The sequence below is a fragment of the Pistacia vera genome, unplaced genomic scaffold (genome assembly GCF_008641045.1).
Source record: "Pistacia vera cultivar Batoury unplaced genomic scaffold, PisVer_v2 Contig157, whole genome shotgun sequence".
NCBI classification, from domain to species: Eukaryota; Viridiplantae; Streptophyta; class Magnoliopsida; order Sapindales; family Anacardiaceae; genus Pistacia; species Pistacia vera.
The window spans coordinates 599,952-672,040 of NW_022195652.1; the positions used below are offsets into that span (position 1 = coordinate 599,952).

The 72,089-nt window shown below is 35.9% G+C and overlaps 1 protein-coding gene across 1 annotated transcript; it reads left to right on the forward strand.

The window, feature by feature from the left end:
- The first annotated feature begins 43,705 nt into the window (after window positions 1–43,705).
- Window positions 43,706–49,550, forward strand: LOC116124872 (guanosine nucleotide diphosphate dissociation inhibitor At5g09550). The gene is made up of 13 exons (XM_031410635.1): window positions 43,706–43,792; window positions 44,379–44,441; window positions 44,524–44,607; window positions 45,672–45,779; window positions 45,915–46,087; window positions 46,649–46,760; window positions 47,254–47,334; window positions 47,414–47,476; window positions 48,015–48,116; window positions 48,300–48,424; window positions 48,801–49,011; window positions 49,138–49,212; window positions 49,497–49,550. The coding sequence occupies exons 1-13, from the start codon at window positions 43,706–43,708 to the stop codon at window positions 49,548–49,550; spliced, it is 1,338 nt and encodes a 445-aa protein (XP_031266495.1).
- The last annotated feature ends 22,539 nt before the right edge of the window (window positions 49,551–72,089 follow it).

Sequence of the window (72,089 nt, forward strand, 5' to 3'; positions counted from 1 at the left end):
GTTTTTATTTTCTTTTCTTGGCTTATTCAAGCCTTCTCATTCTTTCTTATTCTTACTCTTTCTCATTCTTTCTTTTCTCATTCTTATTCTTTCTTATTCTTTCTTTTCTCATTCTTTCTTATTCTTATTCTTTCTTATTCTTTCTTATTCTTTATTTTCTTATTCTTTGCCGATCGGACTCAGTTGATGCATGGATTTGGAACCTTGGCCGTGTGAGTGAGTACAGTCCTCATCTACATGCACTGTTGCGGACCGTACGAATTCTTTCTTTCTTCTTAGGCCACTCAATTAAGGTGGCGTGCATGTAGGAATTCTTCTTGGTACAACCCTCATCCACATACACTCTTACGGGTCGTACAATTCCACTTCTTCTTATGGCACTCAATTAAGGTGGCGTGTATGTGGGAATTTCTTCTTAACAATCACGGTTCCCCATCACAACAACCTATTCTTTTCTCTTCTTTACCACTACTTAATTCTTTAATGCTTATTCTTCATTTCTCTTTACTCTTAAAGTGTTTTATTCTTTATTCTTATTTCTTTATTTTTTCTTAAGTTTCTACACATACACAATTATATGCATATGGATGGCTCATGCTGAAAATGTCTTACTTAAATGCACTTATGAAATGCACATATGCAATGTTGCATAAAAGTAAGGTTTCTACTCAAACTTATACTTCTCTTAGGCATTTCATCAAACAATACTTGTGCATAAACAAACCCTAATTTAATTATCATTCAATTTGTTTCTCAACCATCCAAAAATTAGAGAAAATCTCTCTTGTAGCATCACCATACCTACATGGCAAACACACTCCCAAAAATTTCTCCAATTCTTCCAATTTCAACCCATCATCAAACCATCACATACACTTCTCATATTCAAATATATCCAACAATAAGCATAATTCATCGTCAATCTCATCTCAATTTCTCAAGTATCATAACATATGCATACTTAAAAGAAATCTCTACTCACTTGAATTCTTAAACTTTAACTTGAGTTGGATTTTGAGTGGAATTTACTTACCTTAGGCTTGAGTAGTCTCTCCTAAGCTCTCAACTCTGTTGGATTCAAATCTTCTCTTAACCCTAAGTATAACTTCATAAGAACTCAACTTTTACACAAATAAATCATAGATAAGAGCATTTTCTTACCTTTTGAAGCCTAGAATCAAAACCCTATTAAAAATCACTCAAAAGCCCTCAAAATCCTTGGAGAGTGATAAAATTTGAGAGAAAATGGAGGAGTAGTGTGGCGGTGGAATGAAGGAAATGAGGGTTCAAACCCTTATCATCTTATTTTATAAACTCACTTTCCCATTTTGCCCTTACACTTTTGTGGAAATTCCATCCTTGTCCCCTAGTCATTACTATAATACCCTCATTTTTATTGTATTCTTTATGAAATTCTACCTCTTTTTACTCCCCACTTTTTCAACTAATTTTGAGTGAAAGACCATTTTACCCTTAATGCAAGTTTAAGGCATTTTCTTCATATTCTCTTAAAATAACTTTAATAAAAATTAACTAAGGGCTATAAAATATAATTAAATCATGTACCTCCATATTGAGCATTACATATTCTCTCCCCCCTCCCCCCTCCCCCCCCCCCCCCCCCAAAGAGAATTTCGTCCCTGAAATTCAAACGAACAACTCCGAGTAACAGTTCTGCATATCTTGCTCTGTCTCCCATGTAGCTTCTTCAATTTTATGATTTCTCCAGAGCGCTTTCACTAAAGGGATACTCTTGTTCCGGAGCTCTTTAATTTTTCTGTCCAAAATCTGTACTGGTTGCTCCTCATACACAAGATTCTCTTCTAAGTCTACGTCCTCTATGCTCAAAATATGGAAGCGATCACTTATATACTTTCGAAGCATCGAGACATGAAATACATTGTGAACTCTATCCATATTGGATGGTAGTGCTAATCTGTAGGCCACCTTTCGTACTCGCTGTAACACCTCAAATGGACCAATGAATCTCGGTGCTAACTTATTACCGAACCGCATCACCCGTTTGTAGGGGGAAACTTTTAGAAAAACTTTGTCACCCACTTCAATCTAAACTTCTTTTCTTTTCAGATCAGCATAAATTTTTTGCCTGTCGTGGGCTTGTTTCATTCTACTATTGATCAACTTTACATCTTATATCATTTTTTGAGTCATTTCTGGCCCAAGAGCTATATTTAACTCATCTCTCTCGCCCATCTCATCCTAATGCAGTGGAGATCTACACCGTCTACCATACAAAGCCTCATAAGAAGCCATCTTAATCATAGACTGGTAGCTATTATTATAAGCAAACTCCACTAAAGGTAACATCTCATGCCATGATACTTTATAATCCATACAACATGCTCTCAACATGTCCTCAAGCATTTGATTTGTTCTCTCTGTCTGGCCATCTGTCTAAGGATGATATGCAGTACTAAAAGCTAATATGGTACCCAAATTCCTCTGTAAACTCATCCAGAAAGCTGAGACAAATCTGGAATCTCTATCTAATACTATTGTCTTGGGTACACCATGAAGTCTCAATATCTCTTTAATATACATCTGAGGCAATTGATCCGAAGTGGTACTTTCCTTTACTGGAAGAAAATGGGCTGATTTAGTTAATCTGTCTACTATCACCCATATAGCATTATATCATTTATGCACTCTAGAGAGACCTGTAATAAAATCCATCGAAATACTCTCCCATTTCCATTCATGAATACTAAGTGGCTGAAGCAACCCTGATGGCCTTTGGTGTTCTGCTCTCACTTGCTAACAAGTCAAACATTTAGCTACAAACTCTGCAATATCTTTCTTCATCCCTGGCCACCAATAACCTTTCTTTAAATCTTGATACATCTTGGTTGCTCCAAGATGAGCAGTGTACGGTGTATCGTGAGCCTCTATAAGGATTCTCTTTCTCAAATCATCATCCTGAGGAATACATAATTGACTCCTAAAATAGAGAACATCATCCAACAATCGAAACTTTGATGTCTTGCCCTCATGCACTTGCTGAACTATTTTCTGACACCACTCATCAATTAGCTACTTTTCTTTAATTTCTTCCAGTAAGGTAGATTGAACCTCTAACTTGGCAATCCATCCTGGTATGACCTCAATCTGCTCTTTACACAACTCTTCTATGAACTCTTTCTGTCTTATGAGTCGAGACAAATAAGCTTTCCTGCTTAGAGCATTGGCTACTACATTAGCTTTCCCTGGCTGATACTTAATCTCACACTCATAATCTTTAACCAACTCTAACCATCTTCTCTGTCTCATGTTCAACTCCTTCTGAGTAAAGAAATACTTTAAACTCTTATGGTCAGTGTAGATATTACTCTTGGCACCATAAAGGCAATGCCTCCAAATCTTCAAGGCAAAGACTACTACTGCCAACTCTAAATCATGTGTAGGGTATCTTGTGTAATATCTGCTTTATACTACTATGCTCATAAAAACTCATACAATAAAATACAGGTACATTAATAAAAGTAGTTGGGCCCAAAAATTGTCTTTCATTGAATATACATATTCTTTACATAAAGTCAGTAGTCTTTACAAAAGTTCTCAAAAGTATGGTGGACAGTGTAACTACTCCCCCTCGCTCGCTAACGTCCATCCGACTATGTACTCACCTGGAACCTGTAAAAACATAGAAAAACAGCGGGGTGAGCACAACTAATGCTCAGTAACTAAATCCTCTACTTTTCTATCCCAATAACACTTTCTCTTAATTCTTTCCTTACACTATTCTTTTCTCATTTCTGTTCTGTTTCTGTTTCTATTTCTCATACTCTTTTCTATACACTCTCTGGTGTATGTCACAGCCTCATCTTACCGGAGGCACGGCTAGGGACTCAACCCACTCTTCGTGACTCTATTCATTTTCTCTTTCTGTTCTTTCTATTTCTCTGTTTCCCATTCTACTCATGGGAATGTCACGGCCTCATCTTACCGAAGGCACGGTCGGGAACTCTACCGCTCTACGTGATGTCGACTCATTTCTGTATCGATCAGATTCGGTTATGCATGGATTCGGAACCTTTGGCCATGTGAGTGTACATGCTTTCTCTCTATCTCTCAAATGTCACGACCCCTTCTTACCAGAGGCACAGCTGGAACCTCATGTTCCACTCTACGTGACGGTCACTGCCTCATCTGACCGAAGGCACGGTTGGGGATCACAAAGCACCCACTCTCGTGACTTTACTCATCACTCACGGGTTCCCCATCACACAAGCTACTCTATTCTCTTCTTTAGCTCTTAGAGTAGCTTGTGCACAAAGCCTTTACTCTCTCTCTAGCTACTCATTATAATGTAGCTTAACTCTTAGAGTAGTCTATTCACAAAGTTCTCTACTCTTTCTCAATTCTTTCTCAAGCTACTTCTCAATGCACAATTAATGCATATGGATGGTTCATGCTCATTAATGCACTTAGGAAATGCCAATATGCAATGTTGCAAGAATTAAAGTTCATAAATCATTCTCATACTTCTATTAGGCATTTCATCAAACAACTCATGTGCATACAAAAACTCTTCTCTAACTACAACTCTATTTCTCTTTTTAACCATCCAAAATGGGAATAAGCTCCCTTCCATGGGCATAACCCCTATCATAGAAACACTCCCAAAATATTTACTCAATCTCCTCCAACTTCATCTCAACTCATCACACATCAACACTTCTTATAAAGGAAAAGTATTCAACAAACTCAACATGAATACTTATCTAAATTTAATTTCTCAACAATTAGGCATATATCTCTATCAATTTCTCAATAACATACATATAACATGCATACACCATTTCTATGAAATCTCTACTCAAGAGAATTCTCAAATCTCAACTTGGGTTGGGATTTACTTACCTTGTGATGATGTGATTCCACCAACACTTCTCTTTTCCTTTGGTAGATGTCTTTTCTCTACACCTTAAACCAATAACACATTAAGACCTCACCACCTTAATAGGTAAATTTCACATCTAGAGCAAGGAATCTTACCTTAGGATGCCTTAGATCACCTCTCTACCGATAAACTACTCAAAAGCCCTTTAGAATCCTTAAAGGATTGGATGGAAAGTTGAGAGAAAAGGATGAATGAGTATGGCGGTGGAAGAAGAAGAATGAAGGGTTTCTAAAGTTAAACCCTTAATATCTCATATTTTCTCCGCTCTTTCCCCTTTTACCCTTACTCTTTCTTAAGAATTCCACCTTTGCCCTTTTTATTCTTTACAAATGCACCCCTATTTAACCTCATCGCCGTGGCGAAGATTCTTCTTCGCCCCGGCGAAGTCTATAACACAAAAATTTCACCAAGTCTCTACAATTTCAAGGCAACCACTCAATCAAACCAATACATCCATTCAACCAAGGGCCAACCAAAATATATTAACAATATTCCAATTCAAATAAGAGTAAAATAAGAAACATTAGCTACGTACCTCGAGTGGGGCGTTACAATTAGCTAGCCTGATGGAACTAACCATGCTTCCCAATTGACTATAGCCCATTGGTCTTGGGTTCGAGTGGTGAGGGAGGCGAAAGAAATCTCCTTAAAGGGGGGGGGGGGGGGGGGGGAGATATCCTGCCATGCTGATAGTCAATTGGGAGGCTTCCAGCTTCCCAATTGACTATAGCCCCTTGGTCTTGGGTTCAAGTGGTGAGGGAGGCGAAAGAAATCTCCTTAAAGGGGGGGGGGGGGGGGAGATATCCTGCCATGCTGATAGTCAATTGGGAGGCTTCCAGCTTCCCAATTGACTATAGCCCCTTGGTCTTGGGTTCAAGTGGTGAGGGAGGCGAAAGAAATCTCCTTAAGGGGGGGAGAGATATCCTGCCATGCTGTGTGATCATGGCCGGCCACCTGTGTGGGGCCGTTACATCTTGTCTCATACTCTTTCAATTGACGAGAAGCATAAGCTATAACCCTACCTAACTGCATTAATACGGCGCCAAGTCCCTATAGTGAGGCATCTGTATAAATGTCATAATCTACACCCTCCTGTGGTAATACTAACACTGAAGTTGTCGTTCATCTTTTCTTCAACTCTTGAAAACTCTCATCACAGGCAGTTGACCATATAAAAGGAACTCTCTAATTGGTAAGAGCTATCAATGGCTTAGCTAGCTGGGCAAACCTTGCCATGAACCGGCGATAATAACCTGCTAGTCCCAAGAAACTCCTCACTTCTTTTACTGTCTTCGGCCTTTGCCATTCTAGGATTGCCTTTACTTTACTAGGATCCACTAAAATTCCCTCGTTAGAAATAGTATGACCTAGAAATATCACCTGATCAAGCCAGAACTCACATTTAGAAAACTTGGCATACAACTTCTTTTCTCTCAATTGCTGCAGGACAAATCTCAAATGTTCCTCATGCTCTTCTCTTGACTTCGAATAAACCAGGATGTCATCAATAAATACCAAATTGGAAGAATTGGAGAAATTTTTGGGAGTGTGTTTGTCGAAGGTATGGTGATGCTACAAGAGAGATTTTCTTTCATTTTTGGATGGTTGAGAAACAAATTGAATGATAATTAAAGTAAGGTTTGTTTATGCACAAGTATTGTTTGATGAAATGCCTAAGAGAAGTATAAGTTTGAGTAGAAACCTTACTTTTATGCAACATTGCATATGTGCATTTCATAAGTGCATTTAAGTAAGAAATTTTAAGCACGAGACATCCATATGCATATAATTGTGTATGTGTAGAAACTTAAGAAAAAATAAAGAAATAAGAATAAAGAATAAAGAATAAAACACTTTAAGAATAAAGAGAAATGAAGAATAAGCATTAAAGAATTAAGGAGTGGTAAAGAAGAGAAAAGAATAGGTTGTTGTGATGGGGAATCGTGAGTGTTAAGAAAAAATTCCCACATACACGCCACCTTAATTGAGTGGCATAAGAAGAAGTAGAATTGTACGACCCGTAAGAGTGTATGTGGATGAGGGTTGTACCAAGAAGAATTCCTACATGCACACCACCTTAATTGAGTGGGCTAAGAAGAAAGAAGAAGTTGTACGGTCCGCAAGAGTGCATGTAGATGAGGACTATACTCACTCACACGGCCAAGCTTCCAAATCCATGTATCAACCAAGTCCGATCGACAAAGAATAAGAAAGAATAAGAATAAGAAAGAATGAGAATGAGAATGAGAAAAGAAAGAATAAGAATAAGAAAGAATGAGAATGAGAAACGAAAGAATGAAAAGAGTAAGAATAAGAAAGAATGAGAAGGCTTGAATAAGCCAAGAAAAGAAAAGAAAAGAAAAGAAAAACAAGAAAGAAAAGAAAAGAATATAAAGAAATAGAACAAGAAAAGAAATAGAACAAGAAAATAGAAATAAGAAAGAAAAAGCATTTTATGCATTATTGCATATGCATTTTATTCATGCATATTGCCATGAATTTCATCATGGTTAGTAAGAATAGAAATAATAAGAAAGAAGGAACAGAGAGAAGTAGAAAGAAAGAAAAGAACAATGAGAGTAAGAAACGGAGAAAGAAAAAAGAAGGAATTAAGTAAGGAAAGAACCAAAGAAGGAGAAGAGTTAAGGGATTTACTTACTGAGCATTTTTATGTTCACCCCGTTGTTTTTCCATGTTTTTGCAGGAAATAGGTGAGCAGTGGTCGGAGGGACGTCGACAAGCGAAGAGGATTGGCAATACTGTCCACCGTTGCTAAGTTTTTGTACTTGTTATTTTGATATATGTAAAGAATTATGTTTTGTAAGTAAAGAAAAAATTTTGGGCCCAACTATTTTCATATACTAAGTTTGTATGTTTTACTGTATATGTTATAAAGAATACTAGTAGAAAGAAGTCATTACATTTTTTGTATCAGAGCAAAGATTTTGGGATTTGACAGTGTGCCATTCTCACCGCCACGACGTTCCGTAGCCGACTATTGTAAGTTAAATTCTTTCCTTACATAAAGTGTTGGATGAATTGATTAAATGTGGTTATTTAGTAGATGAGGAGTAGAACCCGAGCAAGTAGTAAGAAATAGTCGATACAGGGGAACCTTCCAACCCACTAGAACCTCTCCCCATCCCCTTGATGAAGCTAGAATTTGCGAGATTGTACAGCAAGTCTTAGGAGAAAGACAGGGGAGAGTCGAACTAGAAAGAGTTGAAAACCTTGTTAAAGTACCGCCTACTAGAGAAGAAAGAGAAAGGTCGGTACCCCCGACAGTACAGAATCAGATTGAGTCGATTTATGGCTTCCAAGTCAACATCAGCCGTCAGAATTTAAGGTACAATAGACCCTTTAGTGGAAGAAGAATGGTTTAGGTCCGTTGAGCGTACGACAGGATTGTTTCCTATGACAGACAGGGAAAAGATCCAGTATACCAGTTTCTTATTTCGGGGTGATGCCCGAATTTGGTAGGAATTGATGGAAGACACTCATGATGTTTTGGTGATGACCTAGGGTGAGTTTAGAGGATTATTTGAAGCTAAGTATCGAACGGAGGACCGAGTTCATGAGAAGGTCTAAGAATTTATCAGTTTACAGTAGGGGTCTAGTATAGTGAAAGAGTGTTCAGTCAGATTTAATTCCCTTGCCAGGTTTGCACCCAGAATAGTTAGTACTTCAGAATTGAGAAGAGATAAGTTTGTCCATGGGTTGAAGCCAGAGATAGCTCGTGATATAATGACGGGTTCTGATCCCCCTCAAACCTATAGTGAGGCTTTAAGGCAAGCATTGAGGGCGAAAATATTTGAGAACAAAATCACCCCAGCAGGTCCCTTGATAAGAGGATCAAGTGAACCATCTCCTGCCACACAGAGAGAAAGATTTGAAAGTGCAAGAAACAAAGAAGTGAAGAATTAGAAGAAGTTTCAGCCAAAGAAGAACAGAAAGGATTGGCAAAATAAATGGCTGAGAACAGTGGAGTTTCCCCCATGTCCTAAATGTGGGAAGACCCATCCAGGAGAGTGTCTAAGAGAGTTGGGCCGTAATGTGTGTTATCGATGCCGGTAGCCAGGGCATCTGATGAGAGATTGTAAAGCTCTTCTTCAATCGGCAGCACAAAGTTCCAAAGGTACCAATGCCAGGGTGTTTACAGTAGCACAAGGTGAAGCAGAGGCCAGTCCATCAACTGTTAGTGGTCAGTTATTATTTCATGCAGTTTCTCTTTATGCTTTAATTGATTCTGGAGCAATTCATTCATTTATATCTTATGGGATGATAGAAAGATTAGGTTTGAAACCTACTAGAGTGAGCCAACCCATTAAGATAGAGTTACCTGATAGGGTTAGTGTTGTGACCCATGAGATGTTATTAGGAGAGTCCGTGGTGATCCATGGTCGGGAGTTAGCCGTTGATTTAATAGTGTTTGATATGCCCGACTTTGATGTGATTTTGGGTATGGATTTCCTAGGGAGGTATAGGGTAGAAATTGATTGTCGGCAGAAGAAAGTGAAATTTAATCTTGATAGTGGAGATAAGTTTAGTTTCGAAGAGGGCCATCAATTGAGTATGTTGATTAGTAGTATGAATGCTAGAAAGATGCAAAGAAAAGGGTGTTCGGGGTATATAGCTCATGTGGTGCAAAGTAGAGATGTCCCACAACCAAAATTGCAAAGTGTGCCAGTAGTCCGGGAATTTCCAGACGTATTTCTAGAAGACTTACCGGGTTTGCCTCCGAAAAGAGAAGTTGAGTTTAGTATTGAACTGGCACCAAAGACAGCACCGATTTCTAAAGCCCCTTACCGAATGGCCCCAGCTGAGCTTCAAGAATTGAAAAATCAACTTCAAGAGCTCCTTGATAAAGGTTTTATTCGACCATGTCATTCTCCCTGGGGAGCTCCAATTTTGTTTGTAAAGAAGAAAGATGGGTCATTACGGATGTGTATTGATTACAGAGAATTGAATAAAGTGACAATGAAGAATAAATACTCGTTACCTCAGATAGATGACCTTTTTGATCAATTAAAGGGTGCAGCGGTATTTTCCAAGATTGATTTGAGGCTGGGTTATCATCAAGTAAAAGTGGCAGAACAAGATGTAGCTAAGACTGCCTTCCAGACAAGATATGGGCATTATTGTCACAACCCCATCTTACCGGAGGCACGGCTGGGCCTTGGCCCACTCTGCGTGACTTCTACTACTCGGTACTGTCCCCCCCCCCCCCCCCCTCCCCCCCAAGGGATTTTTCTTTCGCCTTCCCCACCACTCGAACCCAAGACCAAGGGGCTATAGTCAATTGGGAAGCATGGTGAGTATCATCAGGCTAGCGTGGGCCAAGGCCCAGCCGTGCCTTCGGTAAGATGGGGTTGTGACATTCAAAAGGCGCAAAATGTAATGCTTTCTTTCTACCTAGTATACTCGTAAATTAATTAATAAATCTCATTAACAATATATATAAGAAAATACACATTTATACGAGTAACAAAGTATAGGCCCATATTTAATTTTTCTTTATATACAAATATTTACAAAATATACTCAAAATAGCAACGTGATAGTGTAGCCCAACCCATCCACTATGCGATGTTCAATGCGACCCCAACTCACCTATTACCTGCAAAAACATTAAAAACAACGGAGTGAGCACTAATTGCTCAGTAAGTAAACCCGCTATGTTACCCTTCTCTCTCCGCTGCTTAAAATTCCGAATTTTCTTTCCTTATATCACATTTCCCGATTGTTCTCTATTCTTTCCCTATTCTTCTCTCTGTTCTTTCTTTATTCTTTCTCTATTTTGCTCTCTATTTTCTAAATTTTTCACTACCCATGATAATGAGCATGGTATTATGCAGATTCATGATGCAAATGCACAAATGCATAAATTATGCATTTTCTTTTCTATTTTTCTTATTCTGTTTTTCTTATTCTGTTTCTTTATTTCTTTCTTTCTATTCTTGCCGATCATACTCGGTTGAGGCATGGATTTGGAACCTTGGCCGTGTGAGTGAATTCTCTAATTCTAGGTACAATCCTCATCCACACACACTTCTAACGGACTGTACATTTCTTCTTTTTGAATTCTAAGGCCGCTCACTATAGGCAACGTGCATGTGGGACTATGTCACTCACGGGCTCCCCATCGCAACAACCTTCTCTTCTTTTTTTTTTATCTTTTTACACTTCTTTAGGTAAATTTTCAGATTTGAATACCTTTAATATTCTCATTTATTTCTATTTTCTCTTTAACATATTTTAGGGCTTTTTCATGCTCTTATGAATATATATGCATGTAGATGGTTTCATGCTTATAATTTTTTCTAAATTTACATATTTAAATGCAATTATGCATTATGGAATGCAAACATGTCATTCTCTACCATCTACAAACACATCCCAAGGTAACACATAATCATACTCATACATGCACTTCTCCTTGGCATTTCATCAAACAATTCATGTACACAAATCAACACTAATTTGGCTACACTTTTATCTCTATTTTAGGCCACCAAAAATTTGGAATAAACTCCTCCATAATTAACACCAAATCTGCCCAAAATACACACTTCAAAATTTTCACTTCAATTCTTCCAAATCTCATCCAAACATTCATCAAATAACAACTACACCAACACAACTTCTCATGGATAGGTTCTAATCATTATTCAACACCAAATCCATCAACAATTATACATATAACACATATATATGCATAAAGAAAGTTCTCTACACAACATAACTTAAATCATACTTAGGGTAGGATTTACTTACCTTTGATATGAGCAAATTCAACCCTTTAAGAATCTCCTTTGATCAAACTCTCTTCCTCTTAAATCCTATGAGCATAAACCATCAAAATCAACATTTTAAAAACTAAAATTCACTTCTTAGTGCAAGGATCTTACCTATAGAAGCTTAAGATTGAAAATCCACTCAAAAAACACCCAAAACCTTTGAATTTCCTTTGAAGAAGAATTGAAGAATTTGAGAGAATATGGAGGTGAAAGTGGCGTGCATATGGGTAAGAGTGGCTAGGGTTTCACTCTTCAATTTGATATAACATAAAAATTATATATAGTTTCCCATTTTGCCCTTGCACTTTCTTTAAAATTTCATCTATGTCCCTTAGTCAATTACCATAATGCCCTCATTTTTATTTCATTCTCCATGAAATTCTATCTCTTTTCACTCCCCACAATTTCAACTAATTTTGAGTGAAACGACCATTTTACCCTTAATGCAAGTTTAAGGCATTTTCTTCACATTTTCCTTAAAATAACCTTAGCAAAAATCAACAAAAGGCATAAGAACAGAAATTAAACTATGTACCTCCACGTGGGCGTTACAATTCTCCCCCTCTTAAAAAAATTTCATCCCTGAAATTCAAACAAACAACTCCGAGTAACGCTTCTGCATGTCTTGCTCCACCTCCGATGTAGCTTCTTCAACTTTATGATTTCTCCAAAGGACTTTCACTAAAGGGATACTCTTGTTTCGGAGCTCTTTAATCTTTCTGTCCAATATCTGAACTGGACGCTCCTCATACACAAGATTTTCTTCTAAGTCCATATCATCTACACTTAATATATGGGAGGGATCACTTATATATTTTCGAAGCATCGAGACATGAAATACATTGTGTACTCTGTCCATGTTGGGTGGTAGAGCCAACCTATAGGCTACCTTTCCCACTCGCTGTAATACTTCAAATGGACCAATGTATCTCGGTGCTAACTTTCCCTTGCTACCAAAACGCATCACCCATTTGTAGGGGGCAACTCTTAAAAACACTTTATCACCCACTTTGAATTCAACATCTTTCCTCTTCAAGTCTGCATAACGTTTCTACCTGTGTTGGGCTTGTTTCATTCTACTTCTGATTAACTTGACATCTTCTATCATTTTCTGAGTTAGTTCTGGCCAAGAGTGGTATTCAACTCATCTTTCTTGCCTATCTCATCCCAATGTAGTGGAGATCTACAACTTCTACCATACAAAGCCTCATAAGGAGCCATCTTAATTGTAGACTGATAGCTGTTATTATAAGCAAACTCCACCAACAGTAACATCTCATGCCAGGACATCCTGTAATCCATGCAACAAGCCCTCAACATATCCTCAAGTATCTGATTCGTTCTCTCTGTCTGGCCATCTGTTTAAGGATGGTAAGCGGTACTAAAAGCCAATTTGGTACCCAAGTTCCTTTGTAAACTAGTCCAGAAAGCTAAGACAATTCTGGAATCTCTATCTAATACTATTGTCTTGGGTACTCCATGTTGTCTTACTATCTCTTTAATGTAAATCTGGGCCAACTGATCCAAAGTAGTGCTCTCCTTGACTGGAAGAAAATTGGCTGACTTGGTCAGTCTGTCTACTATCACCCATATAGCATTAAACCCTTTCTGCACTCTAGGGAGACCTATAATAAAATCCATCGAAATACTTTCCCATTTCCATTCTGGAATACTGAGTGGATGAATCAACCCTGATGGCCTTTGGTGTTCTGCTTTCACTTGTTGACAAACCAGGCACTTAGCTACAAAATCTCCAATATCCTTCTTCATACCTGGCCACCAATAGCATTTCTTTAAGTCTTGATACATCTTGGTTGCTCCAGGATGAGCAGTGTATGGTGTGTCATGAGCTTCGTAAGAATTCTCTTCTTCAAGTCATCATCTTGAGGAATGCACAAACGACTCCTGAAACGGAGGACAGCATCTAACAGATGGAACTCTTGTATCTTACCCTCAAGCAATTATTGACTTATTTTCTGACACCACTCATCGGCAGCTTGCTTTCCTCTGATTTCTTCCAGTAATGTAGACTGAACCTCTAACCTAACAATCATCCCTGATATGACATCAATCTGTTCTTTGCACAATTCTTCTATTAATTCTTTCTGTCTTGTGAGTCGGGACAAGTAAGCTTTTCTACTCAAGGTATCGGCTACTACATTGGCTTTCCTAGGTTGATACTTAATTTCAGCAATCATAATCTTTAACCAACTCTAACCGTCTCCTCTATCTCATATTCAACTCTCTTTGGGTGAAGAAATACTTCAAGCTTTTATGATCTGTATAAATGTTACTCTTTGCTCCATACAAATAATGCCTCCATATTTTCAGTGCAAAAACTACAGCAGCCAACTCTAGATCATGTGTAGGGTATCTCGTCTCATACTCTTTTAACTGACGAGAAGCATAGGCTATTACTTTACCCAACTGCATCAATACTATACCAAGTCCCTGAAATGAAATATCTGTATAAATGTCATAATCTATACCCTCCTGTGGTAACACGAGAATAGGAGTTGTGGTCAATCTTCTTTTTAACTCTTGAAAACTTTCTTCACAGGCATTCGACCAAATGAAAGGAGTTCTCTATTTAGTGAGAGTTGTAAGCGGTTTGGCCAACAGAGCAAACCCTGCTACAAACAGCCTATAATAACTTGCTAGCCCCAAGAAACTTCTAACTTCTAACTTCCTTTACTGTCTTCTGCTGTTGCCATTCCAGAATTGCTTTTACCTTACTTGGATCCACTGATACACCCTCATTTGAGATGGTATGGCCTAAAAAGATAACTTGATCTAGCCAAAACTCACACTTAGAAAATTTGGCGAACGGCTTTTTATCTCGCAATTACTGTAGCACAAATCTTAGGTGTTCTTCATGTTCCTTTTTTGTCTTAGAATACACCAAGATATCATCAATAAACACCACTATAAATTGATCAAGACAATCCTGAAACATCCTGTTCATTAAGTCCATAAAGATTGCTGGGGCATTGGTTAACCCAAAAGGCATCACCACAAACTCATAATGCCCATATCTGGTCCGAAAAGCAGTCTCGCAATATCTTGCTCTGCAACCCTTACTTGATGATAACCCGACCTCAAATCTATCTTTGAAAACACTACTGCTCCTTTTAGCTGATCAAACAAATCATTTATGCAAGGTAATGGGTATTTATTCTTCACTATCACTTTATTTAACTCTTTGTAATCTATACACATTTGTAGAGATCCATCTTTCTTTTTCACAAACAAAATTGGAGCACCCCAAGAGAATGGCTAGGTCGAATAAAACCCTTATCTAAGAGTTCCTGAAGCTGCTTTTTCAATTCCTGAAGCTCGGCTGGGGCCATCCGGTAAGGGGCTTTAGAAATTGGTACGATCCTTGGTGCCATTTCAATACTGAATTCTACTTCTCTTTCCAGAGGTAAACCCGGCAAATCTTCCGGAAATACATCTAAGAACTCCCGAACTACTGGCACATTCTAAATCTCTAGTTGTGGGACATCACTACTGTGCACTACATGAGCAATATATCCTGAGCACCTTTTTCTTAACATCTTTTTGGCTTTCACACTGCTGATTAACATACAAAGCTGGTGACCGTCACCAAAATTAAACTTATCTCCATCATCAAGATTAAATCTTGCTTTCTTTCTCCGACAATCAATCTCTACTCCAAACCTCCCCAAGAAATCCATGCCTAAAATAACATCAAAATCAAGCATATCAAACACTATCAAATCCACTGGCAACTCCTTTCCATAGACCACTACGGACTCCCCTGGAAGCATCTCTTGAGTTACTACACTAACACCATCTAGTAACTCTATCTTAATGGGACAATCCACTCTAATAGGTTTTAAACCTAATCTCTCTAAAATCCCATGTGTAATAAATGAATGTGTGGCTCCAGAAGCAATTAATGCATAAAGAGGAACTGAATGAAATAATAACTGACCAGTAACTACGGATGGGCTAGCTTCAGCTTCACTCTGGGCTACTGTAAACACTCGAGCATTGGTACCTCTAGATGTCTGTGTTGCGGGTGCAGGAGGGGCTTTACAATCTTTCATCATATGCCCTGGCTGTTGGCATTTGTAACATACATTTCGGCCCAAATCTCTAAGACACTCCTCATAATGATTTCTTCCACACTTCTGGCATTGGGGAACTTTATTAGTTCTCGGCTTTTTATTCTGCCAATCTCTCCTGTTCTTCTTGGGTTGAAACTTTTTCTTATTTCTCACCTCTCTATTCGTAAGGGCATCAACTCTATCTCTTTGTGGAGTAGGAGGTGGAATATTAGGGGCTACTACTGATGGGGTTGTCAGAGTTAGCTTATTCACAAATATTTCGGCCCGTAAAGCTCGTTCCAAAGCTTCACTGTATGTCGAGGGGGCTGGGCAGCGGCCATCACAACTCGGGCTATTTTTGGTTTTAGTCCATGCACAAATTTATCTCTCCTCAACTCTGGTGTACTCACTACTCCTGGCACAAACTGTAGTACCCAAGATGTCAAAGGTATGTTCCTAACTCAAAATAGTCCTTTAAATGTTTAATTTTATGTTAAAAGCATAAAATCTACCTAAGGGCAAAATAGTCATCTTTTAGAACGATATGAATCAATTATCCATAGAAAGGCTTAGGGCAAAATGGTTTTTGCCTATGGATAAGCATTGAAAAAGTCAAGGATGAGTAGGCTTCATTGCATTTAATGGCATTATTAATAATAATTATGTCTAGTGTGAAATGACCAAAATGCCCTTATATGAAGAATTAAGGACTTATGAGTTATACAATTAAATAATTTGGGCCAATTGCATAATTTTGGAAAATAAATGAAATATTTTCCTATAATGAGATGAAATTCGTTCAACCCAAGGAGAGAGCCTTTCTTCAACTTTTCTTTCATTTTCTCTCAATCTTCCATGAACACAGCTTGTTTCTCTAAGTTTTAAGGAGTTTTGCTTAATTTTTCAAGGAGAACAAGATAGGAGCCTTGGATCTTCAATTTGAAGGGTTTAAGGTAAGGATTAAAACCTTTAGTTTTGATGTGATTTGAAGATTTGAGGTAGTGTTGAGGTATAATGTTATATATGTAGGATTAAGGTATAAAAGAAGTCAAAGGCAAAGGATTTGTGGAGGAAGTCTTAAAAAGGTAAGGAAGAACCTCCCATGACTTTAGGGTTTATGCTAGGGTTTGTAGATTTTTATAAAACCTTAAATTAAGGCTTAAGGCATAGAATTAGTTGATGGCAATGTAGTTGAACTCATTTATTCTACTTATGGCTTTGAATTCATTATACATGAAGTTATGGCTATTTGTTTTATGAGTTGTTATGTTTGATTGAAAAGAATGATGTGGATGCTGATTGTGGCAAAACTTGTAGTATGGGAGGCCACATGTGTTTGAATTGGTTGTATTGAAGTGTTAGGTGTTATTTGCATTAGCTTACTGTTATAGCAATAATGGATGATTATGGAATGAGATTTTACACTTCCTTTAAGATGTTAAAGACATTAAGGAGGTTTATTTGATCCTAAGTTGACCTATTGGTTAATGTTAATAGGAATTGATGTGGCATAGTTAATATGAAAATTCGGATTTAGTGAGCTTAGGGGTTTTGTTAACCCTGCTTCATTATTTCGACCATAACTTGAGTTATAAAAATCGAAATGAGATGATTCTTGAAGCATTAGAAAGCTAAGACACATACCTATAACTTTTATGTTTATTTCAAGAGCCAATTCGTTTGAGAAATAGATGGAAAATGGCCTGAAGTATAACTAGTTATTAAAGTTTAAGATTTAACATGATCAATTCTTATGATTATGAATTGATTATTATGTATTATTGTAAGTATGCCATGTACTAATGTTTACCCATTAGTTAGATGATCTTTGAAAGATATACATGGTCATGATGTCAATACATGATTAATGTTATGAAATGGCATGAAGATGCAATATAATACATGTTTGAAGATGATGTATGTGAGCAAGAGGTAATGTAAATGGATTGATAATCCATATGAATTAAAAGTATTAAGCTCACCAAAATATGTATTTACATGCCATAAGATGTTAGAGATGCAATAGACATGATAGAGATGCATATAGACATGATGGAAAACGCGTAAGCATATCCTCGTATACCAGTTAAGGAAAGATGATATATGCTCTAGATGCTAATAACGCGTAAGCACGCCTCCCGATGATATGAGCTCTAGATGAAATTTGAGGCTAGATGATATGAAGTGGTCCGATCAGCTAGACGTTAAATGTTTCATATGCATTTAGTTGCATTACATAGTTATGATGTTATTTACATCATGAGATGATTATACTCATGTTAGATGATTTTAGATGTTATGTCATGACATGTGATGTGGTGTACTATGTTTACATACTTATTTGTATGTGTACTGTAACACCCCACTTGAAATACGTAGCCACTGTTTAGGTATGGCCTAAAGGATTACTGAATTGCCCTAAATGAGTTTGTATATTGCTCATGTTGTTTGGTTGGCCTTTAGTTGAGTTGATGTTTTGGGTTTGATTGAGTGTGTAACATGGAATTGACAAGACTTGGCGGATTTTGGAGTTACAGCCTTCGCCGGGGCGAGGAAGAAGCTTTGCCGCGGCGACGTTGTTTCTGTGTTGGCGGTGTCGTTTTTGGAATGTTTTGTCGAGGCGACAGGAAGTTCTTCACTGCGGCACAGACGCAGAAAAGTTCCTTGAGTTTCTAGAGAATTCTTCATAGGGTAATGACCATTCTACCCCTAATTAGCAGGAAAAGTGGGAGTAAAATGTAAGGAATTTCATGGAGAATAGTGTGAATAGAGGGTGAGTTTGTAAGATTAAAGGATAAAGGTGAAATTTTCAAGAAAGTAAGGGCAAAATGGGAAAGATGTATATATATGAGCTAATAGGGTTGAATTCTCTAAACCCTTCATTTCACCCATTTCCACCGCCTCTTCATCTCCCATTTTCTCTCAATTCCTCACTCAATCTTCCAAGGATTTTGAGAGTTTTGAGTTGGAATTTGACAAAAAAGTGATCCTAAGCAAGAAGAGGAAATAAGGAAAGCTATGGTCCAACAAGGTGAGAGCTTTAGTAGAGACTCTCAAGTATGAGGTATAAAATCCAACTCAATCTAAAGTTTAAGAAATTCTTAAGTAGAGATTTATTTATGCATGTATATATGATGCTTATTGAGAAATTTAGTAGATGTATGTCTATTTGTTGAGGAATTGAGTTGAGAAGAGTATTTATGTTATGTTGTTGGATATTTCCTTTATAGGAAGTGTTAATTTGTGTGATGATTTTTGAGATGAAGTTGGAGGAGATTGAGTAGATATTTTGGGAGGTTTTCTTCTATGATAGGAACCATGCCCATAGAAGGGAGTTTTCTTCCCATTTTGGACGGTTAAAAAGAGAAGTAGAGTTGGATTATAGAGGATTTTTTGTATGCACATGAGTTGTTTGATGAAATGCCTAAGTGAAAACTGCCTGTCACAGCCGTGACCTTCTATTGATTTTTGGGCATTTTACGGATTGAACTGGGTTCAGACTAAACATAGAAGTTAGCCCTGTCTCTAAGCTTTAAATGAGACCAAAACCGTAGCAATCCGATGTGTATAACGCAAGTTATGCCCTTTTTAGTGTGACCTGTGCAGATAACGATTTAGAGCATATTGCATTTGGCATTTCATAAGTGCATTAATGAGTATGAACCATCCATATGCATATTGTGCATTGAGAAGTAGTTTGAGAAAGATAGAGAATGTTGAATATGAGCTATCTTATGAGTACTAGCTTAAGAGTAGAGAATTTTGAGTAAGCTATACTATAGTAATAGTTTGAGTGAGAAAGAGTAAAGAATGTTGAGAATAGCAACTCTTAAGAGTAAGAGAATTAGAACGCTCTGATAGTAAAGAGAAAGAGAGATTGAGCACTAGCGAATAAAGAGAGAAAAGTGCTACAAAAGAGAATAGAGTAAGTTGTGCGATGGGGAACCTGTGAGTGACGAGTAGAGTCACGAGAGTGGGTGCTTTGTGATCCCCAGCCGTGCCTCCGGTCAGATGAGGCCGTGACCGTCACGTAGAGTGGACACTGAGGTTCCAGCCATGCCTCCGGTAAGAAGGGGTCGTGACATTTGAGAGAGATAGAGAGAAAGCATGTACACTCACATGGCCAAAGGTTCCGAATCCATGCATGACTAAATCCGATCGGTAGAGGATGAGCGGAAGTCACATGAGTGGTAGCGCCCGACCGTGCCTCCGGTCAATGAGGTCGTGACATTCCAATGAGTAAGAATGAGAAAGAACAGAATAGAAAGAACAGAGATGAGAAAAGCTAAGAGTTAAGCTATATTATGAGTACTACTTGAGAAAGAGATGAGCAAACATGAGAAAGAATAAGAGAGAATAAGAGCATAGACTAGGTTGTGCGATGGGAACCCATGAGTAATGGGTAGAGTATTCCCATGTACGCCGCATTGAGAGCGGCATGAGTATAGATAGAGAGTGGTGTAGCCCATGAGAGTGCATGCGGATGAGGGCTATACCCGAGTACCCGAGAGAGAGATTATACACTCACATGGCCAAAGGTTCCGAAGCCATGCATAACCAAGTCCGATCGCTAGAATGAGTAGAAGTCACGTAGAGCGGAGCGAGTCCCCGGCCGTGCCTCCGGTAAATGGGCCGTGATTACTAAAAAGGTTAACAGAAAGAATTATGAGAAGGAAACAAAATGAGAATGAGATAAATAGAAAGACTTAAAGAATGAGAAAGCTTGAGAAAGCTTGAGAAAATGGATGAAGAAGAGAGAGAGATGAGAAAATGCGAAGTTTGAGCTAATAGAATAGAGAGTAGAAGAAAGAAACATGCAGTTCTTTTGTATTAATTGCATGTAGAGCTTATCAGGCGAGAACCATGATTTTTCCTTTATGATGAGTATGATGAGAATAAGAGAGAACCATGATTTCCTTCATGTGATTAAGAGTAAGAGAATAGAATAGAGAGAAAGAAGAAAAAGACAGAGCAGAGTTAAAGGAGAATAACAGTATTAGAAAGAAAGAGGAAGACAGTGAGAATAGAAATAGAAGAATAGTAGAATGAGAAAAGAACCAAAGAGTGATTTGCGGGACAGGTAGTAGAGGTTTTACTTACTGAGCATTATTGTGCTCACCCCGTTGTTCTTCTCTGTTTTGCAGGAAATAGGAGCAGCGGTCGGATGGATGTCAAGGAGCGAAAGTTTTGGCACCACTGTCCACCAGCTATGATATTTTGTATTAATTAGAAAGTTTTTAAATCATAGTCTTTTGAGTTTGTAAAGAATTATATTTTATGAGTAAGGAAAATTTGAGCCCACTATTTTCCATACGCTACGTATATCTATAATCTACATAGTATGTATTATAAGAATAGTACTAAAGAAGAGGTGTTACATGTACACATTGATGTTTATATAGCCATGTGATAAAATGATGAAAAGCATATGAATTAGTAATAAAGGGGAAGTATCCCTAGATGTAAAAGATAAGTGATGTGTTAATAAATATGTTAAATAAAGATCAAATAGTACATTTAGAATGAAATGGATCATTCCTTATAGAGCGATTAGCACTCACCCTTTCATTGTTGATTGCTCTGCTGGTAGACTAGAAGCTAGGATGCTAGAGCACGGGACTACACGTGAAGTGAGATGATTTATTGTCATCTCGATGTTTTATCTTGATGTAAATAATGTAATGATAATATTGTGAGATACCTTTGGAAGCTTCCACCTTATAATATGTTTTGATTGTGTAATTTCTAAAGTTTGTAAATTATAAGTTTGGATCCTGCGTGACATTTTATATGCATGTTTTGGATATTATTATATATCCTTACACAGATTTTTCTAAATACAACTTGTTCTCAGACATGTATCCTCGGGATTCTCATTGAGAGATATTCAGAGGTACCTGACTGGAGGGGGGTTTTACACAAACCTCGCTAGGGAATTGAATTTCACTGAATATTCTTTCACTGAATTAGCCCCCTGTTGCAAATTAATAAACTCCTGAATCTTTTCATGGACTCGATCAACTGTTCTATATTCTGCCTCAAACAATCTCCTGAAATCTCCCCAGGTCATCAAAGATGTATCATGAGTATCCTCCATCAATTCCCACCATATACGGGCATCACCCCTAAATAAAAAACTGGCATACTTAATCTTCTCCCGGTCTGCCATAGAGAAAAGTGTTGTCGTACACTCCACTGATCTGAACCACTCATCTGCCACTAATGGGTCCACTGTACCCCTAAATTCTGACGGCTGATGTTGACTAGGCAACCCATAAATCTGCTCAATACGATTCTGCACTACTGGGGGCACCAGTCTTTCTCTCTCCTCTCTGGGGGTCGGTACAATCACCGGGGTCTCAACTCTCTCTGGTACGGTGCCTCCCTGATTTTCTGCCAAGACTTGCTGTATAATATTACGAATCCTCGCTTCATCGAGGACAGGGGGAGTAGGTTCTGGAGGGTTGGAAGGTTCACCTGTGCTCATTTCCTTCCTATTGCTTCCTCGGGTTCTATGTCTCATCTACATAAACCAGCACTTTTAGTCAACTCAATTCACTCATCTACTACAAGTAAGGAAAGAATTAACTTACAGCTGTCGGCTACGAAACATCAACGTGGCAGGAGAGGCACACTGTCAAATCCCAAAACCTTTGCTCTGATACCAAAAATGTAATGCTTTCTTTCTAGCTAGTATACTCGTAAAATAATTAATAAATAATATAAGAAAATACACATATATACGAGTAAAAAAGTATGGGACCATATTGAATTTTTCTTTATATACAAATATACTCAAAATAGCAACGTGACAGTGTAGCCCAACCCATCCACTACGCGATGTTCCGTGCGACCGCAACTCACCTATTACCTGCAAAAATATTAAAAACAACGGAGTGAGCACTAATTGCTCAGTAAGTAAACCCGCTATGCTACCCTTCTCTTTCCGCTGCTTAAAATTCTGAATTTTCTTTCCTTACATCACATTTCCCGATTATTCTCTATTCTTTCCCTGTTTTTCTCTCTGTTCTTTCTCTATTCTTTCTTTATTCTTTCTCTATTTTGCTCTCTGTTTTTCTCTCTGTTTTCTAAATTTTTCACTACCCATGATAATGAGCATGGTATTATGCATATTCATGATGCAAATGCACAAATGCATAAATTATGCATTTTCTTTTCTATTTTTCTTATTCTGTTTTTCTGTTTCTTTTTCTTTATTTCTTTCTTTCTTTCTATTCTTTCTATTCTTTCTTTCTTTTCTATTCTTGCCGATCGGACTCGGTTGAGGCATGGATTTGGAGCCTTGGACGTGTGAGTGAATTCTCTAATTCTAGGTACAGTCCTCATCCACACACACTTCTAACGGACTGTACATTTCTTCTTTCTGAATTTTGAGGCCGCTCACTAAAGGCGGTGTGCATGTGGGACTATGTCACTCACGGGCTCCCCATCGCAACAACCTTCTCTTCTTTTTATCTTTTTACACTTCCTTAGGTAAAATTTCAGATTTGAATACCTTTAATATTCTCATTTATTTCTATTTTCTCTTTAACATATTTTAGGGCTTTTTCATGCTCTTATGAATATATATGCATGTAGATGGTTTCATGCTTATAATTCTTTCTAAATTTACATATTTAAATGCAATTATGCATTATGGAATGCAAACATGTCATTCTCTACCATCTACAAACACATCCCAAGGTAACACATAATCATACTCATACATGCACTTCTCCTTGGCATTTCATCAAACAATTCATGTGCACAAATCAACACTAATTTGGCTACACTTCTATCTCTATTTTAGGCCACCAAAAATTTGGAATAAACTCCTCCATAATTAACACCAAATCTGCCCAAAATACACACTTCAAAATTTTCACTTCAATTCTTCCAAATCTCATCCAAACATTCATCAAATAACAACTACACCAACACAACTTCTCATGGATAGGTTCTAATCATTATTCAACACCAAATCCATCAACAATTCTACATATAACACATATATATGCATAAAGAAAGTTCTCTACACAACATAACTTAAATCACACTTAGGGTAGGATTTACTTACCTTTGATATGAGCAAATTCAACCCTTTAAGAATCTCCTTTGATCAAACTCTCTTCCTCTTAAATCCTATGAGCATAAACCATCAAAATCAACACTTTAAAAACTAAAATTCACTTCTTAGTGCAAGGATCTTACCTATAGAAGCTTAAGATTGAAAATCCACTCAAAAAACACCAAAAACCTTTGAATTTCCTTTGAAGAAGAATTGAAGAATTTGAGAGAATATGGAGGTGAAAGTGGCGTGCAAATGGGTAAAAGTGGCTAGGGTTTCACTCTTCAATTTGATATAACATAAAAATTATATATTTGTTTCCCATTTTGCCCTTGCACTTTCTTTAAAATTTCATCTATGTCCCTTAGTCAATTACCATAATGCCCTCATTTTAATTGCATTCTCCATGAAATTCTATCTCTTTTCACTCCCCACAATTTCAACTAATTTTGAGTGAAAAGACCATTTTACCCTTAATGCAAGTTTAAGGCATTTTCTTCACATTTTCCTTAAAATAACCTTAGCAAAAATCAACTAAAGGCATAAGAACATAAATTAAATTATGCACCTCCATGTGGGCGTTACAGTGGGCTATTATCAACACCTCGTTTGTTGGGATTTAATTGAATAAAGTGCGGAATTATAGACAAATTTTTTATTCAAAACCCTAATTCCCTGGATCATGGATTGATGTATCTAATCCATTCAAAACAAATTTATACATATAGATTAAATATTAAGAATATTTATACCTTCGATTGGAGGCTCCTTCACTGGATTTGTAGATTCGCTTTCACTCCAAGCTAGGAATGAACGGTATCCACACAAAGATAGGGTGAATTCTCAATTGATTAATTTGCTAGAATAATCTATTAAGTGTAAGAATAAAAAGGTGCAGAATTTTTCAAAAGAGAAAAATTCACTCTCAAAAGGGGGCATATGGTTTAGAGAGAGAGAGAGAGGGTGACTAAGGTTTTTTTCTTTAGAAAAATATATTGTGTTATTTTCTTATTAGGTTTTAATTTTAAGTTGACTTATATAGTGCAACTAATTAAAACCCTAATCCCAATTAGGAATAGCTATCAACTTATTCCTTCATTAGAATGATATAACCCCACAACCAAACAAGGTTAAATAGATATTTTATTTAATATTATTATTATCCTAAAATTAATATATGTTAAATATATTAATCTTAACCAATAATATCACATTTAAATATGCACATATATTTAAATATGTAATCTCACTAATTTAATTTCCACATGAAATTAAATATATGCAACAACCACTGTAAATTTAATTGCATTATGAGTGATGTATGGAAAATAGTGTTAAATGAGGCTTTAATTAGAATTTAATTTTGTTTCCCTTCTTTATTTGATTTCCTTATTTATTTAGAGTTTCATAATAGGAATTCAAGTAGTTTTCTTTTTTAATTAGGAGTTTAGTTGATTTAGGAAGTTTTAATTTAGTTAAATTTTACTTTCTTATTTTATAATTAGTTAACAGTTGGATTTCTTGTTTTAATTAGTTTTGGTTTTTAAGTAGGATTTTATTTCCTTGTTTAATTAGAGTCCTGTTAGGGTTGGTTGTAACCACCCTATATAAACATATTATTTGTTTCTTTTGAAGATATAGAATATTCAATGAATTATTCCGACTTATTTCAGATTTTAAGATTAAGTTTCTGTGATTGAGACTTATTATCAGTTCAAAACTTGGAGTCGAGTGCTATCCTTATTTTATCACGATAACTCGTTGCGTCTGTGAGATTACCAAAATACTCTTTCATCTTAAAAGATGAAAATACCCTTCTCACTTATTTATTCTTAATCTGTCTTCTATATGTGTGACTCATAGGTTTCTCATCATATCGGAAGTGAATAGTATCGCAGTTAACACTCAATTATTCATCTCACTAAACACAGACCAAGATTGGCCTTTAGCAAGGCATCATGGTCACCTGATAGATTCGAATTCAACGATACAGCTTCCTATCAACAGTGTGGTTACCGTGCAATCTAATCATTTCATCAACTATTATTTCATCAAGGTTTGAAGTACATAAATAATGTCAACTTCATATATACTACCTTGATATGTTTGTATTCGGTAATCAAACTAACAACTAAATAAAATTGGACTTGAGCACCAACTCAATTCCACTGTGGCCACGGTTTTGCAGTCATTGTCATTTACCGAATTACTTAGCAAGATAAATTTTCTTGTACCCAAGAGTGATGAATCCTATGTTGATCCACCATAGCCATAGTGTACTTCTCAATGTAGCTAATTACTACCGTACTGATAACCCTAAATAGGACTATGTTGAGCTAGTGTCAAACTACATTGATATTTACACACGGTGCTCTAGTGATCTCAAGTCTAAGGATCACATGTACCACCATATGTTAGAGGATATACTCCATAGACATTGTGGTTACCGTCAATATGGAATCCTCTGGTAGGTCTGTTCAGTGCACTTGCCAAATACAAACACCCATGCATTGCATCAAGTTGTCACCAAACAACTTCAACATGTAAGATATGTTACTATCTTTCGATAGGGTCGTTTAACACTATGATAGCCTTACTGTATTATATGTGCCCTTACTTCAGGATAATACTGGGCTACGAACAATTCTAAAATGGCCATCTTATGTGATCATAGGTTCCTTATAATCAAGATATAAAACATTTGATACTCTTATCACGATTCTACCATTTCACTAGCATATATCAATATGTATATAAACATAAACTGAATGATATAAATAAATTGCCTTTTATTAATATAAACATTTTTTTTTACAAAGAGTCAATTATTACAATTTGGATTGGTTCTAGGGCACCTACACTAACAATTGGCACCATGAGCGAGCTCTAGATTGCAGGTGTCTTCATGGCGTGAGTTATATTCAACACGCCGATTATCAACACTACGAGTGGGATCTTGGCATAAGTTATTATCAACATGCCAAGTAAGGTTTGAAATCTTGTGCCTAGATGCACCCTGATTGTGTCTCTACTGGCAGAGACGTTTGCTCATTGCACTTGAGCTTTGCGAGGGCGTTGCAGGCCAAGGCGAGCGAGTTACTAGCATCGCCATCTAGACAACACTCTATTGGTATATGGCCATGGTCCCTGGTACCACCACTAGGACAGCATCCAAATGCTCTACTAGCATTTGGAGTGTGGTGGTAAGGCTCCCAAGGACGTTCATTATCTGCAAATCTGTCTAAGGGGAGGTTGGTCTATTCCCCAATCAAGGTGGGTATGTTCTTCACAGACTGCCCTCATACGGCTTGTAGAAACCTCCTCAACTTGGCTGGTGGCAGCCTTGTTCTTTGAGTTGGCTCTGGTGGAGCAAGTTATGGTGGATATCACACAAGTTTGGAAAATAGAATAAGATCTACCAAAATATTGGAAGAGTTTTGCGAGGACCCTCCTTCTAGCGCCAAAATATTGATGCTGTGATTTGCACCAACCGAGAAGTATGTAGGATCTATGGTGGAATCTACGTAGGAATTTGTATAAAACCCATTATTTCGATACTAGATCGATGGATGAATCAGAAATCAAATAATAGCACAACAGAAAGATATTTATAGTAGTTTGAATGCTAAATGCAAATCCTACGTCCACTGTTCTTGTATTGTCTTTTGTGTTTTTGTTGCGCACAAGTTTGACTTCCAAAATATGAATCAAAATATCAGCCCTAATTTAAGTAAAAAAATAAGCTCATATACTATTGCATTAGCAAACTTGTAAATAAAGTTAACCTAAAAAGAATGACATGTGGTGTGAATCCATGCTCCAAGATTTATCGCATAACACCTACAAATCTGAAAAAAGACATCTCTGTAAAAATTTTCATAAACCTTTTAAATAAAAAATAAGAGAGTTCACATCTAATTAGACCGTTATACCAAAACGTGGAGTTTTGGTGTTCTAGTTTTATACTTTCAAAGCACCCCAATATTCTTACAAACGATTATATCACTTCTAGTTATTCAAAACTACCCAATACTATAATTGACGTCTTCTTGATGTTCTTCTTCCTTTGTTGTTGGTTAATGGTGAAGTTTCATATTTCATTTCAAGCTTTTTCATCAACTCATCAACTTCTTCTTCATTGGTATTTCTGTATATTAGAAGTAGATTCATCAAAATTAATTGTATATTTTTCACTAGAGGATTCTTTGTTGAAGACTCTATATGCTTTCGAATGAAAAATACCATGGAAATTGCTTCATCCGATTTGGCATCAAATTTTTTAAGGTTGTCCTTACCATTGCTAAGCACAAAGCATTTGCCCAAAGGGATGAAAATATGCAATATTTGGCTTTTTCCCTTGAATAACTCATAGGGAGTTTCTTGATGATACCAATCATAGCTCTATTATGATATAGCATGAAGTATGACAGCCTGGCCCAAAAATATCTAGGCAATTATGCTCACACAACATGGTCCTAGCCATTTCTACTATAAGTCTATTTGTCCTCTCAACAACTCAATTTTGTTGAGGATTCCTAGTGCGGAAAAATTATGCTTAATGTCATGCTCATTGCATATGATTCAAATTGTATTTTCAAATTCTTTTCCATGATCCTTCTATGCAACAATTGCATAACCAACTTGGTTTTGCAATTCCTAATCAAATGCAAGAGTGATTCAAAGGCATCATTTTTATGCACAGAATAACCCCATGTAAAATGTGAATAACATCCACAATAAAAACAATAGTGTTTATCTCCTAAACTGTTGTCCTTGTGGGACCACACAAATCCACATACAACAATTGTAAAGGTCCAAAGGTTGATACAACATCTTTGGTTTAAACAAACACAAGTTTGTTTGCCTTTCGCACATGCAACACAAACATTATCCTTTTTAAAACAAGCTAGGAAAAACATGCACCAAATTTATTTTTGAAGCTTTGTAATAACATCCATGCTTGCATGACCTATCTTCTATGTCAAAGCCACCTATCTTCATCTTTGTGGACAAAAGACAAGATATTTGGATGCAATGTCACAACAATCAATATATAAACATTGAATGTCAATGACCTATAAATGCAATTTTACTAGTCCGGACAATGACTTCACAACACATGATTGAAATAACTTTAAGGCCCTTTCACTCATTGACTAATACTTAAAATATTGCTCCAACCCTAATCAACCAACACACATTTATAGTTAAAGACTTGTTACCATAGAGCCAATGCCAATGACTCACCTTTTAAATTATCACCAAAGTGGACATTTCCTCCATTCTTTGGCTTCATTGAGGAACAAGTTGTTGTCTCCTGGCATATGTCTTGAGCATCAACTATCAAGATACCACTTTGTTGTTTCTTGCTTCTTCGCATCAGACACACATACACAATGAAACATCATGTACTTTTGGTACCCAAATGGTCTTGGGTCCTAAGAGTTTTTTCAACCATTCCCTTAGGATCCAAACCCTTTTACTACAAAGGCTTGCCTTTCCTAATAGAACATTTGGGTGTGCTATGACCAACATACTTGCTAAAATCACATTTCCTAAAAGATGCTTTTGGTTTAATGAATGGTTCAGTGTTTTGTTAAGTTTGTCATTGAAAACATGTTATAGCCTAAACCTTCTTTGTTAAAACACATGTTTGTGAAGCTAGCATTTCATCAGGTCTTTGCTTCCTAAAGTGAATTTACTCAAATCTCTTAGTCTTTCAAGCTCATTTTTTAAACCAATGCTTTCATTTGGATCTGTACAAGATATTTAAAAACATCAATTTCTTTTGTCAAATGATTTATCACTACAACACAATCAAAATCATCTTTAATTTGCTCTGTTCACTTAAAAGCTCTTCATGACCACTTAAAAGTTTTTCATGCTCATTTTCAAAACACATGCTTTTTCTTTAACATGCAATTTCTTAAAGACACCTTTTCATATTTTTTTCCATTATGATTCATTGCACTTGTAATTCATTGAAAAGATGTTGGAATCATTTACCTCAAATTTGGAGTCTCCTTCCGATTACACTCATTGGCCATGAGGCAAAGATTGGCTTGCTCTTCATTTACGCATCTTCATCGCTTGAGTCATCACTTCCACTCCAAGTGCGGCAAGAACATTCTCTTGCAGATTTGTCCTTCTTCTTCCATTTGGCTTAGGACAATCTGACAAATATGGCTGGCTCTTACACTCTGGCAAATGATGTCCGTTTTTCCCTTTTCATCTTTGTTTCTTGGTTTGAGCCTTTGAAATTTTCATCCTTTGAATCCTTGTTCCTTCCAAGAAACTTGTGAACTTTCTTGCCAGAATTGATTTCTTCTTCTTCCACAGAGGAATCACCTCCTCTTCTTCATTTACCGTCTTGAGGGCAATCTCCCTCTTTGGATTGTTTTTCTTCTTCTTTTGGATTTCTCTTCATCTCAAAAGTTAATAAGCTGCCATGAGCTCATCTATTTTCATCTTGGTGAGTTCTTTGTTCTTCAATCGTGGTCACCTTTATTGCCCAACTTTCTGGCAATGCACGAAGGATCTTCTTCACAGCTCAAGAGTTTCAAACTTTTTCCAAGACCCTTGAGGTCATTTATCAAGTTTGAAAATCTCTTGTACATGTTGGTGATGCTTTCTGCGGTTCATCTCAAATAGCTCATACTTGTAGAATAGCATCTCGATCTTTGATTCCTTCACTTGGCTTGTTCTTTCATGAGTTGTTTGAAAATTTCCCATGTTCTTTCGTCATTTCACATGCCAAACTCTTCCAAACTCTATAGATCCAAGAGAGTAAATAAGATGTTAAGAGCTTTACATTTAAACTCAATTTCTTTTCATCATGGGTTGTATAATGTTCTTCCTCTTTAGGAAGACTCGTTGAGGGGTTCATGGGAACAACGTTCCCTTGCTCTACTATTTCCACAAGTTAAATAATCATAGATCAATGGAGTCTCATTCTAATGCTCCATTATGTGTAGTTACACCACAAAATAATAGGGTCTTGTATTATAATGACCTTCTATTAAGAAAGGTTAATGTACTAGCCATACTAGATTTATTATTATTGAAACCGTAGTTTTCAACACACCCAGCTCTGATACCATTGTAAAACCCTATGTTTGGCAAATAATCATTGGGGGGGGGGGTGTTGGGGTTGTGTGAATAGGACACTTTAAAAATATTTGTGGAATAAAACTATCACCAACTCAAATAGTTATGGACACACAACAACAACAAAGATAAGCAATAATATGAAGATGTTTAAACAATAAGTATGAACAATGATAACAATCAATGAGATGATTCAAACAATATGTACTCAATAATAACAATAAATATATGAGAATTATAATGATGCTCAAGTAAATATCGCTGAGTAATAATAAGTTGAGAGAGAAGAAATGCTCAAAATAGGGTTTGGAGCTCTATACACAATCCTCCTCCATCCTTCTCAAGGCAACTTCTGAAATTCCACTAGAAGTGTTTGCATTTACACTAGTTGTCATAGGATTTTTCCTTTACAATGTTTGACAAGATTTCGCCTCTAGATTTACAGATTTTGCCCAACCGTCTTTGATAAAAAGTGTGAGAGATTGCTCCTTAGCTTAGGCTTGAACACCACATAAGAACAATACTCCAAAGGATAACAAATAAGTACAAGTGAGTGATGCTTTGATTTGGATTTAGCTCAAGGATTATCTTAGAATGTTTTCATTGACTTAAATCTTTGATATTCTCCCTTGTTTCTAAACATTGAAATGATCTTTAAGCTTGACTTCTCCCTTGGTTGCAAAGAGTCATTGATGCATTTAATGCATGTCTGAAAACCTGCAAACATAGAGGATGGTCGTTCCATTATCACGAACAATTGTTTCTAACTCCGATGGTCAATTCGTACAACTTTAGGTTTTTGATATGGTCGTTTCACCATGGAATGGTCGTACCATCACTACGAATGGTCATTCCACCACAAGGAACATTCTGACCATTGGCTCCTTCAAATCCATAAAAATTCCATAGCATGAATGGCTACCTGGAACATTGACGTTCAGCCAAGAACGATCTTTAAGTGTGAATGCATTCCCCCATGGAGAACGATCGTTCCACTTTTGATACATGAATCTTCAACTTGATCTTCAAGGCTTGTCTTCCAAGATTTGTCAAAGGCTTGAGGTTGGATTCTAAGACTTTAAATTTTGAGTTGCTAGAACGAGCATTCTGCTTTGGTCATGATGGTGTGAGCGACTTGCTCCATTTTAGCAGAACATGCATGACCATGCAAACTTATCGTGCTAAAGGAATGTGAATCTAACACTTTAATACAAATAAGCAGTCGTTCCTTTATTCTGCATGGTCATTCCAAAAGGAAAAACTGCATTTTGTTTTGGTTATGACTCTTTGTCATCCCTAAGCATGTTTGTTAGAAATCAATTAACTCTTTGATTTAGTTTTGGCACATCAAACACATGTGAGGCTCAACAATCCTCGACAAGACCAGGTTGGTGGCTCTCCCCGTTCAATCGCCATCATTTGTGGTCACTTGCTCTTTAAGGTATTTGGATTATCTTGTTATTATCCTGGGACTCGCCATACTCCTTTTACTATCCCAACTCCATTAGAGGTTGAAACTTCATCATCTGGTGATAGATGGATGTGACTGCTTTAGCCCTCGGAGAAGAGGCCTCCCAATTACTATGTTGAGCAGATGGGCAATCCACGACCAAGAATGCCATCTTGTCACCTTATTCCTTTGCCGACTGTGACTGGCAAGGTGACAGCCTCAGGAAAGGACGTGATCCCTTGTGATCCTATTGTTTGAGCCTCATATTTTTGATAAGCTAAAACTAACCAAAAAGTTGATTGGTATTTAACAGACATCCAAAGGTATGACAATATGTCATAATAAAAACAAATGTAGTTTTCCCAGTTGGTATGACCATGTAACGAAGAACGACTATTCCCAGTTTCATAGAATTATCCAGATGCACTTTCTCTAGCACGATAACGTTCCAATGATCGTGCATGCTTCTTCCCAAATGAATTCAAGTCGCTCGCAACGGCATGAACAATGTAAAACCCCCCTCGTCAGGTATCCTCTGAATATCCCTCAATGAGAATCCCGAGGATACATGTCTAGAGAACGAGTTGTATTTGAAAATCTGTGTAAGGATAATAATAATAATATCCAAAACTGCATATAAAATGTCACCAGGATCCAAACTTATAATTTACAAACTTTAAGAAATTAACACATCAAACATTTTATAGGGTGGAAGCTTCCAAAGGTATTTCACAAATATTTATCATTTACATTATTTACATCAAGATAAACATTGAGATGACAATATAATCATCTTCCCTCACGTGTAGTCCCGCTGTCTCTAGCATCCTTCCTTCTAGTCTACCTGCAAAGCAATCAACAATGAAAGGGTGAGCGCTAATCGCTCAATAAGGAATGATCCGTTTCATTCTAATGTACTATTTGATCTTTATTTAAACATATCTGTTACACATCACTTACCTTTTACATCTAGGGATACTTCCCCTTTATTACTAATTCATATGCTTTTCATCATTTTATCCCATGGCTATATAAACATCAATGTGTACACATACAAATAAGTATGTAAACATAGTACACACACATCACATATCATGACATAACCTCTAAATATCTAACATGTATAAATATCTCATATGTAAATAACATCATAACTCATGTAATGCAACTAAATGCATATGAAACATTTAACGTCTAGCTGATCGGACCTTTCTTAGCATCTTAGCACTTCATATCATCTAGCCCAAATTTCATCTAGAGCTCATATCATCGGAGGGCTTGCTTACGCGTTATTTAGCATCTAAAGCATTAATCATCTTCTCTCAACCGGTATACGAGGATATGCTTACGCATTTCCATCGTGTCTATCATCTCTATCATGTCTATTTGCATCTCTAACATCTTATGCATGTAATACATATTTTGGTGAGCTTAATACTTTTAATTCATTTAGGATTATCAACCCATTTACATTACCTCTTGCCACATAATCATCTTAACACATGTATTCATTGCATCTTCATGCCATTTCTAACATTAATCTGCATTGACATCATGACCATGTATACTTTCAAAGATCATCTACTAATGGGTAACATTATTACATGGCATAATTACAATAATACATTAATATCCATTCATAATCATAAGAATTGATTATTTAAATCTTAAACTTTAATAACCAGTTTTAGCTTCAGGCCATTTTCCATCCTTTTCTCAAACGAATTGGCTCTTGGCATAAACATAAAAGTTATAGGTCTATGTCTTATCTTTCTAATGCTTCAAGAATCATCTCATTTTAGTTTTATAACTCAAGTTATGGTCGAAATACGAGCAGGGTTAACAAAACCTCCAAGCTCACTAAATCCGAATTTTCATATTAACTATCACATCAATTCCTGTTAACATAACCAATAGGTTAACTTATGATCAAAGACCTCCCCTTAATAGTCTTTACATCTTAAGGAAGTGTAAAATCTCATTCCCATAATATCCATTATTGCTATAACATGGTAAGCAAATGCAACAACACCTCAACACTTCTAATAGCAACCATTCAACACCATGTGGCCTCCCATACTACAAGTTTTGCCACAATCAGCATCCATACTTCATTTTCTTCAATCAAACATACAACTCATAACATAAATAGCCATAACTTCATGTATAATGAATTCAAAGCAATAAGTATAAAATGAGTTCAACTACACTTGCCATCATATTCTATGCCTTAAAGCTTAATTTAAGGTTTCATAAAAATCTACAAACCCTAGCATAAACCTACTCATGGGAGGTTCTGCCTTACCTTTTTAAAGACTTCCTCCAACAAATCCTTTGCCTTTGACTTCTTTTACCACCTATCCTACATATATACATTATACCTCATATCTACTTCAAATCTTCAAATCACATCAATAAAGTTTTTAATCTACCTTAACCTTCAATTGAGATCCAAGGCTCCCATCTTGTTCTCCTTGAAAAATTATGCAAAACCCTTGAAACCTAGAGAAAGAAAGCTTGTTTCATGGAAGATTTGAGAGAAAATGGAAGAAATGTTGAAGAAATCTCTCTCCCTTGGCTTGAACGAATTTCATCTCATTATAGGAAAATATTTCATTTATTTTCCAAAATTATGCTATTGCCCAATTATTTTAATTGTATAACTCATAAGTCCTTAATTCTTCTATAAGGGCATTTTGGTCATTTCACACTACATAATTTAACTTATTAAATGCCATTAAATGCAATGAAGCCTACTCATCCTGGACTTTTTCAATGCTTATCCAGAGCAAAATAACCATTTTACCCCCAAGCCTTTCTATGGATAATTGATTCATAACGTTCCAAATGAATTGACTATTTTGCCCTTAGTTAGATTTTATGCTTTTTAACATAAATAAACATTAAAGAACTATTTTGAGTTAGGAACATACCTTTGACATCTTGGGTATTACAAACAAGCAACATGCCCATTCTATCAAGTCAAAAGTCAAATACTCAGAATCCAAATGATTTGGCGCCTTTGACAAATTGCAATATAGCTTCGACATCAAGTTGAAGTTCATTGGTTCCAAGTGAAGATCATTCCTCGCGTTGGAATGACCGATCCTACTCAAGATCATCTCTGGCAGAACAAGTCGCATCGCAATGGAATGAACAAGCAACATGCCCATTCTATCAAGTCAAAAGTCAAGTACTCAAAATCCAGATGATTTTGTGCCTTTGACAAACTTTCAAGATGAGCCTCGACAATCAAGTTGAAGTTCATGTGTCCAAGTGGAATGATCATTCCTCGCGGTGGAATGACCGATCCTACTCAAAATCATTCTTGGTAGAACGTCATTATTCAGGAAGTCTTGCATGCTTCTAGAATTTTTAGGGATTTGTAAGGAGCCAATGGACCAATCATTCCCGTGGTGAAGGATTGTTACCGATGGTATACGAGCATTCGCGATAGTGAAGGATCATTTCGAAAACCCTAAAGCTATGCAAAAGCAACCCTTATGAAAGGAACAACCATCACAATAGTGGAACACCTATTCTCCCAGGTTTGCAGGCTTTTCAAGTTGCATTAACGTAACAACGTCTTTTTACTTCAGAAGAGATGAGCAATAAATAGTGTTTTATGCAAAAAAGACAAGAGAGAATATTAGAGAACACAATTCTTACAAAATCATTCTCACTAATCCCTTGAGCTAGAAATCAAAATCAAAACAATCACTCTCTAGTCCTCATTCGAAAACCTTTGAGTATTGTTCTTATTGTGTATTTAAGCCTAGTTTAAGAGGCAATATTCACAACTTTTCAAACATATTAGGTCAAAATCCTATGAACTAGAGTGAAATCATATCAAACTATTGTAAGAGGTAAAATCCTGTCAAACTAGTGTATTTGATAATCTTATTCTAGTGGAACTTCAGGAGGTTGCCTTGAAAGTTGATGTAAGAGGCTTGTGGTATACTTTGAACCACTATAAATCTCTAAGTGTTTCTTCTCTCTAACTTCATTTATTATTCCTTGCATAATTACTTGAGCACATCATATCACTTGCACTCATTCATTGGTCAAATTTAATTCTCTCTCATTTATTACTCAACATTGTTTCTTTATCTTCACATCATTCTCATGTATGCCTATCATTGTTATGTTTTAAGTGTATAACTTGCTTGGTTGGTAAAAGTTTTTATTTTGCAATTACTTTTATGATTCTTATTCACCCCCTCTAGGAATAGTTTGCCATATAGGTTTTACACATATAGGTGTGGCACTGGTTTCAGATTTGCCTCGTACCCCATCTTCTCAAATGCAGACTGGTAAAGGATGTCACTCTTACCGTACCCACCAGCATCCTGCAGAACTTATTATTTCCTACCTGGGTAATGATACGTGCATCGTTTTGAGGAGATGAGCACCCATCCGCATCTTCCCTATGAAGTTGATCACCTTAGCTTCTCCTTTTAGACACTTTGTTGATCGTAGCTCGAGACTAAGCCCACCAACAACAACCTCTCTTCTCTTGCATAAAGGTCCTTTGAGCGTCTAGAATTACCTCCAACATGCGATCCCCCAAAATTGTTTTGTTACATTGAGTTCTCCCTGGATCCTGTTGCTAGTCATCATCACCATTTCACCCCCTACAACTTCCACGGTCATTGACATTGTTTCAAATGACCCATTCGATGAGGTCTTCAATTGCATCTTTGAGGACGCAACATTCATCGATGTTATGCCTGATGTCTTGATGGTAGCTACAATATTTCTTGGGGTCATGCTATTATGGTTCCTTCTTAGACGTTGGTTTTGAAAGCAGTCCTACGTCCATAGAAACTGTGAAGATATGATCTAGAGAAAAGACTAAAAGAGTATACTCATTGTAACGAGAAAACGACATGAGTGTCTTCCTAGATTCTACTCGCTATTTTTATGCCTTCCTCATGTCCCTGTCATCCCTTATGTTCTGATTATCTCTTCTCTTATCCCTTAGTCTATCCTCAATTCAGACATGAGCACTAGTCGAGGCCTTGAATCGTTGTGCCTCAAGGTGGCCATGAAATTCTCTATCCATAGATGCTCCTCGACCTACCTATAAAATCAGGGGAGGACACTCTTTCTACTTGTCATTTTATGGTAAACTCCAACAATGATGAGTGTTCGACTAATTCCTTAGGAGCATTGGCTTCCCTATTGATCTCGGATTTGAATTTTTCTAGGTAAGACTTCAATGTCTCATCCTTTTCTTATGAATGTTGCTTATGTTAGTTGTTGTATGGGTTTTACGCAATGGAATTAAAAATAATCCCCAACAACAACCATAAGCCTAGATCCTATACTCAATTTTTACGTTATTAGCACTAAAATGATATTAAATAAAACGTTCCAGTTTTCATACTAGCATTTGGAGGCTCCTTCTTTCGATGCGTTGCTCCCACTCTAAGACGAGAGTGAACTCTCAGTATCCACACGAAGACTAGACGACGATCACCTAGCAATTCAAAGTGCTAGCCGAAACCGCGGGTTCAAGATGAGTGCTCTCCTCCCACAACAATGGGTGACCATGGCTTAGGAGAGTGAGGAGAGAGAGAGAGAGAGAGAGGAGTGGAGGCTAGGGTTTCCTGAATATAGGTCTTATTGTTTTTTATTTTAGTTGCACTTAATAGTGCAAATCAAAAACCCTAATCTTATGGAATTGAATTAATATATTCCATAATAGATTAATCAATATATTCAATTACCATCACAAGGTAATTTGGTATATTTAAAGTCATTTTAATATGAATTTCATATATATTTACTATATATTTAAATATATAATCTCATTATTTTAATTTCCATATGAAATTAAATATAGGAAACAACTCAACAAATTTAATTGCATGTGAGATTAACTAAATGCTCTTTCATCTTAAAAGACAAAATACCCCTCTCACTTGTTTATCCTTAATCTGTCTTCTATGTGTGTGACCCCGAAGGCTTCTCATCATATCGCAGTGAGTGTATCGCGATTGACACCCAATCAATCGTCTCACTAAACACAATTTAAGATTGGCCTCTACAAGGCATCATGGCCACCCGATAGATTTAGATTCAGTGAAATACTTACCTATCAACAATATAATTACTATGCAATTCAATACTTTTATCATCCATTATCTCATCAAGGTCGAGGTCGAGGTATAGAAGTAGAGTCAACCTCGGATATCCTTAATATCTCAGTATGTGTTATTGGACCAACACCGGAATTGACTAGATTGAGGTACAACTTAATCCCATTGTGGCAACAGATTTAGTGTTGTTGTTATTTACCAAATTGCTCATTGAGATAATTTCTCCCATACCCAACAGTTGAGAATCCTTTGTCATCCACCATAGTCTTGATACACTTCTCGTGTAGCCAATCACTACTGTTTTGATAGCTTTGAATAGAACTACATTGGGTTGTGTCAAACTGTTAGAGTAGATGCCCTAGAGCCAATCAATTATTGTAGAATTGACTCTTTGTAACAATGTTCATTAATCAATAAAAGGCATTTTATTCTATTAGCGTAAATCATTATATTGCATATATATTGATATATGTCCTTAGAATGGTAGAACCGTGACGAGGGTATCAAGTGTTTCAAATCTGATAGTGAAAACCTTATAGCACATATGGTGGTCATTCTAAAACGTCCGTAGCCCCAGTTGTTCTAAAGTGGGCCAAGATATACGGTAGGCTTCATAGTGTTGAACGACCTTGTCGAAAGCAGTGACTGATCTCACTTGTCAAGGTTGTTTGGTGCACACCTGGTGCAACACATGGTGCTTGCTATAGCGTACACCGCAGCAAGTTCACTAGACTGACCCACCAAGGATTCCATATGGATGGTAACCCAGTGTCTATGAACAAATCCTCTAACGAATGGTATTGCATGTGATCCTTAGACTTGAGATCACCGGAGCGCCTTGTGCACCGATTGGTGTAGTTTGCACACTAGCTTAACATAGTTCTTTTCAGAGCTGTCAATGCGGTGGTGATTGCTGCATCAAGGAGTGTATCAAGACTATGGTGGATTGACAGGATTCACACTCCTGGTATGGGAAGATTAACTATGGCCACGTGGGATTGAGTTGTTGCTCTATCCAGTTATATTATGGTCATTGGTCCAAAACTGAATACATAATATCATGAGTAACCGAAGGTTGACACTATTTCTATGCCTTTGCTTGTTGAGAACGTATGAGAGGGATTGAATTGCACAGTAACCATATCGTTGACAGGTAGCTACTTTGTTGAATCCGAATCTATTGGGTGGCCATGATGCCTTGCTAGGGCCTAATCTTGGTCCTGTATTAGTGAGAAGATTAATTGGTGTTAATCACGATACTATACACTGCCGATATGATGAGGAGCCTATGGGTCATACACATGAAGTAATTTAAGATTCAAGAAAAAGAAGGGTGTTTTCGTCTTTTAAGGTGAAAGGGTTTTTGGTAATTTCACAGTGCTAAATTTGCTGAGGTCGTAGCCTTATTTAATTTGTTAGAAAAATTAAATAATTGAAATTACGTTTAAATATGTTTTCACATAATTTAATTAAGTCATCATTATTGTTAAATGTTAATATATATATATATATTATATATATATAATAAATATAATTATTGATTTAATTGAGATAATGATGAAATTAATAAAATATCTATTGGGGGTTTTGGGTTGGAGCCCAAACCTATTCCATATGGAATAGGCATTAAGGTTTTACTATAAAAAAAAGTTAAATCTAAAGAAAGAGTTAATTCATTAGTTCATTCTTTGTAAAAACCATACACAGCAGCCCCCTATTTTCTTCTCCCACGGTAGAAACACTTTTGCCTAAAATCATTCAATAGATTTTTCTTTTCTTCTTAATCTTGAAGCCAAAGAGGATCTAGCAAATCCCTCTTTGGTTCTTTTGAGATTGTCTTCGTGTGGACTATGTGGGTTCGATCCTACACTTGGATTGGTAGCAAACGTTCAAAGAACATCGTGGTAGAGCCTCCAAACGTGCATATGGTTTCTAAACATAGTTTTAATTTCTGTAGATTCTTGCTTTAATATGAATGTGTAAAATTATACCCTTGATCTTGGCTCATTGAACGACCTTGTATTATATTTTTCTTGTTTCCGCTACGTATACGGACCGTTTACTAACACAAACTACACCAATTGGTGCACAAGGCGCTCCAATGATCTCAAGCTAAGGATCACATGCACCACAATTTGTTAGAGGATTCATTCCACAGACACTAGGTTGCCATCTATTGGAATCTTCTAGTGTTTTGTCCAGTGAACTCGCCTATAGCAAGCGCCCATGGCGTGTACCAATTTCTCAACAACAACCTTGACAAGTGAGATCAATCATTGTCTTTTAACAGGTCATTCACACTATGATAGTCTTACCGTATTATCTTGTCCTTATTTAGAATAATACTAGGCTACAGATGTTTCTAGAATGGCCACCATAGTGTGATATATCTTCACTATCAAGATTTGAAACACTCGATACCCTCATCACGATTCTACCATTCTAAAGACATCCATTATAACATAGTAAAATACAATTACATAATTAAATCCCTTTTATTAATTATTAACATTATTTACAAGATCAACATTTACAATATGGATTGGCTCTAAGGCACCTACTCTATAGCTTAGGTGCTTAGGCATTGAAAACTTCTTGTTTGCTTGAAATTGCTTGAGAAATTTAAACTTAGCTATTTCTAGTGGATATGGATCTAGCAGGGAGCGATCTAAACCATCTCTTTCTTCCCGTTGTTAGAGTGACGCCAAACATCGAATTTGGTGAGATCTGAGACCTGGTGCAACTCCATCAGTTGTTGAAGGCATCTAGATGATCTTGAGGATCATCATTCCATCAAAAGCCTTCATGTCGAGCATTCTGAACATTGACAAGAAGGGTGTGTGGAGCACTGCAATAGAAAATGGAGATTCCTATGTACAGATTCCTGCTCATCCTGATAGGCTCAAAGTTCGTCGAAGACTTTTTGTAATTCATCTAGTTGCAGGCCAGCTAGATGACTACTTTGTATACCTTAGTATGGACTCTCGACTATTTCGTGCGCATCAAGTGGTCATAGAGATCCTCACATTTGGCAAGTTATCATGCTCACCCCATTCTCTCAAACACACTTTGGTGTGGATCGTTGCTCAAGAAGAGCGAGTTGTCTGTGCTAAGTGGCTATTATCAACCATCGTTGTGTGTGGATTTATTGAATAAAGTGCAGAATTATAGACAAATTTTTTATTCAAAACCCTAATTCCCTGGATCATGGATTGATGTATCTAATCCATTCAAAACAATATATACATATAGATTAAATATTAAATATTTATACCTTCGATTGGAGGCCCTTCACTGGATTTGTAGATTCGCTTTCACTCCAAGCTAGGAAGGAACGGTATCCACACAAAGATAGTGTAAAATAAAAAGGTGCAGATTTTTCAAAGAGAAAAATTCCACTCTCAAAAGGGGGCATATGGTTTAGAGAAGAGAGAGAGAGAGAGAGGGTGACTAGGTTTTTTTCTTTAGAAATATATTGTGTTTTTTTTCTTATTAGGTTTTAATTTTAAGTTGACTTATAGTGCAACTATTAAAACCCTAATCCCAATTAGGAATAGCAATCAACTTATTCCTTCATTAGAATGATATAACCCACAAACCAATCAAGGTAAATAGATATTTTATTTAATATTATATTATCCTAAAATTATATATGTAAATAATTAATCTTAACCAATAATTCACATTTAAATATGCACATATATTTAATATGTAATCTCACTTTAATTTCCACTAAAATTAAATATATGCAACAACCACTGTAAATTTAATTACACTATGAGTGATGTATGGAAAATAGTGTTAAATGAGGTTTATTAGAATTTAATTTTGTTTCCCTTCTTTATTTGATTTCCTTATTTATTTAGAGTTTCATAATAGGAATCAAGTAGTTTTCTTTTTTAATTAGGAGTTTAGTCGATTTAGAAGTTTTAATTTAGTTAAATTTTACTTTCTTATTTTATAATTAGTTACAGTTTGGACGAGTGAGATGGTGCTGGGTGAACGCCATCAGGCCGTACCTCCGGTAAGATGAGGCCATGACGTTAGTAAGAAAGTGTGAGGAAGGAATTAAGAAAAAAATAGTTACGAGGATAGACAAATAGAGGGTTTACTTACTGAGCATTATTTTGTGCTCACCCCGTCATTTTCCTTTGTGGATGCAGGATCTAGGTGATGATGCAGTCGGAGGGGCGTCGGCAAGCGAGGAGTAATAGCTACACTGTTTCCCCTGTTTTTGTCTTTTTAAATGGCATTTTGTAAATAATGCTCTTTGTGTATAAAAGACTTATTACATATAATAAAAAGAAAAGTTTTGTGCCCATTTTCTATTATTATTATGCTAGCATTTTACTAGTTATAGCAGTTGTTACATAATAGCACAACAGAAAGATATTTAAAGTAGTTTGAATGCTAAATGCAAATCCTACGTCCACTGTTCTTGTATTGTCTTTTGTGTTTTTGTTGCGCACAAGTTCGACTTACAAAATATGAATCAAAATATCAGCCCTAATTTAAGTAAAAAAATAAGCTCATATACTATTGCATTAGCAAACTTGTAAATAAAGTTAACCTAAAAAGAATGACATGTGGTGTGAATCCATGCTCCAAGATTTATCGCATAACACCTACAAATCTGAAAAAAGACATCTCTGTAAAAATTTTCATAAACCTTTTAAATAAAAAATAAGAGAGTTCACATCTAATTAGATCAACCTCATGAAAAATAAAAAATATGTACCCGTTTATATAAATATATATAATGATCACTATTCTAGATAGAATGGGGTCTCAAATTCCTCAAAGTACATTAAGGAAGAGTTGATGGCTATATATGTTTTTATACAACATTTCGAAGTGCGTTTATAATTAACAAAACCTTGGCAATGTTCAAACTATATCTATTCAAACGCAAAATTTTGAAAATGCTTTATATCAGTGCCACTCTCTCTTAAACCACACGTTCAATGCAGATCCGCTTAACCTGCTTCCTGCATGTAAACCACGCGTTTAAGTAAGGTGAACAAAGAATTCTCTGTTTCCGCTAGTCTGTTACTTGTCACTGAAGACTTGTTCCAAGTCTCATGAACAAAATTAAAACCTCTCTCTCTCTCATTGAGTAGTCTTATTCATTTGAGTTTAAATTTTCTGTGAAAATTAAGCTCCGTTTTAATTAGTTAAGCTTATCATGGATGAAGAGTATGATGTAATAGTGCTTGGGACTGGTCTCAAGGAGTGCATTCTCAGTGGTCTTCTCTCTGTAGATGGACTCAAAGTAATTCTTTTTCCTCTTGTTATTATTTTCTATGTAGATTGGATTTGGGAGTTTGATGGTGAACATTTTACAATATTGTTTGACTGTGATATGAAAACGAATTATTTTTCATTAACTTTGATCCCATTCAAATGTAGTCTCACCAAAATTGTTCAAAATGATGTTTATAAATATGTGCTTTTTTAATTTGGAATTTAGATTGAATTTATTGTTTTTAAAAATAATTTTTGAAGATGATCCTAATTTTTATCGTTCAAGAAACTATTGATCATCTTCTGTTTATTTTTCTTGGTCTCTTATGTCTGAAACAGTTGTATATTAAAAAAAATAATAATAAATCAATTTCGATTCAGATTTTGGGATTATATGTAAAAGTGGCTTTCGGAAAGAGTGCAAACAACCACATTTGTTTTTTAGAAAAAAAAAAAAAAAAAAAAAATCATATTTTGATGAATAATGCTTTCTGGTGTAATTTTCTTTGAAGGATTTTATGGATTAATCCTTTTTCTTATTTTTAATTTGATGAGTTAAGGGATTCAATGATATATAAAGTACATAATTAATCAGTGACTTTCATGTCAAACAGGTTTTGCACATGGACAGAAATGACTACTATGGAGGAGAATCAACTTCTATCAATCTTAAACAGGTCACTCTTCTCATACCTGAATTGTATATATACTTTTTATCTGAAATCTCATCTCTGTAACCTTTATTTTGGTGGCTTATAGCTATGGAAGCGTTTCAAGGGAGACGATCAGCCTCCAGAAAGCCTAGGCTCCAGCAAGGATTATAATGTTGATATGGTACCCAAGGTATGCATTATAAATTCACCATTTAATATTTGGTTAATTTGTTGTGTTACTCATATTGTGTTAAGGTTTTTGAACATCTACATGTGTACTCTTGAAACAAATTTATCTGACACTGAGAATGGCAGCATAGTTTGAGTTTTCTAGTCTATGGAGATCAATAATTTTAGTGCACACATATTGAGTTCTAGTTTGTTGGTACAACAGCTTTGTGAAAATTAGAATTAGAATTTCATAAGTAAAATTTACATTCTTGCACATTCATGCATAAAGTGATATTATTGAAACCTGTTATTCTACTGCAAAGCTTACCATAATCCTTTATTTTCTTCATCAAAATCATCTCATTCCCAACTCATGTTACCTTGGTGAGTATTCCCTTGAAAATGATCCCCTGTAGAATTGCAAACGCTAGTAATTATGTAGAGATCACGTTGAACTAAAGACGACATATATCTCTCTGAGAATTGAAAGAACACCTCGTCATCTTACGGATATTAGTACTCCAGCAGATATCAAGATTTGAGCTTTTATGTTGATACTCTGCAGCTGTCAAAAATGAACAAATCACATGAAAGATAAAGAGGTATCATATAATCTGAAATGATAGAACTGTCTTTTTATATGTAGCTCTAGTACTTACCATGAAACAAAAGGTATCCATCCATGTTGAACTGGAAAGATAAGGAAGTTCGCTTGGTGCTGGTACTATGGTGATTGCTTAAAATTGTAGCTTCTTGCTTCATGCTGATGTATTTGCTTTATTTTGTCTTGTTCTCTTAATATGTTTCTACTTAATTTCTGTGTAAAGTTTCAGAATTAGATATGTTGAACCACGTAGTTACACCATTATATCCCCTAAGTTAAATACATTATGGCATCAAGACTAAATGCTAACTTGTTTTCCTGGGTAAAGGAAGTTCTTATGGTTGCTTGTTTCTTTTTTCTCAAATAAATAGCAATATTTCCATGGTTTGTATTGCATAATTCAAACTTTCCAATTATGCTTTACCTAGAATAAACTATCGGTATGTTGTATGCATAATAGGATTAATTTGTTTTCGTAGTTTATGATGGCCAACGGCGGTTTGGTCCGTGTTCTTATCCACACAGATGTTACCAAGTATCTTAACTTCAAAGCTGTTGATGGTAGTTTTGTGTACAACAAGGGGAAGGTGTGTCCATTATAGCATATGAATTTTATATACTAGTTAGTCATTCAAAATTATAACTAGTCTCTTATTTCTGCATTCAATAGGAACATGATTATATTGTTTGTTATAACTTACAAGGTTTATCCTTATTTTCAGATCTATAAAGTTCCAGCAACTGATGTTGAAGCGCTGAAATCACCTTTGATGGGACTGTTTGAGAAGCGCCGTGCTCGAAAATTCTTCATTTATGTCCAAGAATATGAAGATGATGATCCAAAATCTCATGAAGGCCTGGACTTGAACAAAGTTACAGCAAGAGAGATTATCTCGTATTAACCTTTCACCATTGCATATCTTGCTAAAACACTTGAGAATGTTACTTGAATCCATATACACTAGGATTTACAATGGTTATAAATTCTACGCTTACGTTTTGTAATTTTGAAGTTGCCAACTTTCCTTAAGTATTAACAATGAAACACAAACATAACTGGTATCAGAGTTGGACCCACCATCTGATTGGACCTCATTTAGTGAATCTCACAAAATAAGAAATAAGAACTCATGTAAGGGTGAGATTTATCCATTTCATGTGATTTCTTATACCATTTTGCTACACTCTGTTTTGCTAATAAAGATTTGAAGCATGTTGATTCAAACAATTTAAGTTTTGTTCTAACATTTTTTTTTTTTTTTTCTGATGAAAGATACGTATGAGATTAGATCTTAATAATTTTGCTGCATTAATGTTTGCATGAATGAAACATCTCTGGCTATCATTTTATTTCCCCTTCCTCCTCTCAACTTTTTTAATAAAAAATTCTCAGCTTATTGCTTTATTCAATTAGCATTGTTAATTATATATCACATACCTGATGTCTGTTTTGTAGAAAGTATGGGCTTGAAGATGATACAATTGACTTCATTGGTCATGCCTTGGCACTTCAAATTGATGACAGTTATCTGGATCAACCAGCTATGGATTTTGTGAAGAGAATTAAGGTGAAACTATGTTTCTTTTTCCTGAATTAGCATGTTTGCATTTGCAATGAGTATGCCATTCAAAATATTTCTTGCCGCAAGCTTCTAGAAATTGTATGCCAAGGATTTAATTACTCCACGGATTAGAACAATTTTTTGTTTGACACCGTTCATTATCTGTCAATCTCTAGCTTATGTATGCATGTAGGGTGATTGAAATCTTGCAAGCTTTTCACTCTTATAGTTCTGTTACGTTATATTCAGGTGATTATAAGATCACATGTAATGCATGAAAATTTGTTTCAATGGTTCAGTTTAACATTCAAGAAGAATAAACACATATCAAATTCCTAGAAGTACAATTACTCTGGTTTTTAAGCCATGTGGTTCCTTTATATTTACTGTGTGCCTCTTGCTTCAAATGGCAACATAAAGATAAGATAGATCTTCAGAAATTTAATCTTTAGAGCTAATCAACCAAACTTTTAACCTTTTTTTTTTTTTTTTTCTAAAGCTTTATGCGGAGTCTTTAGCACGTTTCCAAGGAGGTTCTCCTTATATTTACCCTCTATATGGACTGGGGGAGTTGCCACAGGTGATTTTTTTTTAATATTTCATATATGTAGGCAGCAAATGTAGTTTCACTTCAACATTTTATCATTCATTACTGGCAGGCATTTGCACGTTTAAGTGCTGTTTATGGTGGAACTTACATGCTCAACAAGCCAGACTGTAAGGTAACTCTATCAGTATAGTTTCTTATCCAGAAAGTTTTTAACCGTTTTATCGTTAGAGGTGCAAGAATATTATTAGGCTTAAGTTATGGTTCTTCACTAGACATAAATTCGAGAAAAATTGCCTTAAGCCCCACCTTATGAAACCCTCCAAGAGTAGGCACTCATGAAGTACAAAAGAGTATGCTTCCTAGATGTATCCTATGGTTCTCAAGTAAAAACTTTAACCAGCCCCTATCATATTTTTTATCTGCACTGATCTTTTGTTTTACACAAATGTGCTTGGAATTTCTCCATCTTCATGTTCCAATATTGTGGAGTTTATAGATTGTCTATTAAGACAACTCTTTTAAACATCAAACACTATTCCACAGCCATCCTCTCTTTTAAAGTCACATTTATGGTAGCTGATCTCTGGGACATTCCAATTTCATCCCATCATTACCTGGCAACAATTTATCTGTAAGTGTCACTCCCTAGTTTCTCCAATTTCTGAAGAGTGCAGTTAAACTTATGCAATTCTGTATTTTTTTTATGATAGGTAGAGTTTGATGGTGATGGAAAAGCTATTGGTGTGACATCCGAAGGAGAAACTGCTAAATGTAAAAAGATTGTTTGTGATCCATCATATTTGCCTGATAAGGTAACCTCTAGTAATGTTTTTGACATTAATAAATTACGTTTTTCAGCTCAACTGGCTGATACATTAAAAAAGCAGCTGCATGTGTTCAAGATCAAAGCCAACTAGAATACTCGACCTTAATAGAAAATATGCATTATTCAGCCCTACTTATTTGGTCATCCTCTGCCGTTTCTTTCACAACAGGTTAAAAAGGTTGGAAAGGTTGCTCGTGCAATATGTATAATGAACCATCCAATTCCAGACACAAAAGATTCTCATTCATGCCAGGTTATTTTGCCACAGAAGCAACTCGGTCGTAAATCAGACATGTATGTTGGGCTAAATTTCATTTTGCAGTTTTTATTGATCGTTTTTGACATATTAAAACAATAGAAAAAATGACAATGCACATGTAGTACAAATGTTCATATTTTTAATTTAGGCTTCTTATATCCTTCTTAACAATGAGATTGAGTATCCTATTGGATTTAAGGTAATCAATCATAACCTTCAAGGTAATATTAGTCAAAAGCATGATTTTAATTATAGCTCACATTTCCTCACACCACCAGTTTTTTTGTAAATTTTAAGTGCATAGAGTTGTATGAGTATGTAGAAAAAGAAAACACGCATTTGAATTACGAACTTTTAGCTTCAGCCTTCAGGCATCATAGCTGGAAGTTTCAACTATTTTAATTGCTGCAGGTACCTTTTCTGTTGTTCATATGCTCACAATGTAGCTTCAAAAGGACTATACATTGCTTTTGTTACAACAGAAGCTGAAACCGAAAATCCTGAAGTTGAGCTGAAGCCTGGCATCGATCTTCTTGGACCTGTAAAGGAGATGTTCTTTGACACTTACGAAAGATTTGTGCCAATAAACAACCATGAAGCTGAAAACTGTTTCATATCTACTGTGAGTAGCCATTCATGTTATATTTCATATATACATATGGTATATTCTTAAAGAAAAGCGCAATTGAGCTTCTGTTCATTCACTTATTTTGCCTTCATTTCGACTTTAAGTTTAAACTTCTTGCAGAGTTATGATGCAACAACACACTTCGAAACCACTGTAACGGATGTGCTACAGATGTACAGCAAGATTACTGGAAAGGTAGTATTTAGTGGGATATTCAATCCTGGAGATAGTAACAATTTCGTCTTGAGGTTTGATCTAAGTAACACTTTAGTTTTCTAGAAATTTTTTTAGCAAAGATTTGGTACCCGTCCCCGTAGGGATTATTGCCATCTCTAAAAATCAAAACGTTATTAAAAAGATCTAACAAGACTGAAGGTTACTAGCCAAATCTCAAGGATGAAATTGTTATTTTTCCATCAATATCCTGTTAACATTAAGTAGTTCACTTATCATTTGGCCTTGTTGTTTTTATGGTTCAGGAACTTGATCTGTCTGTGGACCTGAGTGCTGCTAGTGCTACTGCTAATCAATGAAATTAATAAAGCTTCTTCTCATGCCAAAGTATTCGCAAAAGGGAGGATTATTTCTTTAGATTCTTTTTTCAGTTTGTTTAAATTAATATGATAAACAAGCTCATCATTTTTCATAGCATTCTTTCAAACAGATTTGTGATGTTTTAAGATAATGATCGATTTTTTTATGCTAACTCTATGACCCGACTTCTTTGTTGAAATCAGATTTCAACACTCTAATCCGATTTTAATAAAGATTGACTCACTATTTAATCTTACAAACTTTTTCTTACAACTTCGATGTGGCAACTCACAATTGATCAACTTACAATTAGGTAAGCGGGACCCATAGCGAGTAGGTGAAATCCATTTATGAGTTGATCAATTCCGAACTATTATATCGAGATTATGAGGAAAAGTTTGTGAGATTTGATTGTAAGTGTAGTATTGTCTGTCCCCTAACAAACTTCATTAGCATAAACTACAAACAAATTCATTAGCACCAATTAATCCCATTATTTCGCATTTAAGTGTTAATATGATTTTAGGAATACGATGGTGGGGTGGGTAATATAGCATGAATGGAGGAAATGAAGTTTTAATTCTTTTAAAATAAGAGAAAATCCACGCTATAGCAGTGGTACCAACTTAGATTGCTGAGTTGATACCACAAGCAAATTATATCTTGACATGTGTAAATTTCATTTAAGTAAATGAAAGACCAAATTAAAAGACAGTTAAAAATGGAGGACCAAACAAATATATGACTATAATAAAATTAATGCAAGGAACGGCAAAGTAACGACGCGCAAGCCGAAGTTGTCAAATGACGCTAGGAAAGTATCAGGGAACAAAAATGCTATTTACACCGAAAGTTGGTATCGAAAATTTACACCGAAATACGTGACACCTGACTCAGACGTCGCCATGTAGGACGATAGAAGACTTCCATAAATGGACGGACGTCCAACATTTTCGAACGGTTGTCCATACTTCCTGGACTGCCATTCATTCAGGAATGGATTACGGTCCATAAAAAATATTTAAAAATAATTAAAAAAATCAATGGACTCCCGTCCAAATACTAGGGACGGGCGTCCCTTTAATATGGACGACCATCCAAATAAGCACACTAGATAGACGCCTGTCCATCTAATGTGGACGACAGTCCCTTTGCCGTCCACATTAAATGGACAGGCGTCCCAATTCTTCCACTTCACTTGTTTATTCTTCAACTCCTCCCTCATATAATCCATAACATAAAAAATAATGCTGCTACTCACATTTCCATAGGCCATTAAAGCCTTCCTGCTATACTCCAGCATCTCATTGTTTAATTTCAATTTGTTTTCCAGGCGGTTTAGAATTGTTGGTCCACCAAGATGGACTGCCCAAAACAAATCATTGAATTTGGACGGCAATCCATCCTGGTGGACCAGCAATTCTAAACCGCCTAGAAAACAAATTGAAATTGAACAATGAGAAGCTGGAGTATAGCAGGAAGGCTTTAATGGACTATGGAAATGTGAGTAGCAGCACTATTTATTATGTTATGGATTATATGAGGGAGGAGTTGAAGAATGAACAAGTGGAACTGGAACTAGAACTGGATGAATAGGGACGCCTGTCCATCTAATATGGACAGCAGTCCCTTCCCGTTTAGAGGGACTGTCGTCCACATTAGATGGACAGGCGTCCATCTAGTGTGCTTATTTGGACGATCGTCCATATAATTTGGACGGCCGTTCATATTAAAGGAATGCCCATCCCTAGTATTTGGACGGTCATCCATTGATTTTTAGTTTATTTTTATATATGTTTTATGGACCGTCATCCATTCCTGAATGAATGGTAGTCCAGGAAGTATGGACGGCCATCCATTTACGGAAGTCTTCTATTGTGTCCTATGTGGCGATGTCCGAGTCAGATGCCACGTATTTCAATGCAAATTTTCGGTGTCTGTAGCATTGCTGATTAGGGAAACCAGATCAGAAAAAATAATAATAACTGGAAAGACACATCGGCATACTAGGGGTGAGCGGGTCCAAGTACCCGCCTTAATCTTATGGAACCAGAACCGGAACTGGTCGATTCTTGAGATTTGAAACCGAAATTGGAACAGACCGGTTCCGATTCTTAAATGCCTAGAACCGGAACTTGTGGTTACAGGTTTCAATTCCAGACAGGGTACCCAGTACTATTCAAAAAATAAAAAAATAATATAAATTTATATTTTTATTAATTTTTTGCTCTCCTCTCTTTTCTCTCTCATTTTTCATTTTTTTCAAAACTTTCTCTCTCTTTTCTTGTGTAAACTCTTCTCATTTCTTCTGTAAATTCTTCTCTTCTTTCTTTTTGTTCCACCACTTGACTTGGCTACCGCAAGGCCCATCAGCTCCCTTCTTTCTTTTCTCTTTCATTTTTCGTTCTTCTCAAAACTTTCTTTCTCTCTTTTCTTTAGTAAATTCTTCTCTTCTTTCTCTTTGTTCAACCACTTCACTTGGCTGCTGCAAGGCCCACCAGCTCCCCCTTAACCTCCTCTTCAAACGCCACCCACACCCTCCCGCCACCACCCACCGACCGAATCGATGACCACTACAAATCCGCGCTCTTCAAGCTATTTTTCCAATTGCTCCCGATGTCAAAAATCCACCTAGTCACCACCAAAAGCTTCACTGACATCCCATCTAAAAAACCCCCAACTGTCGCGACCTTAGTTAGCCGCCGTTCACCATCCATGAATTCCTTGGGTTTTTTTGTGATTTTGGTGAAATTGGGTTAATTGGAGGTTGATTTTGGGTTTTTTACAAGGAGTTTGTCTTATGGTTGATTAGAGTTTGATTGTGCTTGAATTTGAATAGTTTGTGTTGATTTGGGTTGGATGTTGAAGTTTTGAAGACTTGCAATTTTTTGGTACACCACCTACTCAACCAAATTCCCCAGCCAACTCTCTTAAGCCCCCAACAAGCTAGTGATTATGGATTTGATTTAAATTATTTTCTATAATTTTTTTGGTTCTAAGTATTGGTTCCGGTTCCTGAAGTGGTGGAACCGAAACAGGAATCGCAAAGTATCAGTTCCACCAAATTTGGAACCAGTTGCGGACCCTAATAGGCTAGTTCTGGTTCCTACTCAAAATCGATGGGTGGGTACCCCCCAGTTCCAAGTAGAATCGTTACTCGTGCTCACCCCTACGGCATACTACAAATTCAAAGTAAGGAGGTGTCGTCTCTTCTCTAGACTTTTCAGGAGATGTTGAGTCCCTCGCTAGATTTTGCAATGGTGAACCAGATTGTCTTTGTTAGTGCATGCCCTAGGAACCAATCGCGTTGTTAGTTTAAGGACATTATATCTTGTAAATGTATTATGAATAAAAGAAAGTGTTCTTATTTCACATGTTGATTTACTGCTTCATTTATATTATAATTAATATTACATGTGAAATCTCCGGATGACACGGATCTTTAGAAGATCAGATTATCGAAGAATTCCCTACACAAGTAATGTTAATTGGGCAATAACATTGCATAGTAGGCATGTTGAATTTCTCCATTGAATATCATGTGATGGTATTAGTGTGGGTGATTATAAGAGGTATGTCACTAGACATTAGCATGGATAAACGGTTAGTGAACTATTAATCGAAAACGACCGATTACGATGAATCACATGGGCATGGTCAATGATGCATCGTAGGATCGTGCTAGTGTACCATTGATCCTTAGACTTGAGACATCACGGTTGAATTCAACATAGGATGCATATGGTTCATATGGTGTATAAGCACGAGATTAGTCATGTCTTGTGTAATAAGCCGGTTTGGTCATATGTTATTCATGTGCGAGGACAAGTGATGGTCAAGATGGGATTCGTTAACTCAAAATAGTCCAATCTCGAGTTCCCAGACGAATATCAATAAACATTGGAAAAAGGAAATCTCTAGCCAGAGTATAATGAATGTCAGATGAAAAGTAGTTTCGTGTTGACATGTTCCATTGTATCGATTGACAATTCGATTAAAGATTAAGTTAAGGGTTTTGACATACCATGAACCATTCTTAATCGGGATTAGATAACGAAGGGATTTTACTACACATTACGTACAATCAGAATAGGTTCATTGGAGTTTACATTTCATTGTGGTTTAAGGGTTATGGAACAATGCTAGACGTCTACCATAATCAGTGGGAGTTTCGATTATAAAGAGTTATAATGAAACATATCAAAATCTGATATTGGACCCACGGCTAGATCACAGTGAACCAAAATGATCACACATAAAACCAGGCTCAAGAAGAGAGAGTAATACATATCATTGATCAGATTAATGATGTTCGGACGTAAACAGTTGCATCTGAAATAGTGTATTGGTGAGAAATGATTATCCATAGATGGCTAGCACTAACCAAGGGTAATAAGGATTTATTAAATATTATTATTGAATTGGATTCAATGATGGGGACAAAAGTGCATTGGTTTTATTCTAAAGAGTTAGAATAATTAATAGGATTAAAATTGGGCTGATTATGAACTAACCATAAAGCCAAGGACTTGACATAAATGCTCTTTCCCAAGATTAATTTTAAATTGTTTGAAGACCTCCCAAGACAATTTAAAATTACACTTTGTGCCCATGGTATATAAACCAAGTGTTATACCATTTTCATTCAATTTTTGCAACAATTGAAAACAAAAGGCACTCTCTCGGCTCTTTCTCATCTTTGGCTTGGGTGGATTACATTTTGAGTTTCTTCATTCTCTTTTGAAGAATCTAGACTCCAAGTTTCAACATCAAGCATTTAATAGCAAAGGAGTAGGTAATATACTGTTCTTTTCTTTAAAAATTATCATTGTGTTATTTTTGTTTCCTACCTTGCATCCATCATCTTGTTCATCCATTTTACACCAATTTCCATGTCCAAAATGCATGAATCCTAACAATGGTATCAAAGCACGTTTAAATTCATGCATGCATGTAGCATTTTTGGTGAAAATGGCTTGGTTGGGACATGAATATGTTTTGGCTTTAGATGCATGTTGAAGTTATTTTGTATTTGAATACAAATGATGATGGATATGTCTTTCATGCTTATTAACATGCTTCTATGAATTTTTTATATTTAGAATACATAGTTTCTTGTTCTTGAAGTCATATGTAACATGCATGTATGATTATTGCATCATGCATTTTTGTTAAAATATGAATACTCATTCATATGATACATGCATGTGTAATGTGAGCATGTTTGATGCAAATTGATGACTTTGAAAAGGATGAATTCGGCCAAACATTATTTGGATGCTATTGTACTTTGATGCATGTTTGATAGTTATATGTGATAAGGAGTATAATGCATTTGGGTTGGATTGTATTGTGAATACAAATGTTTGCATGTTGATTAAGGTTAGTGTTTAAGCTTGTTCCGCATAAATTGTAATGTGAAAGAGGCATGTTTTAATGGTGATTATACTGTTTTCTTTTGAATTTGCTTGAAAAATCATGTGAGAATTGAATGCATGATTGATGCAAATTGGTATCACATCCAGCCATATCATAGATTGAATGGTGCTTGAATTGTTCATGTTTTGATAATGATCAATGGTGTATGGATTAAGGTGATATGCATGTTTGATTAATTCTTTGCTTATCACATGTTTTCTTTTTGGATGGTGATTCAAGTAAAAATCGGTGCATCATGATGCATAGTTGCATTTTTTTTTTATTTTATTGATTGATGATGTGAGAGGTTTTCTAATGTGATGGGTAATATAATATTTTTTATAAATATATTGGTGATGAAATTATGCATGTACCCTTGGTTTAATCATGACATATTTTATACATTTATTGCATGAAATCCTAAGGATAATATATATTTCTTTATATTCATGTGATGGATAATATAATGATATTATTTTTTTAAGGGTAGCAAAATTATGCATGTACCCTTTGTTCAATCATGGCATGTTTTTATGTATTTATTACATGAAGTCCTTAATTTATAATATTACAACTTTCATAATATTTTATTTATATGCCCTTGATTGTATTAATATTTATTAATGTGATCGATGAATATTAATTAGGGGATATCATGGGTTTATATATTTATTTTCCCGAAAATATTGGATATTTGGGCATGTAATATTCTTTCAATGGCTTGTAATAATAATTAAATTTATTATTAGTTTGTTATCCGGGCTTGTGTGTCCTAAATTGGTTTATGTAATCGTCCACCGAACAGAGGATGGAGATCGAATAATCACCAATGAAGTTCTGCATGGAGTGATAGAATTAGGTGAATAGTTTACCTAATTAGGATGTTTTTCAAAAACCCCCCATGATCATCCCACCATGTTTTATATTTATATAGATGCATTTGAATTAATGTTATGTGATATGTAAAACATTTTTAATCAAAGGTTAAACCTAATAATCTCCCTAACAAACAATATTAGAGCCAAGCCTTCCATTATGGCCAATTAATTCTTTACATAAAATTAGAGATCCCAAGAATTCTATTATGTGAGGGATGCTAATTTTATGACATGGAATTAATTGTCTTAGTTCTTGGATAGAAATTTTCATAATACCCAAGATTTCATAGTGAAGGTTAATGGGAATTCTATTTTAAGAAAGCATAATGGGTTGGATTTAACTAGTCTAGGGTACCAGATTTCTATTATTTGAGGTATCCAAAACTAGAGGCAAGGAATGAACCATACCTTATATAGTGATATAAAAGGAAATAGTTTCCTACTTGTTAAATTTTTGACCAAGATTATATTAGTGAGGATTAATTAAATTTAATAAGAATTTGATTCCCCAGTAGAAATTTATCCAACAAATTTCCAAATCGTCATTTAGAGGAGTATGGGATTTGAATAAATAGTGGGAGCTAATAAGATTAGGATTAAGGTTTTTTTTACAAGACCTAATAAAACTTAATTTTTCCTGTGTAGTCTTTCGGTATTTTTGTGATATTTAGTTAATGAAAATGAGCAATAACCTGCTTTGATGATTCTCGTAGACAAGTTGATCGGACCAAATTTTAATAATTGGTTAGGAATTTGAATTGTTCTAAATTCCGAAAAGCGGGTATGTCTTGGAAGCACCCCTTCCACTTTCTTTGCCTCCTGATGCCACATCGCCAGAAAAGGAAGTTTTCGAAAAGGGGCAAGAGGAGTTTTTTGCAGCTTCTTCTAGCAAGACTAAGAAGAAAAAATGGAACAAAACAAAATCCAAAAGTTGGACCAAATAAAAAACCTTTTAAGAAGGATGCTTCTAAGACCAAGTCGATGATAAAGGAAAGTGTTTTCCACTGTAAGAAAGATAGACATTGGAAGAGGAATTGTCCTCTTTATCTGAGAGCTTAAGAAAGCTCGAGCAGGTATGTTCCATTCTTATGTTATAGAATTTGAATTGAATTTTAGTTCAAATGATCTTCCTAGTATTAGATTCAACTGCTACATCTCACATTTGTGTTTCATTGCAGGCACTGCGGAATAGTTCTGCACTGTTAAAGGTGAGTCCTTTTGAAGATGGCAAATGGAGCAAAAGTTGCGATCGGCAGTACGGACTTGCCATTTGACATTCCCTTAGGACACATTTAGTATTTGTACAGAATTGTGTATTTTGCCAAAGCAACTAGAAACCTCATTTCTATTTCTGTTTTATGTAAATCTATGTACAAAATACAGTTTATAGAAATGAATGTCAATTTTTTTCGAAATGAATTAGTTGGCAAAGCATTAATACAAATGTTTGTATGTTTTGGTTATGAATGTTATGAACATAATCAATCCCATTACAAATTAGAGATCTCGAAATAAATTAATCCAAATTACCTTGGCATCATCATTAGTCTATAAGAGATAAAGGATAATCAGGTTAGAAGCAAATGGGCTTTTAAGCCTATTGGATTCATAACCCTATCCAACTTGTGAATCTTGTCTTCAAGAAAAAATGACCAAATCGCCCTTTAGGGTAAAAGGGAAGAATCCGAAGAATTATTAGAGGTTGTACATTCAGATGTATGAGACCATTTAATGAAATGGCTCGATGAGGTTTTCAATACTTCATTACCTTTATCACTGATTAGTCAGGTACGGGTATTTGTATTTAATGAAATACAAATCTAAATCCTTTGAAAAGTTTAAAGAGTTTAAGAATGAAGTAGAGAAACAGACCATAAAGAGTATTAAGACTTTATGATCAGATCATGGTAGTGAATACTTGAGTACAAAATTTCAAGATTTTCTAAAAGAGAATGGTATAATATCCCAGTTGACTCCTCCATATACGCCGTAACATAACAGTGTGTCTAAAAGGAGGAACTGTACTTTATTGGATATGGTACAGTCGATTGTAAGTTTTACAGACTTGTCAACGTCATTATAGGGATTTGCCCTTGAATCCGTTGTATATTCTAAATAGGGTACCATCTAAATCTACTGAGATGACACCATATGAGATGTGGTATGGTAAACCTCCTAGTCTCAAATATATGAGAATTTGGGGTTATCTAGCTTATGTCAAGATTGTCAAGACAAATAAGTTGGAAGTTAAATCTGAGAAAGGTCAGTTTATAGGGTATCCCAAAAATAGTTTGGGATATTATTTTTACTTCCACACTGATCAATGAATTTCGATCAGTAGGAATGCACACTTTCTTGAGAAAGAGTTCTTAGAAGAGAGTGGTGTAGGAAGAAAAATTGTGCTCCAAGAAGAGTCCGGGGAGCCTCAGACCAAAAATACTCAGATGGGTGGTCCCTCTCAAGAAACCTTAATACCTGAAACGGTTTTGTTTCATAAATCATCTAGAGTATCTCGACCTTTGGAAAGATATAGGATACTTCATGAAGAGATTTTTGAATCTATCATGATTGGAGAAGTCAGTCATAGGGATGATCCTAGAAGTTATGAAGAAGCGATATTAGATATCGATTCTGGAAAATGGCTAGAAGCTATGAATTCTGAGATAAAATCCATGTATGCTAATCAAGTATGGACTCTCATTGATCCTCCAGAAGGAATAGTTCCTATTGGATGTAGACGGATCTTCAAGAGAAAGATTGGAAAAGATGGAAAGGTAGAGACCTACAAAGCAAGACTAGTTGCGAAAGGTTATACTAGAAAACAAGGGTTGGATTATGAGGAAACTTTCTCACCAGTCGCTATGCTTAAATCAATCAGAATTATGCTAGCCATAGCTGCACATTATGATTATGAGATATGGCAGATGGATGTCAAAACAGCATTCCTCAATGGATTTATTAAGGAAAATATCTGCATGCAACAACCTATAGGTTTTGTATCCAGTTTTGAAAGAAATAAAGTGTGCAACCTGCATAAATCCATTTACAAGTTAAAACAAGCTTCAAGAAGCTGGAACATCCGGCTGTGTTTATAAATGGACAAAGGATCATGCAATCATATTTCTCATATTGTATGTAGATGACATACTATTGATGGGAAATGACATTGGGATGATGACTAAAGTTAAGTTGTGGTTATCCGAAACTTTCTCCATGAAAGACTTAAGAGAAGCGACCTACATCCTAAGAATTCGTATCTATAGAGATAGAACGAAAGGATTAATAGGCTTATCCCAGAAGATGTACATAGAAAAGATGTTGAAACGGTTTGGCATGCAAGACTCCAAAAAGGGAATTTTGCCTTGCAGTCATGGAATTCATCTTTCAAAAGATATGAGTCCAAAGACTGATCAAGAGCGTAAGCAGATGCGTGGGATACCCTATGCTTCAGCCGTAGGTAGTCTCATGTATGCTATGCTATGTACTAGCCTGATATTGCATATGTTGTGAGTGTTACAAGAAAATATCAATCCAGCCCGGGGGAAAAACACTGGTCAGCTGTTAAGACGATCCTTAAGTACTTAAGAAGAACTAAGGATCTAATACTAAGTTATGGAGGTTCAGAGTTGAAAATTGATGGATACTCTGATTCTAATTTTCAATCAGATATGGATGATAGAAAGTCTACATCCAGGTTCATTTTCAACATGCAATGGAGGTGCAGTCAGTTGGAAGAGTTCAAAATAGTCGACTCCTGCCGATTCCACTACAGAAGCTGAATACTGGCGTGCTGTCATATAGAATTAAAACCTAAAAACACATGTAGTAGTGTGAGTCAGGATCATTCCCATGGAGAGTGTCTAGCTGAATTTAATGTCACATGAACAAGGCTGGGGGGTTTTGAGTTAAACAGAAACAATTTCAGGAAAACAACAATTCAAATTAATCAATCAATCTAAATAACAAACCTTGGTCTAAGTCAACATCCACCATCGAAATCTTACAACTGATCATTGATGTAAAAATAAATCAATTCATACTTTGAGTATTCACCGTTGGAACTATTTTCCTATCTCTCCTTAGTTGTAATTAATTAGGAAACAAGCGATCTAATTAATCTTACTACTAAACAACCCTAGACAAGCGCTAAAGATTTAATCTAGTGGCAGCCTTAAAAACTAGAGAGATCGATGAAGCTAAACAACACAAACTCAAGCGGTTGTATTTAATTTAGTTGAATGTTCTTCTTAAGACTTAATAATTCCTGATGCAGCAAATTCTTAAACCCTAATTGCTTCACAAGTTGAAGGGATCAAACAATTACGGATTTGATATCTAACTTAGCAATAGATTGCAACAAATAATAAACTAGTAGGCCTCCTAGTAATTAAACGCAACAATAATGACAATATGCATAGAAGAACATCCAATACTCAAAACATAAATTGAACACTAAAAAAAATTAAATTAGATCTCATAGTTTTATTGATTCTGAGGCCTCCATTTCCTTCGATCAAGTTCTAAAAGTTTAGCCGCTCATGGCTATGAAAAACTCAAAAGAAAACGAATTCCAGCAGAGAGAGAAGAGAGAGGCGTGTGTGATATATCTCAATCTGATCTCTCTCTCCTTTTAAACATATCCCATTCAAGTATTTGAATTCTACTAAATCTCCTCAAAATATTCTAATATCCTAAAATAACATTTATCCTAATCTAATTCTAATTAATTGAAAATAAAATAAAGTCCTAAAATAAAATAGGAAAGTGGTGTGTCCAGCTGTAACTTGCGTGCAATAGGTCTTCAAATCTTCCAATAATAAACTGCCTAATTGACTTGTATGATAGGGCAGAATGTTCTAGAACATCGATAGTGCAAGTGCGTCAACTTCAAGCCCGATTACAGCCTTGATGAAGTGAGTATCCCTCCAAACGCAAAACATGAAAGTTGTAGATATATTTGTTAGGGTTCCACACCATTTTGAATCATCTCAATCGGAGCTCAGATGAGAGAGTTATTCCCATATTACGAAAAAATGTTGAAACTGTCCGAATTCACCTAATTAGTTCTGTTTTGCATTTAACGCCTCCATTTGCATCCCAAATCAAAATAGAATAATAATGAGTACATTTAGGCAACAAATAAGTATAGAATACTAGACATTAAGGGGGGGTAAATATGACATTTTGTATTCTCATCAAATACATTGCCGCTTCAGAAGCAGCAAAGGAAGCTGTCTAGATGCACAAGTTCATGATTGAACTTGGTGTGGTTCCAAACATGGTTTATCTGTAACCTTGTACTGTGACAATACTGGTGCTATTGCATAGGCAAAGGAGCCAAGGGTGTACTAGAAGTCAAAACATATTTGGCATAAATATCACATTTTGAGAGAATTTGTTGAAGTACGAGAAATTCTAGTGTAGAAAACACCTTCAGCAGAGAATATAGCTGACCTACTCACTAAAGTAATGACACAGACGTAGTTGGACTATCATCTTGAGAAGATGGGTATTAGATATTATAGCGATTGGTTCTAGTGCAAGTGGGAGTTTTGTTAGTGTATGCCCTAGGAACCAATCGTGTTGTCGGTTTAAGGACATTATATCTTGTAAATGTATTATGAATAAAAGAAAGTGTTCTTATTTCACATGTTGATTTACTGCTTCATTTATATTATAATTAATATTACATGTGAAATGTCCGGATGACACGGATCTTCAGAAGATCAGATCAGATCAGATCATCAAAAAGTTCCCTATGCAAGTAATGTTAATTGGGCAATAGAATTGCATAGTATGCATGATGAATGTCTCCATTGAATATCATGTGATAGTATTAGTGTGGGTGATTATAAGAGGTATGTCACTAAGACATTAGCATGGATAAACATTTAGTGAACTATTTATCGAAAACAACCGATTACGATGAATCACATGGAGGTGGTCAATGATGCATCGTAGGATCATGCTAGTGTACCACTGATCCTTAGACTTGAGACATCATGGTTGAATTCAACATAGGATGCATATGGTTCATATGGTGTATAAGCACGAGACTAGTCATGTCTTGTGTAATAAGCCGGTTTGGTCATGTGTTATTCATGTGCGAGGACAAGTGATGGTCAAGATAGGATTCATTAACTCAAAATAGTCCAATCTCGAGTTCCTAGACGAATGTCAATAAACATTGGAAAAAGGAAATCTTTGGCCAGAGTATAATGAATGTCAGATGAAAAGTAGTTTCGTGTTAACACGTTCCATTGTATCGATTGACAATTCGATTAAAGATTAAGTTAAGGGTTTTGACATACCAAGAACCATTCTTAATCAGGATTAGATAACGAAGGGATTTTACTACACGGTACGTACAATCAGAATAGGTTCATTGGAGTTTACACTTTATTGTGGTTTAGGGGTTATAGAACATTGCTAGATATCTATCATAATCAATGGGAGTTTCGATTATAAAGAGTTATAATGAAACATATCAGAGTCTGATATTGGGCCCACGGCTATATCACAGTGAACCAAAATGGTCACACATAAAACCAAGCTCAAGAAAAGAGAGTAATATATATCATTGATCAGATTAATGATGTTCAGACGTAAACAGTTGCATCCGAAATAGTGTATTGGTGAGAAATGATTATCCATGAATAGCTAACCAAGGGTAATAAGGATTTATTAAATATTATTATTAAATTGGATTCAATGATGGGGACAAAAGTGCATTGGTTTTATTTTTAAAGAGTTAGAATAATTAATAGGATTAAAATTGGGCTAATTATGAATTAACCATAAAACCAAGGACTTGAAAAAATTCTCTTTCCCAAGATTAATTTTAAATTATTTGAGGACCTCCCAAGACAATTTAAAATTACACTTTGTGCCCATGGTATATAAACCAAGTGTCATACCATTTTGATTCAATTTTTGCAACAATTGAAAGCAAAAGGCACTCTCTCAGCTCTCTCTCATCTTTGGCTTGGGTGGATTACATTTTGAGTTTCTTCATTCTCTTTTGAAGAATCTAGACTCCAAGTTTCAACATCAAGCATTTAATAGCAAAGGAGTAGGTAATATACTATTCTTTTTCTTTAAAAATTATCATTGATGTTATGTTTGTTTTCTACCTTGCATCCATCATCTTGTTCATCCATTTTACACCATTTCTATGTCCAAAATGCATGAATCCCAACAGTCTTTTATGGTAGTGAAATCTAGTGAGTTTACCTGTAAATTTAGCCCCTGTTTGTTACACTATTCTAGATCATTATTCTATTATCCTATTTGGATTAAAAAATATGATATATGATTATTTACTTGTTGAGATTATTATTCTAAAAAGTAATCCAAATCAAATAACATTTTTTTCTCTAAAAATGAAAAGTGAGGGTGGCTTGTTTTCAGATTATCTAACTTTATTCAACTCAAAACATTTTTCAATCCAACTCTATTCAACTCAAAATATTTTTTTTCTTTCTCTCCTTCCAATATGAAAATTAATCCACCTAAGACCACCACCGCCTACCAACAACCACCGTTGGCCGACGTGACTGGAATGGTGCACGACCGGCTGAATCTGGCTGGTCTTGCACCGATCTAGTAGGAAACAACCAAATCTATCAGGCTATCTGGTCGTTAACGTTGACTAGATCTTAGCCATTAATGATGGTTAGGATCTGGCCAAAAACGGCCACATCGGCGCCTAACCGGCCATATCCAACCAGTCATGCATCATTTCGGTAACTGTTGACTGCCATCCGACAATGATGGTCAACGGCCGATTGTCCTCTTTGGTGGCTGGGGTGCTTTATTTAATTTTTAAACTTTTATTATAGGGGTGTTTAGCTAAATTAACAAATGTAGGGGGTTAAAAAGATAATAATTTTTTTTCAGAAAATGTGCCAAACAACTATTCTGTCTTTAAAAGCTTTTTCAAAAAATGTACCAAATAAATATTCTAGTATTTTATCCAACTCTGATATAATTTTCAGATATTTTACAAAACATATTTTCAAAATCTGATCCTATTCGATTTAATCCAACTCAACTCATCTTAAAACATTTTTTAAGAATAACATTTTTAAAATAATCTATCAAACAAGCACTCGATATTTGATCCACTTGCAAAACTGGCTTTCACGATGGTAAAACCTAGCTAGTTTAACTAAAATTTTAGGCTGTGTTTGGTAGAGTATTTAGAATAGTATTTTTGAAAAAGTTGCATTGGATTGTTATTATGAGAATCGGATTTGAATTTGAAAATGTGTTTGGTAAATTTTTGGGAAACATTTTCTGAAAATATTTAGATTATTTTTTAACCCCCTACATTTGTTAATTTAGCTAAACACCACCTACAATAAAAGTTTTAAAATTAACAAAAACACCCCACCCACCCATTAAATGTCGGCAGCTAGCCACCACTGTAGGACGATGGCCGGAAGTCATCGGAATGGGGCACGACTGGCTGGATCTGGCTGATAATGCGCCGATCTGACCTTATCATGGAATATGTGGGTGGGTGGGAGTGTTTTTGTTAATTTATAGATTTTTATTGTTGGGGGTGTTTAGTTACATTAACAAACCTAGGGGGTAAAAAAAACTAAATATTTTGAGTTGAATAGAATAGGATTGGATTGTAAGAATATTGAAACAAATATGTATTTTGATAGGATTGGATAAGATAGCAGGATAGGGTTTGAATAAGGAAACAAACACAGCTGAATGGTTTCTCCCCTGAAGTTATTTTTAATTCTTTATGGGGCTGTTTGGATCAGGGGTAAATAAGATAACGGGTTAATCTTCGTTTATTTTGCAAGATTCCTGTGTTTGGTTTTCAAGTAATAAAATATTACGGTAATCTTTTATTGCAAATAGTGTTTACTATTGGTAATGTGGAGGGTAATCTTATTACCTTGTTAGTGACACGACGAGAAATAGGCTATGAAAGAATTAGCTCTCCCTTCTCTCTAGGATTAGTGAACCTTAACCTTTTTTCATTTCATTTTCACCCTTGCCGCCATCCATCCACCTCCTTCCACCCCTTTATTCCACCTTCTCCTTATTCCCCTCCTTTCCTCGCCACCACCCTCCAATATTCCCACCTTCCTTTACCACCTTGTTTGTTATTTTTTTTCCTCCACCTTTTTTCTGCCAACCCAACTTGTTCTTTACTGTTCACTCGTCCTCTCCAAGATGTAATTCGGTCTTGGTTATGCTGGTGGCTAGAGCTGGTTTTTGTTGGCCGGAGAAGCTTGCCTCTTTTGGAAGGTTGGTATCTCTTTGGCAAAATTCAAGTTTCTTTTTTGGGAATGTTAGGGGTCAAACATGTTTGAGCTTTGTTTGACTTCTTTGTGTTTGATTTTGGATTTTCCTTCCTTCATATCCATTAAGATTTCCTTGCATTTTTATTGGCTACTTAAATTTTCTTATCCTGGGTAGCTTTGGACTAGTTAATAGCATGTCCCGTTTTTTCTAAATATCCTTATCCTTTTGTTTTTCTTGCACCATGCCACCTCGCCAAACTACTTAACTTCTCTATCTCCACCTCATCAAACTATTGCTGACTCATCCTGCCACATCACTCGAGATGCCACCTCTTCATGCCATGTCACCTTAGCCACATCAGNTAGATAAAGTAGAGTGTATGTAGGCACACTAGTTGTTTGATGAAATGCCTAAGAGAATCATGAGTAGTAAACCTTAATTCTTGCAACATTGCATGTTGGCATTTCATGAGTGCATTAGTGGAGAAGATTAATTGTGCATTGAGAAGTGGCTTGAAAAAGAGTAGAGAACTATGTGTATGAACTACTCTAACAGTAGAAAGAATGAGAAAATATGAAAAACGGGTTGGTGCTTTGTGATCTCTACCCAATAGTTACGAAAAGCAGGTTGGTGCTTTGTGATCTCCACCCGAAATTCACGAAGAGTGGGTTGGTGCTATATGAACTCCACCCGGCCGTGCCTCCGATAAGATGAGGCCGTGACATAAAGCAGAAGTTAAGTAAAGAGAGTTGTGTGAAAGATGAGAATTGTAAGGAAATAATTAAAAGAAAGAAGTTACAGGGACAGTCATAGAGGATTTACTTACTGAGCATTATTTTGTGCTCACCCCGTTGTTTTCTTTGTGGATGCAGGATCTAGGTGAGAACGCGGTTGGACGAGCGTCGGCAAGCGAGGAGCAATAGCTACACTGTCCGCGGTTTTAATGGCATTTTATAAATGATGTTCTATTTTTGTATAAAAAAATGTTTATATGTAATAGAAGAAAATTTTGGGCCCATTTACTTTTGCTAATATACATGTATTCTACTTGATATATTTCTATGAGTACCCTAGTATAAAGCAGTCATTACACTCCACCTCATCAAACTATTGTTGACTCATCCTGCCACATCACTCGAGATGCCACCTCTTCATGCCATGTCACCTTAGCCACATCAGCACCTTATTTAGCCAAAAAAATTTCTGCTCACCCGACTCTTGTTGCTTGCACCTTGCACCAATGTTTCAAATGAAGCTTTGAAGGGAGAGGCTAGTTCTAAAAANGATGTAATTCGGTCTTGGTTATGCTGGTGGCTAGAGCTGGTTTTTGTTGGCCGGAGAAGCTTGCCTCTTTTGGAAGGTTGGTATCTCTTTGGCAAAATTCAAGTTTCTTTTTTAGGAATGTTAGGGGTCAAACATGTTTGAGCTTTGTTTGACTTCTTTGTGTTTGATTTTGGATTTTCCTTCCTTCATATCCATTAAGATTTCCTTGCATTTTTATTAGCTACTTAAATTTTCTTATCCTGGGTGGCTTTGGACTAGTTAATAGCATGTCCCGTTAGTGATTTCCTATTTTTACTAAATATCCTTATCCTTTTGTTTTTCTTGCACCATGCCACCTCGCCAAACTACCTCAACTTCTCTATCTCCATGTAACACTCCACTTGAGGTACGTAGCTCATGTTTATTGTTTTTCTCTTATTTGAGTTGGTATATTGTTCATATGGTTTGGTAGGCCCTTAGTTGAATTGATGTATTGGTTTGGTTGAGTGGTTGCCCTGAAATTGTAAAGACTTGGAGAAATCTTGGTGTTACAGACTTTGCCCGGGCGAAGAATAATCTTCTCCGCGGCGACGAGGTTCTGCAACCAAAGAGGTAGGTTCTGTAATTTTTCGCTGCGGCGAAAAGCCGAATAAAATGTGTATTGAGGTTTCTAGAGAATTCTTTCATAGGGTCAAAATGACTTTTCTACCCTTAGTTGGCAGGAAAAGTGGGGAGTAAAATGTAAGAGAATTTTATGGAGAAAATGTTAGAGTGGGGGTGTGATTGTCATGATTGAAAGGACAAAGATGGAATTTTGAAGAAAGAGCAAGGGCAATATGGGAATGAATGAACAAAGTTTGAGCTAAAAAGGGGATAAGCTTCATAAACCCTTCATTCATTCTTCTTCCACCGCCATACTCTTTCACCATTTCCTCCCAATTCTTCCTTCAATCTTTCAAGGATCTTTGAGGGCTTTTGGAGTAGTTTGGGGTAGAAAACCAATCTAAGGCATCCTAAGGTAAGGATTCTTGCTTTAAATGTGAAGTTTTGCATATATTTGTACATTGAAGGCTTATGGTTTAATTGTGTAAAGTTGTAGAGAAGAGACAAGCATTTAAAGGAAAGGAAAGTGCTAGTGTGATCTCTCCATTGCAAGGTAAGTAAATCCATCCCAAGTTGAAATTTGAGAAAACTTTTGAGTAGAGATTAAGTAGAGATTTATTTATGCATGTGTATGATATATTGAGAAATTGGGTTGAGATGAGTATTTGTTGTATGGTTGTTGAATACACTTCATTGATGAGAAGTGTTAATATGTGATGAATATGTGATGAGAGGATGTAGTTTGAAATGAAGTGGGAAGAGATTGAGTAATTTCTTTGGGAGTGCTCTTTTATGACAAGAATCATAGTTATGTGAGGGAGTTTCCTTCCATTTTGGATGGTTCAAGAGAGAGATAGAACTATAGATAAAGTAGAGTGTATGTAGGCACACTAGTTGTTTGATGAAATGCCTAAGAGAATCATGAGTAGTAAACCTTAATTCTTGCAACATTGCATGTTGGCATTTCATGAGTGCATTAGTGGAGAAGATTAATTGTGCATTGAGAAGTGGTTTGAGAAAGAGTAGAGAACTATGTGTTTCATACTCTAAGAGTAAAGAGAATGAGAAAATATGAAAAACGGGTTGGTGCTTTGTGATCTCTACCCAATAGTTACGAAAAGCAGGTTGGTNGGGGGGGAGGGGGGGGTGGGCTGCTGGTTGCATTCTTCCTTGGGTGGATGCTTTGATCCGAATGTTCTTGTTGGTTTGGCTTTTGGGGGTGGATGGGTTGTATAGCCTCGAAGGTTACCACCCTTTGGTATGCAATGTATTGTGAAGAATTGGGAGGTTTTTGTTTTTTGGATACTAATGAACCTATCTCAGGGCATGTCCTGTTAGGTGGGTTTCTTTGTACTTTTTAATCTCCGCTTGGTTCCATTCCTTTGACAAGAGAAATGGAAAAAAGAGAAGATTAGGAGTTGTCTTAATAGTGTCATTCTTTTGCTCCTATCCCAAGGCTTGTCTTGAGGTAGGTTGGCCGGTTTTTAGGCCTCTTGTACATTCTTTCTCCCTTTCTATGAAAAGTTTAGTTACCCAAAAAAAAAAAAAAAAAAATTTATTACCTTATTAGGAGGCGTTATTAAAACATTACCGGGGTAATATGAATTTTTTACCCATTTTACCCTTAATTAAAAACTATTTTGGACACAATTGCCCTCAAATGTCTACCAAATAACAATTACCCAGCCCCCTACATTTGAGAAATTAGCTAAAACACCACAGCCATAAAAAAGTTTAAAAGTTAACAAAATACCCCCATCCACCCAAGACCACTACCGGTCGTGACTCACCATCGCCGACATCAGTCGTCGTAATGGTGCATGACCAATGGGATCTGGCCGGTCGTGCGTCGATAAGGTCTTTTCCGGCCATGGATCATAGATTCATGGCTAGAAACGGCCAGATCTAGCATTTCTATGGCTGTAAAAAGGCTAGATCTTTGGCCGTGAAATGGCCATAGATCTGCTGTTTTTCGACCATGGATTTGTGATCCATGGCCATTTTTGGCTTTGGGCGGTGCACGGCAACATCTTTGGCCATGAAATGGCCATAGATCCAGCTGTTTTTCTACCATGGATTTGTGATCCATGGCCATTTCCAGCTTTACCGATGCACAGCTAGCCATATATGGCCAGTCATGCGTCATTCCATCGACTGTCAGCGGTAGCCAATGGTGGTAGCTAGCTGCTGGCAGTTGCTTGGGGTGGGGGTGATTTTGCTATAAATTAAAGTTTTATATGCTTGGGGTGTTTTAGCAAAATTTCAAATGTAGGGGGTTAAAAAAACGATTCAAAAAATAATAATAAAAAATATTATTATATTAATATTTAAAAAGGAGGGTAATTTAATAATTTATATAACATACCCACCATTTATCCTCCCAACTAAACATATTATTCACCAATTTATTCGAACCAACCAAACACATTTTCTAAACATTCCCAGTAATCTTTAAGGTGATCTTCTTTTCATTAATATAATATACACCTATAATAAAACATTATATGATCCAAATGTCCCCTATAAGTAAGAGAATTGAAAATTTTTCAATAATTTATCAAGTAGATAGTCACTTAGTCTTGAAAGATATGAAACAAAAATACATCAAGCATTAAACAAAAATATTTAACTAATAAAAGCATTCAAAAAAATAAACTAATAATTTTGTCTCTTTTTTCATCAAATCTCCGAGAGAATCAAATAAAAAATTATGTCAATGAAATAACTTGTTGAGTTAGACTAGTTTGAGATTCTTATAGCTTTAAGTTTAATCAGCTTTTTCCCAACTTTGAAAATAATAAATTTTGAAAATAAGTTTCAAAATATATGATTGTGTGTTTGATAAATTAGATATTGAAATTGTTGTTACATGTATAATGACTAAAAAATACATAATTTAAAATTGGTATTTTGAAAATTATTTAATAAATATTTTAAATTGTACTAAAAATTTTGTATTAAATAAATTATAAATTAATTAATAATTAAAAACTCAAAATATTGGACTAGTCGACGGCGGTCAACCACCGTTTACCAGTATTTGGGGTCAACGGTGGAATGTTGAGGGCACATCTGATCCTAATGGGACCGACAAGTCTTGATCTATAAGAATCTGGTGATTCCACCAGATTTTGACGCTATTCTTGGCCGCAGAAGGTGGCAACAGGTACGGCCGCCTCATGCGGCCAAATGATACGTCGGAATCTGGTGATTCAACTGAATTTCGATAGATCAGTAGTTTTTGGTATTTTTTTATTCGGATGTGGCACTAAGGCACTATCTTTAACTAGTGTTGACTGTCTAATGATGGTTAACTGACTATTAACAGTAACTAATTGCTGTTGATCGGTTGATCGACCGTTAACATTTTTTGTATTTAAAAAAGAGTGTTGCTATTTATGTTCCGTCTAAACTCTATTTGAGTCCCATTATTTGTTTTTTACCAAAAAGGCGATTCAGTAAAAAACATTTAACAAGTTTTCCAGTTTTTGAAGCTTTTAAATTTCCTCCATTAATTTAATAAGATCCTTTTCCTTTTTCGATTTAGCCACTAAATACACTTTCTATAATATTTAAGAAACTATTCCAAAAAAACTATACCTCTGGTTCAAGTAAACCACTTCAAATTACTTGGTTTTGTTTTACTTTTACGAATTTCACAATTGCTTCTAAACCACCAATTTACTGAGCAAAGATTTAAGTTACTTCTAAAAAATTATTAAATAAATAAAGAAACAAGAGTAAAGGGTATTGATGATTTCATTTTTATGAAAATCCCATTATTTCTTTCCTTGCTTCTNTGTAGTACCTTCTTTCTAGCTAGTATACTTGGAAAATATACTATGATAAAAATACATAAGCATAGAAATGAAAAGTAATGGGCCCAAAAATTTCTTTACTTTATATATATAATTCTTTACATAACAAAAGTATTATATACAAAAGCTTAAAACAGTGGACAGTAGTGTCATTTCTCTCCGCTTTTCGACGTCCATCCGACCGCTTCTCACCTATTTCCTGCAAAAATATTGAGAAACAACGGGGTGAGCACTGGTTGCTCAGTAAGTAAATCTGCTACACTATTCTTCTATCTCCGTTGCTCATTCTCTGAATTCTTTCCTTACTATACTCTTTTTCTTCTTCTCGATTCTTTCTTTGTTCTTTCTCTATTCTTTCACTATTTCTAGTTCTCACTGTTCTTTTCTAACTTTCTTTGTTCTTTCTTTCTAGTTCTCTCTATTCTTTCTTTATTCCAATTTCTCACTACCCATGGTAGAAATCATGGTATCATGCATAGGTATGATGCAAATGCACAAATGCATAGAGATGCATTTTCTTTCTTTCTTTTTCTTTTATTTATTTCTGTTCTATTCTTTCTTTTCTTTCTTCTTCTCTTCTTTTCCTTTCTTTCTTTCTTGGCTTATTCTTTCTTATTCTTTGCCGATCGGACTCGGTTGATGCACAGATTCAGAACCCTGGCCATGTGAGTGAGTACAGACCTCATCTACATGCACTCTTACGGATTGTACAAATTCTTTTTCTTCTTAGGCCACTCATTAGAGGTGGCGTGCATGTAGGTATATTCTTCTGGGTACAGTCCTCATCCACACGCACTCTTACGGGCCGTACAAATTCTTCTTCTTATTCTTAGGCCGCTCACTGAGGGCTATATGTATGTGGGAATATTCTTCTTCTTGTCACCCACGGGCTCCCCATCGCAATAACCTTTCTTTTCTCTTCTTTATCACTTTTCTTTCTTTCTTTTTTGTTCTTTAGTGCTTTTTTTGCTTTCTCTTTATTCTTTAAGTTCTTTATTCTTTAAGCTCTCATACATATGCATATGTTTGCATGTGAATGATTCATGCTTATTATTCTTTCTAAATGCAAATATTTAATACAAGAATGCCATATAGCATAAAAATAAGTCTTTCTCTATCATCTACAAGCTCATTTCAAGATCACAAATAAATACACTCATGCATACACTTCTCTTGGACATTTCATCAAACATAATGCATGCATACTCAAATTCTAATTTAGCTATACTTCTACTTCTTTCTCAAACCACCAATATTTGGAGTAAAACTCCCTTAAAGCAATATTAAA

Excerpts from the sequence above, each read along its gene's own strand:
- LOC116124872 (XM_031410635.1), top strand. The coding sequence starts at position 43,706 with ATGGATGAAGAGTATGATGTAATAGTGCTTGGGACTGGTCTCAAGGAG. Across the intron at positions 44,442-44,523 it reads CTTCTATCAATCTTAAACAG|CTATGGAAGCGTTTCAAGGG; the intron begins GTCACTCTTCTC and ends GGTGGCTTATAG. Across the intron at positions 49,213-49,496 it reads ACAGCAAGATTACTGGAAAG|GAACTTGATCTGTCTGTGGA; the intron begins GTAGTATTTAGT and ends TTTATGGTTCAG.